The sequence below is a fragment of the Uloborus diversus genome, chromosome 5 (assembly GCF_026930045.1).
Source record: "Uloborus diversus isolate 005 chromosome 5, Udiv.v.3.1, whole genome shotgun sequence".
NCBI classification, from domain to species: Eukaryota; Metazoa; Arthropoda; class Arachnida; order Araneae; family Uloboridae; genus Uloborus; species Uloborus diversus.
Window position 1 is genome coordinate 144383416 of NC_072735.1, and position 72089 is coordinate 144455504.

Genomic DNA, 72089 nt, shown 5'->3' on the forward strand with positions numbered 1-72089 from the left:
GAGCTTGTTAAATTGATTTCACTTTCAAAGAAATATTTGAACAGTTTCGATGTTTCGCTTCTGTGCGTTTCCCTTTAGCTGTTATATTTTACAATAAACAAGCAGCGCAGGTTAAAGGATTGCTTCAAAACTATGTCCATTTCAAAAGGATAATAGATCGTATTGAATTCAGGTGCTTTGAAAGCACAAGGCAGGTGTGTTCTATATTTTCTATTTTCTTCTCGGTCTCCCGTCACAGAAATTGAAATAAATATTGCGAATAATTTCCAACCCTCTTTGTTCCTTCCTCACCACATCTTCGGATTTTAAGTAAATAAATGAATTTTCGCAATTCAATAAATAAATAAAACTATTTTATATATTTTTAAAGCTTTTAATAATTTGATTATGAAAATTTCATTCTCCAACAACAACCGACGAGATAAAACAATATTCACCTTCCATCAAAATATTTCAACTGTGCTTTAAACAAAAAAGCGCTACAAAGCTTCGCTCTTAGAGTCGAAATACAAAAATTTGTCTCGGTTAATTGGTAACATTTAAAAAAAATAGACCTTTGTAATTTATTTCAAATGCTGTCCGAAAATGAGTTTTCAAAATTTATCTTCTTTAATTAACAGTCGGTTTTCACGGATAATTCCTCAGTTTGTCAAAAATTTTAAAGAACTGCATCTATATTCGGGTTATCGTCAAAATTAATAAAATGCGAATTAGCACAAGGAGACGAAATGTCTCCCCCCCCCCCTGCAAAGAATTCTTCCAGCAATAACATATCCTAACATCTAATTTTGAGCAATGGTTAATTCTTGAAAACAACAATTTAACCATTCCGCATTATAGTGAAACCAGCTGATGTGTGCATCACATGACTTCCTTTTACGGCTAATAAAATGATAATAGTGCCTTCTACTTGAAGTAAGCAAATAAACTTTTTAAATGTTTTCACCCCAAGTTTGTTGCGAACCGAAGCAAAAAAAAAAAACTTTTTTACAGATAAATTTTTCCAGTATTGGCAATTTTAATGTGATTCAATGATTAACTCTCCAAATATCACCTATAGTGGAAAAATGGAAACCAGATTTAAAAAAAAAGAAAACCGCCAAATTTGTCTCCAAGTTGGCGACAGAACATGGCGACCAAAAGTTTGCCGATATATCTGCCATGTATTGGCCAAATTATAACAGCACTTGAGATTGCATTTAAATTAAGAATGATTTGCCCCCCAAAAAGGTGTAAAAGACCCTCTTTGGAACATTGGAATGTAACCAAAACAAGAGGTGCAGAACAAAACCTCACTAGGAGTCTACGTACCAAATTTTAACTTTCTAGGACATGCCGTTCTTGAGTTATGCAAGATATACACGCACATACCTACATACATACGTACATACTGACGTCACGAGAAAACTCGTAACTCACGCGGAGATGATCAAAATGGATATTTCGGGTGTCTGTACGTTCTTAGGCATATATCCACGTGTGGTCGGGTTGAAAAAGAAACCCAGTCTTCATTCGAAGGCAAGAAAAATGGAAATTAAGACCGATTTTTGAGAGAAAAAAAATGCGAATACAATACTTCCTTTACTATGCAAAAGGAAGTAAAAAGAATTGGAACCCAAAACAGCAATGTACGTACTCATGGTTTAAATGCAATCTAAATCCTTTAAATCCAGAAATTCAGATAGTAAATGAGCAATTCATGTATTTAAAACATCTGTATTAACTTTGATGATGCGATTGCTACAAAACTTTAACCCAATAACAGGCGTTACGGAGCCTCGAGTTTGCCCTGCTGGCATACCAGCGATCCCAGTCAGAGAAATACTATCATTTTATTTTCTTAAAGCAAAAACATACATTAAATTCTCACTGACGAATGAGCATTGAGAGTAAAAATCCAGCATTGCTCAAAAAGTGCGAAAAATTCCAGAAATGTCATGAATTGCATCTTGAGCAGTAGGAAGAAAAGAAGCACTTCCAGTATTATTTACAGAAGCGCTAGAAGTGAAGCCCCTATTTATTGTTGCTGAGTCAAGTTCACAAACAGAGGAACTGGCGCGTTAACATTTTTTTTCCCACTACAAAATAGTATTGTTATAATAGTTGGTATCAAAAACACTAGCCGAATTTTAATTAATATTTTCATGCCATAATTTATTGTGTTTTGCTTGACGCAGTATTTATGTTAAATGTGAATTCGAACAGTTTTGAACCTTGTGTAAATTTAAACACAAGTTATGTAATTGGTTTTGTTTTGATTGGAAAGAAGGTAATTATGTACTAGCACTTTGGTAGGCCAAAGCCATCTACTCTCTGGGTCAAGATTTTGAAGCATTAAATAGATTAACCAGAGATCCCTACTTGATGCTTCCTAATAAAAAGCTTTCAATCCTCTGATAATTTCATCACTGTACCTATAAAATCTCTAAACTAGTATTATTTACCTATGAGATACCGTTCTGTTCAAGAAATGTTCTTAAGAAAACATGTACAATATACTTCTTTTTGTCATATCTAAATAATAGTTTTCCCGTTCTTCAAAATATGTAGCATTGGGCAATAGAATATGTTTAAGTAAAGATACAGGATAATCAGTGAACAAATCTATGAAATATTAATACTTTTGTACATTTGATAACTTTTTATTATGCATTGCAACAAGAAAAATATCTCCAAAATTGATGCAATCATTAAAATTTGAAGGAAAAATGTATTATTTAGGAAAATCATATTTTAGTAAGAGGAATTTACTTAGATTTGTGTCAGCATTTTGCATTACAGTTTACAGTAGATAAAGCTTGAATATTGTTTGGAATTCAGCTATTTTATTTTGATACAGAGCATTCAACTTAATTTTTTTTTTCAAATTATTTACCATCTAATAATACATCGAGGTTTTCAAAGTGCTCAATCTTTGAATGCGTATTAAAATTTCAGTTTTTGTATTTGTATTTGTAACCTTAAATGTACTTCAAACATTGCTAAGGAAGCTTTAAGAACTACCCTAGACGCAATTTTTATAAATTCTATGAGCATGTTCCTAAAAAATAAATCAATACTAACCGAATTGAACAATAAAATCTTAATTAGAATATAATGATAGATAGCGAATAAATCAATATCAAAATCGCAGCAAATCCATTAAAAAACTGAAATTTAGTCCCCAGTTAATATTCCTCAAAACAGTATCAGTTAAAATTCCTATAATGCAATTTAAATGCTTTAAATAATAATATTTTAATGACATTTCAGAAAATGTTCTTATACAGGAAAATAAACAATTTATAAGTTTTTAAATTGTCTCATAACGTACAATTTTCAAAAAAATCTTATGATATAATAGAACAAAGCAATTGTTTTTCCTTGGTGCCACCGACCTTTCGTCTAATTTTGGGTATTTTCGAACAAAGTAGTCGGTTAATTGAGCTACGGGTTAATAAAAAATCATGAAAACATCCTAGGACACTCACCGTAATGTCATCAAATCAAACAACCGTTGCAACCGCTTACTATTTTTTTTAAACTCTTGCTATTACTAAATTATTACCACGAACTATTTTTTCTCAAACCCTTCGTCATATTTATGAAAGATAATACTGTTGTATACAATACAGCTAGCGAGCTACCCAAAAAACGATTTTGTTACAATGTCATAACATACATGTTTATTCTGAAAAATTAGAAATCAATTTTACTTCAGTTTGAAAATTACAAAGTAAATATCATTTATGAAACTACTTTGTGGCAGAGACGTTTTTATTTACAAAAGTTAAATGGTGTTAATGAGGAATGTAATATTACTTGAAAACGTACACATTTGTTTGAGGACATAAGCAAATCCTGCAACCCTAAAATATATAAAATAGCTTCAGAGTTGCACAATTATCCACGCTGAGTTGTGGGCTTGTAAATTAAATTCACCCAAAATGTTGCAAAACCCAAGCTTTAAACTGCCATTTTAAATCTACTGCCACGGACCTTATCAAACTATTTGGAAGTCATTGTAATTCTTTTGTCCAGATTCTCACTCTAAACGTTCTTATTGGAGAACAAGTTCGAAATGCCTTTCAATATCTGGAAAGGAATTCTTCCTAGCTCATTATATGCATTCTTCACATTCACAACGAATTTCAAAAGAAGTTTAGAAAATAATTATTCAGAAAATAGGTTTCGAAACGCTTACAATAGAACGAATAGGTGACAGGTAAGCACTAATTTTTATTAGTTGTTATTTGAAATCTATTAAAATGTGCCTTGTATACATATTCACCCTGTTAGATAGGATTATTTTGATTGAAGTTTATACATTTACTACACATATTTAATTTTCGCACCTCCGGAATACAATATTTTTCTAAGAAGTTTCTATAATAGAGACTTAAAATTTATTCCTAAAGCTTATTTCTCGCTCTAAGCGTTAAGATATACATTAAAATGATAGCGAAAACAATATATAAAATAGATATTATTTGAACTTTATTAAAAAGCTTTATTAAAGGCCATGTGACAAAGCGGACATTTGGAGTATTTTTGTCAGATTGTGTTTAATATATATAATAAATAAAAATGAAGCTATCTAGAAATTTTATTTTTGATGGCAGCAGTATGCAATGGTCATAAGAGTTACGTAAAACATTAACATTTATTGCTTTCAAATAAAAAAAATTGAAGAATATGCAATAAAGTGCCTGTGATGGAACAAGACACATAATAGTCCCGTTCTGTCACAGCCATTTCAAACCATGTTGTTCAATTATTTTCTTCAAACTGACCGACTTTGCTACATAGTACTTACGACAAATATTTACTCTTTATATCAAAAATAAAATTTCTAGCCTGCAGTACTTGCATTTATGAAACAAAATATAGTAAAAAAAACTTGCCTAAATGTCTTGTTTTGTCGAATGGAACGGCCCTAAAATATTAACCATTGACATTCACCTTATATGACTTCATATGAAAACAATTTTATCAGAATATTTACTATTACACACTAGACGTTTTTAATAGTTTTAAAACAAGTTTATGTAAAGATTCACAATGTATTTTAACAGAAAATAAAGATTCTTCAAAAAGCTCTTTATAGCGTTTGGAAACGAAACACGGATGTAAAAGACAAGCAATAATCCTCTAGTTTATATTACTTAATGATTAATTGATTACAGTTTCTATAAGCTATTTTACTATAGCATTTGGTACAAAAATATTTTTTTCAACATTTGTCATTACTCTTTAAACGTAAGAGTAATTTACTTTGCATCTAACTTTTCAATCATAACAAACTCAAAAAAGAGAAAAGAAAACATACTGATGCTCAAACTTTCTTCAACATTAGATCATCTTATATTTTTCCAGAAATACTGCTAGCAGAAAAATATTAGCTTGATAAACTTAAAATTGAAATCGGAAGTTTTCTATTTGTTAAAATCAATTTCCTTTTCTGTATTTTATGTGGTGTACTAATGTTTGAAAGATATACTCCAGTTAATTTTTGAAATTATTTCTAAGATATATTTTATAAATTTACTTCTAGATTAGGATTTAAGATTTTAAAGTCTTAAAAGCATACAATTTGTATTTTTAATGTTTTTTTTTTCTTTTGAAAACTACTTTACATCTTCTCAAATGTACGAGTATTCGTAGCTACTCGAGATGCATATTTTACATGGTAATGTGGAAAAAGCCTTCCATATGTAGAAATATATCTTTTCTCAAAGGTAAATCTTATAGGTTTTATCATTTGCAGATATGCGCGTAGTTTCTTAGTATGACAATTAACTCTAACGTCTACCGCTAGTCATGTTTCTCCAACAAACATAAAACTAAAAAGAAAATCAATTACAATTGAACAAAAGAAGGAAATAATATTTTTACCGAGCTATTATTATAAAACTATTGTTTTGTGCATCATTATAGGTTTCAAGTAACGCAAAAACATGTTATTACGTGAAATTAATTCTTTGAAAAAATCTTAAAATTTAGCGTCTTTAAGTTTTATAGAACAAACATGCAAAAAAAGCATACCCAAATGAAAGGACTAAGCAAAAATGAAAAAAAATTCTACTAACTACCTCAATGCAATTTTCAAATCTTATTTGTACCGTGAAAAACAAAAATATTATTTTTAATATTTTAAGAAAATTCAAAATATTCTATCCCTCTGATCATTAAAAACCTTTTTGAAATATTGTAGACTGAAAATTTTACTGCTTCTCTCTCAAGATGCATAAATAAATTAGCTACAGTTTAGAAAACTTTCGAAGATCTTTCAAAACACTTAATCCTTCTCAGCATTTACCAAGTCTCCTACTTCATTATTTTAAAAGGTTACTAATATACAGTGCTTATTTTCATTATTTTTTTACACGCTTGTGAAATTAGTAAAAAAAGTCTAGTTTCAGGAAATGGAAAACACAAAGAACTTTACATATCGTTATGTTTAAGTATGCATTTCTAATCAAGAGTCTTTAAAAATACTCATCTCAAGAAACTCGGCCAATTTTTGTTTTGAATTTTGTTAACAGCTCCGTAATTCACAGCATTTTCAACCATCAAAAAAACTAATAGTTTTATTGAGTAAAATGTGTATCAAGGCATTTATTTTAAATTTAAGAGTAACGCAAATAAGTTTAATACATTTAAAATGTTTAGGTATCTTAGTAACTCTTAGCATTTAGGAATTTCGCAAAAAAAAAAGTATTTAACATGTCTAGTAAAAGCAAGTCTGAACATGTTTACTTTTTTTACATTTTTATTTACCACTTGGTTTTGTTTCAAAGTTTTTCATTGTGATACAATCAGCTTTACCTGCAAACATTCTCTAATCAACCATTATTACGTTATTAACAATTAATGGGCTGCAACTGAGTTATGGTACAAAAACAGTCGTTTTAGAAACCTCTTAAAATGAAAAGTAGTCTGCAAACAAAGAAAAAAGTACATAAACTAGTCCATTATCATTTGTTAAATAGTATCAAAATTAAAGTAACTTAAATAATTTAATAATTAAAAAATAAAATACGTTGCTAGAAACATCATTCTTTTCTGTTTTGTAAAGTAAAATAAAAGATACTGCAAAATATTTAAAAAATAAATGTAAGTAAAAGTACTAACAAGAAATTTAAAAATCCATATCCAGATAATTTAAACTTAACAAATGCCTGAGGATACATACATACAAGGTTATGTCTCCAGCAACTTTAATTTACATTTCAAAAGCGAACGTTGAAAGAAACTTGAGATATTGAAATCATCAACATCATACAATATTTAGTTTCCGTTTAAAGCATCTTTCCCGAAAGCGCATTTATACCTGCTAGGTTGCTCTCTTGTTTACATATTTTCGATTATCCTTCGCTCTCCCTGAAGACAATTACAAATATTTTGGAATCTCCCCGATCTAGCAACTGTAGCACATCTGGAGTGATTTTCGTGATGCCAATTAGTAACAAATATTTGTCATTAAAATGCCTGACCTTTGGGATTGCAAAATAAATACAATTATAGGAAGCAGCTCAGCATTTTAGTTCTAAGGTTAACTAACGAAAGCGTGATTCAGCAACATTACGGTTTTATCTTTTATATGCATAAAGTAGTGTGTTTTGGGACCAAAAGGTTGAAAAGTACAAAAATCCATCCTTTTTTTTACGATAAGAACATAAATATATATTTTAAAAATACATGAAATATTAATACACAGAGCAAATGTCTTACAGTGTTTTTCTTTTTTTTGAAGAAAATTATTGCCATCAATATAATTAAATTGTTGTACATTAACCATCCGTTACACTACCGTACCAGGTAACGGGCAGTAACTGCATTTTTTTCTTTTTTTTGCATTTTTGTCATCTACTGTACGTTAACCTTATTGTAGATGCTTGCTTATTTGATTTCCTCTAAAAGAGCACGACAAAAACCGTCTAATTCTAACATTTTCTTTTTAAGGCTAAGCATTTCAGTATTGTTAATATCAAATCCAAAATGCTTTTCTTCAATTACCTCGAACTCATTTCTGCAGGTATTGCTGTTTACCTGATCACGGCAGTACACATTTTTCTACAAAAATATATTTATTTATAAAGGAACTGAAGAAAATAGTGGTTATCGTTCAACGTTTTAAAATGATTGTCACAACGTTGGTGAAAATTTCACCACGAGAAGGAATTTGTTTGGAACTTCCAAGTCATAAAGAACAGTAGCTTAAGTCTTGGTTTCCTAAGAGCGAACTGGCTGATCGTCGGCGTCGCTCTTCGCCGAAGGGAAATCTTGATTCTTCTGCGCATGCGCGCTCGAGCTAAATCGACGTCATGAATGACCACGCCGGAATCCACTTGAATTTGATTTCAGCGTCACGGCGAGGAGCGACGTCAAAGAACGGCGATTCGCTCCAAGGAAAGCAGGGCTTTAGTGGTAGCGAACAGTCTAAGCAGCCTTTCAACCCTTCAGTGTGTCGATAAAACGGGGTGAGTCAAAATGTATATAGCGATTACAAACGGCTATAACTATTTAATGAAAAAAATGCATCGATAAGGTTTACACAGAATGTAGACGAAACTTTAAATTTTTTTTACGTAAAGCGCAGGTGCGGCGAAGTGGAAGTCTGCACATGTGCAAATTCAAACTTCGAAACGACAAGAAACCTGTTCAGTGCGGCGTCTCATTCGTGGAAATGGCTAGTACTGTGCAGAAAGCATTCTGCGCGTTGGAATTTAACAGTTGCCATTCTGTTATCACAGTACAGATATAATTTCGTCAGCGGTACAATCAAGAACCTCCAAATGCGAAAAACATACGCAGATGGCATCGGATGTTTGAGGAGACAGGTTGTTTGTGCAAAAGAAAAAGTAGCGGAAAGCCACGTGTTTCAGTGGAAAACGTTGAAAGAATTCGCCAAACTTATGAGCGAACTTAGAACTTAATGTGAATAATGTGTGTGAATCTTATCGATATTTCTTTAATTAAATAGTTATAGCCGTTTATAATCGCTATATTCATTTTGACTCACCCTGTATAAGGCACTGTAGTATAAGTATGATGCGTGATTGAGAACTAGGCATTGAGAATTCCGCGTTCGTCTGAATACCTAAACGGAACTTCTGCCCTTGAACCCTTAGAGTAAGAATTAATAAATAAAGAGAGCAAGTCCAATCATTCGCTTAACAAAAGTTGACGCCCAAGACCCCAAGTCACGTGATTCACCAACGACGAATGGTGGACACGTTTTGCATGAGACTAGCGAAATACATCTGATTTCTTTCAATGCTTTGCATTAAAATTTAATACGTGACTTTCTTTTCTTCATAAATGAAAGTTTTCACTCCCTCAAGTCAAAAGCAGTCACCGGTGATTTACCAGACATATTTGGCCTCTCGTCGATGACTTTGCAAAGCGAACGTTGATATTCACCGGTAAATATCGACATGCACCACGTTTTGGACGTTTACGGTAACATATAACAACGTATCACCGTTTTGTCTGAAAGACAACTATTTTCGTCATCGTAAGTCCTAAATACTTCCAACTGTAAAAAATTTCAAAATAAGGTACAGAGTTAAGAAATGTAAAGTTTGAAGCAAAAATGAAACCTAGTGAAAGAGTATGAAGTCTAACACAGGGCCGCGCCGTCCCTATGTGCAAGATCGTGCGGTACACGACGGCACCAGAGTAAAAAAGGCGCCGAGCTCTAGCGGTCAAAAATGCTCTACATGAAAGAAAAGTTTCCAACCAAAAATTAAAATTGAACTTTTCATTATGTCTAATTGTGGTGGTGAAATTATGCTGCTCATTGAAACAAGATTTTAGTCTCGCTGCCAATCTATAAGGAAAAATTATTGCCTTGTATGTAGTGTCTGAACATGCTATTCAAAAGAGTAATCTTTTGCACTGAAAACGTCTGAAGCTATTTAATACATGCTTTAGCATTTTTCTTCCTAATGTGGAGCCGTGAATGCTATTTTGGTATGTCTCTAAGTTGAGCATACGAGGCGCAATACATTTCCTATTCCCCATTTTGGTTCTTATGGTGAATATGTTGCACTAATGAGTGCAATATGTCTTTTCAATTCAATTCAATTCATTTTTTTTCAATCAGGGTAATATTTTTTACGAAAAATTCATTTCACGGATAAAATAACAGAAAAATTACAAACAGAAGTATAATTTATCCTGTCTACTTGAAAATCACTGATTGAGTAGGTGGGAGTAAAGACTATAACATTAGCCTTACTAGCTCCCACCACTATATGGTATTTTGTTATTTTTAGCTGATGTTCGTAGTAATTCGAATGCTTCATTGACAATTTTTTAGGTTTGACTTTTTAGGTCCGAAAAGTAATGACTTGAAAATGATTATTCCATACCCCTCCCCCCACACACACTTTTTTTTCCTTTAACTATTTGTGTATTAAATTTAAAAGTACCAAAACTTTTAATGTTTATCAGGTTGCTGGATGTTTAATTTTCAAAGACTACAAGACTGAAAAAAAGGTTTCAATGAAATGCTCACAGATAGTAAAGAACTATAGTATCTTCTTCAGATGTTGACACAAGTTGTCAAAAACATCAAGACCTTTAAAAATATATATAAATCCTTACGAAAGTGGCGATGAGCCTCTTCAAAACAAAGAAACAAACTTTAAAGTAAATTGCTTCTTTGGAATCTGAGACGTTGCAACACCGTTATTAAGTAATAGATTTTATCTTCTACCTTCTCATTCAGAAGTTTTTAAACTTTAATGGAATATTTTTAACCATAATAAATACTCAGAATAAAAACAACTCACTTTGTCAAAAACTGGAACAAACATTGACTAATAAAAATATAAGCGACATAAATAATTTGAAACTCATGCATAAGTGACAGTTTTTGCAAAGTTTTGGAGAAAATGTTGTACCGCCAGCTTAGGTGAAAATCCTGAGCTGTGTCATCGTCAACAATTTAACTCATTCTTTTCCAAACATTTATATTGCTTTACTTTACGCTACAGCAGAGAGATCATTCTCAAAACTAAAAATTATTAAAAATTACCTAAGATCCAGTATGGGTCAAAAGAGATAGTCAAATCGTGCAATTTTTTTTTTAACGAAAGTGATATTTTGCAAACATTAGACATATATTTTCTTACAAATTAATTTGTGAAAAACAAAGTTTCAAAACCCGAAAAGTTCAATTCCTGTAATTAACTTCTAATCGATGTTGAGTTTATTTTGATTAAAATTTTTTATTTATTTATTCATTTTGTATGGTTTGTGATTGATCGAATGCGATTGTGTGGAAAGACAATGTGTTAAATTCAATTTAATTTATTTTGAATGATAAATTTAAAAAAAAAATTATTTGTTCATTAATATTTATAAATGCTGTAAGATTTATATTTTTCCAATTGGTTTATTTAGTATAAGATGTGTTGAGTATGCAGTATGAATTTATATAAATTGGCTTTGAATGCTCTTTTTTTTTTCTTTTGCTCTATTTTTTAAAAAAAAATACGAGTAAAAAAATTTTATTTCAATAAATTTATTTAAAAAAACATTTTAACACAGCAAAAGTGATTTTTAATAAATTAAATCCCAAACGTATTTTTTTAAATATTATATTTCTCTACAAAATAACACTTCAGAACTATGTTCTCTTTGAACGCCACTGAAGAAAGGCGCTGAAAAAGACATTTGCACGACGGCGTAAATCAGGCTTGGCGCGGGCTTAGTCTAACATTTTGTTACAGACCCTAGGTCCCTTAATGTTTTTTTTGGGGGGGGGAGGAATTAAATCGATTGATACTAATTCCAACAAAAAGAAATTTATCGAGAAAAAAAGTAACCAAAACTCAAGGAGATAAAGTTCAAAGTTTTAAGGTTACACACAAAAAAAAAGTTACGGCTATTGAAAATCACGGCAATTTACAAATATGCTCTTTTTGAATTATTATTCATAATAAATCACTATAATTAATTTTAAACTTGCAATTTTTCATCACATTCTATAAAAGATGTTTTGATTAGCATCGTGGTTAACAATATTTAATCTAAGCTTACTGATCAAACAATACAGTGCTCAGATACAAAAACAAATAATATGAGCAAAAATAAAGATTTTGGATATTTACTTCGCCACAATATTTAACTTTTTGAAACAATCGCAAAATATTCCATTTGTGGATCACTGTTATTTAAAAGTCTACAATATACAAGAATATCTTTCAGAAATCACATAATTTATGATATACGGTAACAATGAAAGATTTGAGGAACGCATCCACAAAACGAATCACAAAAGCTGGCGAAAAGATTATCTACAGCAGCGACTTAACGGAAATGCAAAATTTTCCCAATACTTGCTAAATTTTAAAAGACCTCGTATATAGAACTACTATGGAATTAAAAATAGAACATTAGTGTAAAACTTCAATAAAACTTTTAGAAACTAAGCTAGTAATGCAAAGGATTACTTAAAATTTGAAGCAGATTTAAAAGCCTTAGGTTAGACTAATAACCTAGAAGATGAAACCTTTAATTTAAGTATCGCGAGACATTTCTTAAATCTTTTAATCTTTGCGAACAGTTCCCCCTAGAAGTGTGAGTGCTATTTTGATATGTTTTTAGAGAAAACAGATTTAATGTCTTTGCGTTAATCTAAACTGCAACATCGTTACCTCTGATAAGACTTAAAAATTTAAGTCTATAGAGCAAAGTTCATATTATTCACTCACTTATTTATGTTCAAATAAAGCTTTAGTTGGTGTGTACTGGTTAGAGTAAATAAAAGTAGATGCCATTTAAAATATCAGGACACACAAATATCGTATGTCAACACGTTAAACAAGATATTTATTTTAGGAAAAATTTAAAATCTTTATCTTTAATAATAATAAAGCTGAAAGTCTATGTCCGGAGGATGTCTGGATCTCTGACGCGCATAGCGCCTAAACCGTTTGACCGATTTTCATGAAAGTTGGCACAAAGTAAATTTGTAGCATGGGGGTGTGCACATCGAAGCGATTTTTTCGAAAATTCGATGTGGTTATTATTCTATTCCAACTTTAAGAACAAAATATCATAAGATGGACGAGTAAATTACGAAATTATCATACGTGGAACCGTAACATGGGCACAAGCCAATTGGCGAGATACGAAATCGTCATAACGTGGAACCGTAACATGGGTACAAGCCAATTGGCGAGAAAATTCACCATACATTATTTGTAAATATACAGGCGAACCAAAAGACCTTTTAATTTTTCTATTACGGGCAAAGCCGTGCGGGTACCACTAGTATGAAAATGTAGAAAAAATGGTATAATTAATCATATGTAATGTTTAAACTATCAAGCCCAAAAGTTTACAAAATTGCATCACATACTTCAGTTACCCAAGACAAAATAAGTATGAGATAGTTAGCCCTCATAGCTCGTTTAAAGGCAAAAAAAAAAAAAAAAAAAAAGAGTATGTTTGAAAGAAGTGGACAGAAATGTCTGTTTTACCAAGCAGTGTAAGATAGAGTAAAAAACTTTCCATGACTTCAATTTAGACCCTTGTCTCTAATTAAACGATTTGGGAAACAAAATTTTACCTCGTGTTAAGAAATACATTCCCTAGAGTAAGTGTATGAAAAAGTTGACTTCCGATTTGTTAATAAGTTAATTTATGTTTCATTCACTTTAGCCAGCTTCTTTTTACGCTCTAGACATAAGTGAGAACTGTTTTCCTTCCCATGAGAATATTGTACGTAGATACAGGGGAAAATTGCAATAAATTAATCGCTGAAACAAATTGATCCTTAAAAAGGCCACAGTTTTGGTGATTTAACCCTTTTGTTCACGGTATTGCAAATATTTCCTGCTGTAAATGCATAGCAGAAATCACAATAAGAAAATGTTTAGTAAATATAAGAAGAAAAAAAAAGTAAATGTCATTGTTTCATTGAGAGAAACCTATCGCCTTTATTAGACAGGGAAGTTTCTATGAATGGACTGGTAGACATTTTTATTTGTTTATTTATTTATTATTTATTTATTTATTTTTTGAATCAGTATCACCTTAACACAAGTCAGTAAAATGTTTAAAAGCTTGAAAGTACCGTAAACGCGGTCTACTTTGTCCCAAGAATTCTTCTTTGGCCCAAATGGAGAAACCGATACAACGTTTTCTGTCAACCTTCAAGATGCAATTTTTAAACATATTTTGACAGAAATTGCTAGAGAGCATCCCCAAGCAATCCGTAATGTGTACTAAACAGTTTCATTGCTTTGTTCAAGAAGTGACACTAGTGGTTCTGCGTAAATTGTGCTAGCATGTGCCTTGATAACCTCTCAAACTTCATCATGTAGAAACAGTTCTAGATCAGCTAAGAGTTTTTTAAATACCGAGTTATAAACACTATTTAATGCTCTACACCGTTGTATAGTTTCACTTCTCATTTATGTTTAGGGTTTTGTTTTGTTTTTTTTTTTTAAATGACAACGTATCTCTTAACCAAAATATTACGACCTGCTTTGGCCCAGCATAAAACCGTCAGAGACATTTGGAAAAGTAAAGAATAGCTAAAATTAAAACTGTAAACAGGAAAAACACATTAAAAAATCTGTAATACTTGGCAACGGATAACGAGGGAAATTGTTGACTCAATTCATCAGGACTCAGTTACATGGCTTTCATTATGGAAGTTGCAAGAGTTTTAGAAAAAGGTTTACCCAGTTCCATCTACTTCTTACAAATTTTGTTAAATTTGTTGAATAGTTTACGGAATTGTATTATTGAAGAATGGAATAAGCTCATATTTACAAATATAGCTGTTCATGCTAAAGAAGAAGGAACTAATGTTGAGAGCAATGAAACACACCAAAAGGTTTTGAAAGTGACCGAAAATTTAGGATCCTTTGTTTTACAAATAGTGTTATTTTTGAAAGATTATTCAAAGATGACTGTTCTCCTTCTGCAATTTCTGAGACAATAACTAGTTATGTCCAAACGATTTTGTAAAAAAATAACTTTCCTTAAAACACATATATGTGACTCAAACTTCTTGGAGAATGCATTTTTTCTTTCAAATAAATATTTTCCCATATGAACACACGACTTTCTTTGGCTCTAGTTAGTTCTACAATGATTTTAAATGGGGAAAATCACTGTGGGCCTAAGTAACCCAAACGCAAAAGTAACATTGGTCCAAATAAAAAAAACAATAATAAAGGGTAAAAAATGCTTGGAAATAAAGTGATCACTATTCAAAAATTACATTAAGATATCTTCAGATGTGTAAAACAAGTTTCCACAGCTTGGAAATATAAATAGTTACTAAATTGTTGAGAAAAGAATGACGAAAGTTCCAAAATCTGGGCCAAAGTATCCCGCGTTTACGGTACATTCTTTCGTAAGAAGGTGAAACGCAGTAACTGCACTTTTTTTAGGGGAGGGGGGCATTTTTGTCATCTATTGTACTTTACTTTATTGCACAAGTTTACTCATTTTGCTGAAAATCAAGCACGAAAGAAAACATCAAATTTCAATATTTCCCTATTGTTAGTATGAAATCTCTCTCCTCCCCCCGTTTCATCAAATATCTCAAAACCTCATTTCTGTTTTACTGAACTTGACATTACCACCGCAGCATTAAGCATAATTTGTAAATGTAAAATGGTGAGTAAAAACAAAAACGGACTATAGAGAATATACTAAACGTAATTATGAAAGCTTTGCGTTAGCCGAATCGGTACTAATCATGAAATGATATTTTAAAATAAGGAATAAGATTTTTTTCACATTTGTAAGCATAAAATAATATGAGGATGTAAAAACTAACCACGATTTGAAAAGTTCTAAATCGTTAGAACAATCATTACAAAAAACAACTCCAATGCAAAATTTATATTGGATATAATTATGTTGAATACATCCTCTTTTTAACTAAAATCTCATCTAAATTGAAAATTCAAAAAAAGTAATGAGTTTAAAAAATATGCAGTTTTGAAATTACTACACGAGTATCTGCATTACTTTCAACTCGAGTAATAAAGTGTTATTTCTGCATCCACGGTGGCTTTAACAAATTTCGAAACCGTCCCCTATCTCTGTTTCCATAACAGAGTGGTTTATTTGTAAAGCAAAAACACAATTTTTCTCTTAGTCTAATGTGAAAATCTTCATGAAAATTTTAAGTTTTCTTGAGTTTCTCAGAGTTTATCATTTCATAATGAAGACAGCTATATATACGCCCCATTTTTCATTAGTTACATTTTGCAATTCTTAGTGCCTATAATATTTTTAAACCCCGTTAAAATGCTGTTTCATAACTATGTTTTTTTTTTTCGGAAGAAATGGTATCAAATATTTTATGCAATTTAAACTTACTCCCTTACTGCGACCATAAACACTTTTATTTGAAGGAGTTTTTTTTTCTCTAATTAGGAAGCAACTAAGTAAAATCCACGAGCATCCAAAAAAGAAAAAAATATATTCGTGAAAAGCAAATATTTGTTTTATATACGCAAAATTCACTAGGTTAAGGAATATCGATCGAATAAATTAAATTAGCTTAACAAACACATTCTATAACAATGAACTATGCTCAAACAGTATATTTTATTTGCCACTGATAACGGGATCAATCAAAATTGATCCCCACTTTAAATCATCAATAAAATGCCAAAAGAATCACATTTTGAATTAATAAAATCCTTTTGCCCAATTCTAATAGTTTTATAGTAAATTTAAATAGTTAAGACGGGGTAATCAAGTTTATTGCACCCTTCCAGCCTATGTTAAATGTAATAAACGCTGCTCTTGGAAAACTGGTAATAAATATAGTATATATATATATATATATATATATATATATATATATATATATATATATATATACAGTGGCTCCCAAAAGTGTTCGTACACCTGCGACTTTCAATGAAATAGGCCATTATCCATTGGTTAGAATTAATATTTCGGAATAGGTATTTTATTATAAGATCCGTGATCTATTTTTAACAAAACTACATGAAAATTTATAATAAAACATTAAAACATAATTTTAAAAAAATCGAAAACCAAAAATTGCCGGAAATTTTATCTCACAAAAGTCTTCGTACACTTTGAAAAAATGTCAAAAAAATAGTAAATAATCTAACTTTTTACAAAGTTAGTATTTAGTAGAATATCATGCAGCATCAACAACAGTTTTTTAAAGTCCGGGAATAGATTTCATTCTTTTTTCTTTCTTTTTTTGTGCAATTTCTGAGTAAGTGTTCAGCCACACTTCGAGTCTTACTGTTTCTAGTTCGCTTTTCGTTTCAATGGTGTATTTTCATAATCTAGCTACCAGATATCTTCAATTATGTTCCATTAAGTTTAAATCTGGCGATTGAGGAGATATTTCTAAGCTTAAGGACACTTTTTGAGGAGCCAAACGCAAACGCGTGCTTCTTATCGTTATCTTGATAAAAAAACAAAGTTGTTTCCGATTACCAAATTTCGGGCTAATAGTTTAAAATTGTTTTTTAAAATATTTAAATTAACAGCATGATTCAATATTTCATCAGAAAATTTCAAATTTCCAAGTCCCGATGCAGTAATGCACCCTCACACTACAGCAACTTCACCGTCTTGATTAACTGATCCAACAAAGTTCTTAAGATTAAATTCCTCATTTTATTTTTCTATTTACAATTATACAACAATTGAACCCAAAATGTTGAACTTATTTTCATCCATAAGTAAGAAGTTGTTACGAAACGTTTTGAGCTTATTTATCATTGATATTACGACGGTAAGCGTAAGCTTACTGTTTTTCGCACGGACAAGAAAATTTCTGCGGGAAGAGGTCCCATTTAATCCAGCTAATCAGAGAACTTGGCGAACAATTTTAGGTGAAAATTAAACGTAAAATGTTTTATTCAATTCGGCAGAAACTTTTTCAGCACTCAAATGTGTATTTTTCATAATTTTTTCAACTGTAAACCTCCGATCACGCATTGTTAACTTTGCCAGTTGACCTTTTCTTACTTTGTTTTCGATCCGATTCTTGTCTTTAAAGCATTTTATCCAGCACTTCACTATAGAATGGTATAAATAACCTAATTTAGAGACATTTCAAACCAATTATTCACTTCTATGAGGGAAAAAAATCAAATTTTGAATCATGTTTGTTGTTTTCTACGCATACCTGCCATTTTAAAATAAGCAGAATATTAGGGAATAAATAGTCAAAAAATTAACGGCAAATGACTTTACAGTGTCATTACAATGCAAAAATAATAAAAAAACCACACATGATAATTTTAATCATGAATTTATTCGAAAATATTTCAGTATACGATGACTTTTGTGGCGCATTTTTTCTCTTTCTCTTAGTTTTTTGACAAATTTCAAAAATAAAATCTGGCAATATTTTGAAAAAACTACTGAGTTTTTTTCAAAATGGTATTGGAATGGTGTGAAAAAAAATGGACTTCATACTCGAATTCAGGTTTGCGTTATTTTTGGTTTTACTACAAAATTTCAAGGTGCACGAACACTTTTGGGAGCCACTGTATATAGACTGAACTAACGTTATTGATTACTGATCGGTAAAAGAGAATACAAATTATCAAAAGGCACGAAAATATACTTTATGCCACTCTATTTGAAAATGTACATGCAAAAATTCCTACTGAAAACTGCAGTGCTTTAAAATATTATTTCTTTAATTAAAATAAAAGTAACATCTGTTGAATGCATTTTTAGTTCAACTTAAGCAAATTTAAAAAGTGTCTTACACTAAATTTGCTACTACAATATTATTTGAAATGTATTATTAATTCGATATACATAAATCCTAATAGCGTAGCTAAAAAAAACATGCATATGACTGAATTATTTACTTTTAGGCAATTTTTAACTTTCAAAGAAAGAACTTACGGTTAAAAAAAGCATTTCTAAACAGTGTTTTTCTACATTATAATAATTTCAAATTATATACATCTTGACTCAGGTAGTTCTAAAACGGAAAGATACACTACATGAAGAGAAAAATAGCTGTTACATTGGCATGTATTTGTATCGGATTTACAAAGACTCTTTCTTGATGCCATTAAAAATTGTCATTTAGCTTGATTTTCTACATACGGAAGAAATGGCAAACCAAAACACGTGTATTAGCTTTTTTCCTTTTTTTTAAATGTGTACCTCAATACGTACACAATTTCTAACACTAATAATTTAAATGTGTATTACGAAAAAAGTTGGTTTCTGGTTCTCAGGAAAACTCTTAAGTTGTACAAGTCAGACATGAAAACCTGTCGAAGTTTTAAGGGGACCGGTGTCGGACTACAAGACCTGGTTGTAAAGAAATCGTCTTTCTGAGAAAAACACTTTGCTAAGAAGGAAATCATCGTAAAATACTCGTGCCTGTAAAATATTCACTAGTTAAGAAAATGTAAGAGCACATACATTGCCAAACGCATAAAATACATTCGTTAAATATAATAAATGAAGTTTAAAAAAAAACTGATAAATAGTTTTATTCCGTCCTCATTTAACAGTATCTAGGTGTGGACTGTTGAAAGGTTGTGTAAAGCAGAGATTCAGACAGCTGAACATAAACAAATACGTTTAATACGAAACATGGGGACACACATACAGCAAGACAGAGAAAAGTAGTGAAGACTTGATAAACAAGACTGTGGCTCTTAAAATAGAATAGAGGGCAGATTTTCAGCATCCAATGATGTTTCACAAAGAGCAATAAGCTTTCTCCTAAGTCCGATGGTGGATTAAAGAAGAGATTTTGCGAACTCCGTGGAAAGCTGCAAATGTCTCTTCCAATAAGGAATAAGCACAGTTCTTTCTTTTAAACCAATAGAGAAAGCGATTACATGCAATAGGACATTGACATTGATGATAAATTAATGAAATAATACTATCTAATATTACAATAAACCGGTAGGTTCCCCCCCCCCCAAGCAACATAGCACACTGGTATCTTCTGGAAAAAAACTAATAGTTTTCTAATAAATTCTTGTTTTTGAAGTGAATAAAAGTAAATAAAATGTAACTATGCAAAAACCATTCGTTCGGTTGCAAAGAAAAGTGAAATAAGATTACTCTCGTTAAAATTGTTTGTGAAAATATCTTTATGTTTATATGGAGAGCTCGAATGAGTATAGTATATAATACAGGATGGTTGTGATTGAAACAGGGTAAGATATCACAACAAACTTTTAAATTGTTGAAAATTTTGTAAAAAATCTCAAGACTGCGTCAGTTTTAACTTTCAGAGTAGTATTTAAAGCAAATCACCCGTAATTATATATCCCAATCACATTGGCTTCAAAAAGTCAACTTCCGTTAGCGCCAGCTTTGACTTTCTGTACAGAGGAGAGCGATTCCTATCTAAATTCCAAAGAAAGCGTTGCTATAAGGATGGATCCAAACAATGGAAATCAAATTGTTAATAGGTTAATTTTGAAGTTTAAATTTAGAAAAAAAAACAATTGTTTTCTTCGCTATCGATTTCTAATACCTTCGACAGATGGCAGTGGCCTCCGTACCAAAACTGTTTGATTCTCGTTCCCTCGTTTTGAGTTCATTTTTGTCATGTTTAAAGCAAGAATGCGATATGCATTTACTATTACGAAGGCGTTAATTTAAAGATAGTTACTATTTTTAAGGGTCTAAGTTCATTTTTATCAAATGGAACTTGTACTTTGGTTCTTTTTAAGTAAATTTAGTAAGTACTGTTCATCACACTCATTCTATTTTTATGAAGAAATTACTACGAAAATCTACACCTCGAACATTTTTTTTCTATTTTTAAAATAAAACTCCGGTCAGAAATGTTTAAACCAATTTTATCTCTTAAAAAGACAGCACTTAATTTTCAAACATCACAAATATTGCTGTGTATGAGCTTTATTGCTCCCTCTAAAATAATTAACAATGTGAATAACCACTGCTAATTCTATCCTAAATAAACAAGGAAAATAGATGCCGCTTATATTAATCAAAACAAAAAAAAACTTTTGATTCCTCTTTAGTATGTGGTAAATAAAACATGATGTTTCTTCATGGAATTACTTCGTAATGGAGATTGATGAAGACATTGCAGTCGAGTCGCTAAGGTGATGCATGTTAATAATTTAACTTTTCTCCTGAGAGATCAACATGCTTTTTAATAGGAAGATAAGTGTTTTTTCTCTTATACATACTTTTATAGCTGCAAAACATGAGAAATAAAACTGCAAAAGAGTTGCACACCTGATGCAGGGTTTTTTCCCCCCTCTCAAACAAACAGCCCTCCTGCATTTTCAAGATCGTTTTTTTTCTCATATCAAAAAGCATAAGCTAAATGACCATGATAATAATTTCTCTTTTACAGTAAAACGTATGTTTTACTTAAAATAATCGTTTGATCAGTGTGTCTTTAAGCTGATTCTGTGTTGCACTGAAGCTGTTTCTGCGTTAAGCTTTGGTTTCCTAGGAGCAAACACGCCGATCGTCGGCGTTGCGCTTCGCCGAGGGGAAAAAGATTCTTCTGTGCATGCGCGCTCGAGCTAAATCGATGTCATGAATGGCCACGCCGGAATTCACTTGACTTTGATTTCAGCGTCACGGCGAGGAGCGACGTCGAAAATCGGCGACTTCGCTCCTAAGAAACCGGGGCTTTACATTCAGGACGTAGGGTGACGGCACCAGTTAGACACAATCATAAGTTTGGATTAAAATAATAAGCCTTTTAGGCGGGTAAAACTGATGTTGCTGTGGCACATGAATACGGTGAAGACATCTAGTGTTATCAGAGTGAATATTATGATCAAATTGGTATTTACAAGGAAATGGTGGAAGGTTATGAACAGCTATCATGAGATCAGCTGATGTCTGATATTCATATGCTTTTTTGATGTCTGTGACTGGGAACCGGACCTTTTTTTTTTTTTAGAACATGAGCACTTAAAAATAGAATTAACTAATTCAGGGGATTCAGAAAGAGCCAAACGTTAGATAAGATGTAGTTGCACGAAAGAAAAATAATTTAAAGTCTAAATACATTAAACGAGTCAGAAAATTGAGTTAACCTAAAAGCGATGTCTTAAGCCTGTCTGTGTCTGGTACCGTTACCCTACTATCTGTAACAATAAAATTCCAAAGAAAAAAAAGTTATTTATCTAGCTATGAAGAGCTAATCTGCTATTAATTATCATGCATAACTTTAAGAATCTGATAAAATTACTCTACAAATTTAATAAAACCATGTTTAAATTAAAAGGCATTCTAAGGTAAATGTTCTATTAGTAGTTAGAAAGTTTTTTATTTGCGATTTCGTAAGACAAACTGCTTTAAAATCTGAAAAAACTTTTCTGAAACCAAATTACCCAACTTCGCCATTGGGATAGTGTGGAGAAGTTTGGTGTTCACTTCTGTGCGACAATACCGTCTTGTTTAGAGGTTTAGATCAACTCTTATCACATTTATGGTATTGAAGGAAAAGTTCAACGCTAATTGCTATAAACACAATGCATATAAATGCCCGTGTAACCAGAGCCGAATTTGGACTTAACGGGGCCCTAAACTATTTTAGGTGTGGGATGGTTGTGCAACAGTTCACATAACTTTTTGTCGGTTTCAAATTTCCCCCCACTCCCTCCGCACTATATAGTATTTTACTTTATTTGTCAAGAAGTAATGGAAAAAAAATGTAAAAAAGCAGTCAAAAACTTTGTACTATGGAATGAGTAAAACGACACAACGCATATGAAGTACAAATAAAGTATTAAAATAGAGTTAAAAACTCAGCAAACAGTTGTTTCGGGGCTGTCAAATGCAAGCCTCTTCATCAGTAAAAAACGAAAAGCACACCAGTGCAGACCAAACGTCCAAACGACAAATGAACGAAAAATTGGAGGAAGCAAAGTAAATGGACATGAAAACCAGACACTTTGCGTCACAGAACAGAAACGACACCTATAGTGCGGAAAAACGTCACAAACAGAAAAGTTTTTAAAGTTAAGATTTCCAAACACCAGGGAACGAGTGTGTACTCGACAAATCTTTAACTCCTGAAGCAAAACTTTTCCAGATGTAAAAGGATTCCCAAAAATCTGAATCATAAATCGAAGAACACCCATGAATAAGCATGGCAGAAGAAAAATCGAAAATATATGATTGAAAGACCAACAGTTGTGCAGTAGAGGAACGTTTTAAATCTTGTTTCTTGACATTTTCATGTTCTTTAATACGGAATTTAAGAGAACGTCGGATCTGTCCTATGTATGTCATTTGACACTGACAAGAAATACTATAAATGCCCCATCTGTCAAGTTCCTGAACCGGGTGTTTTAGTTGCGAAATTTAAAGTTTGTTGACAGGGAAAAATGCAACCAAAAAATTTTGTAAACTAACTTCGTAATTTTCAGTTAAAAGATCATGACATGGCCTCTTTCGACGTTAAATCTCTTTTTCCGGTTGAAGGGACGGTAGATTGTCTTAAAGTTAAATTGGTTGAATATAATTATTCTTGTTTTGAGATCGATGAACGGTGTAAGTTAACTAGGTCTTGCTTAAAACAAAATAATTTTATTTTTGACAACAATTTTTTCCGGATGATCGAGGGTCTCGCGATGGGCAACCCGTTGAGTCCAATCTTAAGCGACCTTAATATGCACTATTTCGAAGCTAAATTATTTAAAATTTCACAGTTTCAATTTTACGTCTGGTACGTTGATGATATTTTTATTCCTTTGTACTCGTCTTTCAGTAACCATGATCGTCTTTTGTTAGGTTTTAAACTGTATTGATCCACGCATTCAGTTCACCGTTGAAATCGAATCTGACAATCGTGTCTGTTTCTCGGATGTTTCTATCACTCGTTCAGACAATAGTTTTATCACTACTGGTTTCTGTAAACCCTTTGCGATCACTCTCCCCCCCCCCCACATAAATTATCTGTTCATTCCCCTCAACAAAAATTAGCGGCATTCAGAACTTTTGTTTTCCGGCCTTTAACGACTTGTTCTAATTCCAATTTACGTGCTTCAGAATTGAATTATTTAAAAGTGTTGCATTGGATCGGGGGGGGGGGGGGTTACAATTGATATCATTGACACCATACACAGGAAACCTATCGATTCAACTAATGAAAATCAAGCACTGGCTAAGATGAATTATTCTAATTTGGTTGTTTTTTTTCCCTTTTTTCAACTCCAAGAATCAGTTTTCAAATCGCAAATTTTTTTTAAAAATTTAACTTTTGGTTCCATTTTTCCCTATCAACAAACTTAAAATTTCGCAACTAAAACACCCGGTTCAGAAACTTGACAGAAGGGGTATTTACAGTATTTCTTGTCAGTGTCAAATGACATACATATGACAGATCCAACGTTCTCTTAAATTTCGTATTAAAAAACATGAAAATGTCAAGAAACAAGATTTAAAGCGTTCCTCTACTGCACAACTGTTGGTCTTTCAATCATATATTTTCGATTTTTCTTCTGCCATGGTTATTCATGGGTGTTCTTCGATTTATGATTTAGATTTTTGGGAATTCTATTGCATCTGGTAAAAATTTGCTTCAGTAAGTGATTTGTCGAGTACGCCCCCCTTATCCTGGTGTTTGGATCTTAGTTTTAAAAACTTTTTTTTCTTTTTGTGAAGTTTTTCCACACTGTAGGTGTCTTTGCTGTTCTGTGACGCAATGCTTCCTGTTTCCATGTCCTTTTACTTTGCTTCCTTCCACTTTTCGCTCATTTATCGTTTGGTCTACATTGGCGGGTTTTCCGTTCTTCACTGATGAAGGGGCCTTGCATTTGACAGCTCCGGAACAACTGTTTGCTGAGTTTTTAACTCAATACTTTATTTGTATTTTATACACGTTGTGTCGTTTTACACAATTGATGGAACAGTTAATACATGAATTATAAATGCATCAATTAGAGATAGTTCTGCTTGAGAATACGATTTTTTTAAATAAAGCGAAAAAACACTTTCAGTGCAATTTTGCTATTTTTATTGTTTATCATAATCTAAGCAAGAGAAAGCCTGTAATATGCTAAATAAAATATGTCATGTTACATATGCAAAAATATTCGATGGTATCTCATGTTTTAAAAAATATGTAAGTAATTTCCCATCTCTTCCACAGCGAGCACTGCAATTATCATAAACAGAATTCAGATCCTCTAAAAGAAATCAATGGAATGCATAAAGCATTTATCGCGTGTCTCCAAACGATTAGGGAGATGAAAGGTGTCTTCATTTCGTTCTATTAATTTCACGAAAAATAAACTTCATATAAACAAAACAATTAGCTAGCCCGCACGTTACTTATGTGAATGAAAGCTTGGAGTTAAGTCTTTTGCGTCTCTTGCGTTAATGTAGAATTTCATTTTCATTAAAAATTGTGTTTTTACAAAAATATTGAAAGGAATGCATATCCATGAAGAAACTCTTGTCTTTATGTACGTGAAATTTCCCTGATTGGACTTGCTTCTGAGTTGGTTTTGTCATTGAAACGAAAATCGATCGAAGAAAAATGCAACGTTGCTTTGTCTGCATCTGAATTTACTCTACTAGAATTCATGTTCTTCACGTATGGAATTGGAGTGTTTTTTTTTTTTTTCATCGTTAAGAGCAAACAGTCAGGATCTCCCTTTTTAAGCTTCAATACATGTTCAATAAACAAAATATTTTTTCTATAGAACAATGGGGAGCAAATTCAAAAACAGCTGCTAATTTGTTAGTTTATTCATGATAAATTTATGTCTTACTACTGCTTAAAATGTTGGTGTTAACGAGTCAGCATCAAATCTTGCATTGTGCATTTTTTTTTCTTTTCTTTCAAACTCATCTTTATTTTCTTCTCTTGATGATTCTATGATAATTTCTCAGAACTACAGTCAATTTTCCTCAAACATAGCCTGGTCTAATATCTCTTCATTCTCTTTCAAGGTATTGACTTAACGCTAGCGTTCTTATGTAACTTAAGCTGTATTATAAAACAATTTTTTTTTCTCAATGGAGTATGTTTTCTTGCAGAGAATTGTGTCTTTACCTTTCTGTTTCCTTCGAAAAAACAACGTAACAAAACAGCATCAATGCTGAATCTAAATGTGCATTTACACACTGGTGGAATTCATATTCTTTACGTATTTACCATTTAGTATTATGTACTTCGTATTAAAAACAACTAGTATTACGATTCACTTTGTGTATAAGTATCTTTAATAGCAAAGATGCTTTTTTCATAGGACAATAGGGAGTTAATCAAAAATAGATGCAAATTCGTTAATATATTCCTAAAGATAATTTATTTTCACGCTATTCTTCCTTCACAATTTGATGGTAATTCCTTAGAAAATGAAAGACTGATGCCTTGTCGGGGAGCGCACTAGGTCTGGTAAAGGGCAAATGAGGAAGTGCGAGGCAAAGGGATGCAAGTGGACTATTTTAAGTTTCGAGTAAAACGCGTTTAAAGATTAGATACAAGGTAGGTTTTCATTGAATTTTTTTTCTAAATCATGCTATACAGCAGCTCCTACCGAGGCTACCAGTACAATATCTTGCCACAAGACAGAGGAGAGGTTCAACTAGCTTTATACAGGTTATCTCCAAATTTTTAATTATGTCACTTGCAATTCCTTTGCTTCTCACTACCTCAAATGGCCTTTTACACAGCCCCACTGGTGAAAAAAATCTCAGAAGTGAGATGTTGCGATTCTCCCATTTTTTTTGTAAAGACATTTACCATTTCTATTTTCTGCAGCTTTTATTTTACATTTTCTTTCACTTTATTAGTGATTAGACTTATTAAACTGTAAATCTTAGTTTTTAAGGACACTTAAAATATTCAACATTTGTAATTTGTTTCTGTATTAACTGTTAGAGGAAAATTCATTTTATTTGAAAGCATTTAACCCAATTAATTACTTCATGTCCTGTTTAATTACGCCTTTCCTTTACATTCCTACTGTATAGTTTTAAGGTTGGAGAATTCTTTAACAATAAGAAGCACATTAAGCTAGCGTCACATTTACTGCACACGCAAAAAAAAGATTTTTGCCCATATTACGTATTAACACATTAAGTTTGAATTTTCTTCCTCAACTTACTGTTTAAACGATAATAAAAGCTTATAGCTTGCATTTTATGAGCTATAATATTTTCTTTATTTTCCCCTTAGCTAGAAAAAGCGTTCGCCAGTTTAAATTTTTTATGTATTACAACACCTTGCATTTAGAAATAATTTTAAAAAATCAGTTCTGATCTGTGTAACAAAGTTCAGTATTATTAAAATTCCTTCGTTTTCTTAAATTTTTACTCCCAGTTGATTATTAAATTAAATTGTTTTTACTACATCTGCTTAGAGACTAAAATACATAAAAGACATTTTGCACTCACTGCTCACTAGTACAATTTAACTTTATTGGAAAACACCTTCGTATATACAGGGAGTTCCGTTTTAACCTGCAAGACCTTTATTTTCGCAACCCTTAATCCTAGATGTATACTTCTAACTGCAAAAATGTTCAAAATCAGGTGCAGAGTTAAGATATTGAAAGTTTGAAGTAAAAATTAAAATAAGTAAAAAAAAAGAAATTAAAATTAATTTGAATTCTGAAATTTTGAATTCAAATTATGTTTTTCGCAATCACGAACTGAGACAGGACCCTACTCGTTGGAGTTATTGTTTCTAGAAACAGCTCCTGTCCTCCTCCCCCCAAGCCTGCCTCTCCTCCTGGGCGGTTACGTGTGCATAGTTGTGTAGGCTTGTGTGTGTGCGTAGACCTGTGTGTATGCACGTAGGCATGTTTGTGTGTGTGTGTGTGTGAGTGTGTTAGCGTGCGTGTGTGTAGGACATGGATGCCACCGACCAGGAGAAGCGGATAGCTCAGGACCGGAGCAGCCGCGCCGCGTCGCCTGCAGAGGACGGTGGGCGGTGGTGCTGCACAGGCTTCTGGTCCAAGCTGAAAAAGGCACGGAACATCAAAAACAGTCAAATGAGAACAATAAGCAATCGTGATTGCTCAAAAATACAAAATTTAACATTTTATACGTGCCCCATGTCTTTTAACTTATATTTAGGGAAATAATTTCCATTGAAAAACAATTCCAACACAAAAAGTTCGAAATTAGTACGACTAATATTCACCGAGACATGAAACGCACTGTTTTGTGACTTACACCACTTTTCACTTGCTGTCAGTAACGCCTTTTGGGGGAAATTATAGCAGTTAACATGTGTTTAAAATTATACGTGTAAATAGAGTGTGGTTTTTGAAATTGCTCGAGGTTTTGTAGTGTGTTTTTGCGTATCACGGCATAACATTTGCATTTATTTTTGAATAGCAATGAAAAATATAAATACCTTGTTTTTCTTACTTTGACGATCTGTCATTCTTCTGAAAGGGCGGTAAGTTCCAATCTCATCTTTTGTATGGTCCCTTAAAACTTTAAATTGGAATATCTTCCTAAGTTTAGTCGCACAACTGTCAAGTTTTTTTGTGTTAGTAATATCCTTCAGTGGAGACTATTTCCCTAAACATAAGTTAGAGGACCTGGGGCCTGTACAAAAAATTAAATTCTGTATTTTTTGACTCATTTTTATTTTTGCTTCAAACTCTCAATATCTTAACTCTCCATCTGATTTTGAAAATTTTTGCAGTTTGAAGTATGCATCTGGGACTAAAGGTTGCGAAAATAAAGGTCTTCCAGGTTGAAACGGAACATCCCCTGTATATTTTTAATGCATGTATCATTTGCTGAAATATGCGCAGTAGCTTGGAAGCTATAATTGTTTAAATTCGACTACATCATTATGCTTACTCAGTGCTTGCCGTATTTGTATGTGTCGAAAAATATGTAAAAGTTAATTTAGAAAACTATAAAAAAAAATCTTTAACATATAATTTGCATTCAAGAAGCACAGTGTGTTTATAAAGTTTGTACTGATTTAGGAAATTCATTAAAAAAAACTATAGTAGAATTACGATTTTAAACAAATATATATCCTTATATTATAAAGTTTTTTTCCAAATTTTTATAATATTCGCAGAAAGCAAGTAGGTGGTAACAACATCGCAAACTCAAAATGGTGTCTATGATATAAAAAAACTCACATGGGAGGATTGAGAGTACGTCTGCTGAATCTTCGGTTTAAACGCATACTGCCAATCCTAATATGAACTTATGTGTATATAAGGACTTATGACCGAACCCTCCCTCCCTAGACGTTAAACTCTGGTCACGCATGGCGCGAAGTTGAATTTCATCTAAATCTTCTCCGAACTACGAAAGCTGGCCACGTAGAATCATATCAACGTTGTGTAAGGGAAAAAAAAACTTTTTGAAATAAGGATCAAAATTAAAAAAAGAATTGAGTTTATATCTGAAATATAAGTGAATTTTTTTGTTTATATGGGTGTTCTTTATAGATGCAAGGCTTTATAAACACACTGTACAACTTTTGATGTGCGTACGCGAGTGGACGCATCCATTTCTTTTCACATACTAACCAGTAAACCACAAGAGCGAAAGAGCAACGTAAAGCATGTTTCTGGACGCATAAATTAGTTGCCCTCGTGACCCTGTAATCGAAATATGAGGCATTAAAGCCTGCCGAAAAACTGACATTTTAAGAAAAGTCGCAGATTTTTGCAAGTTTCAGTTAAAAATGAAAGACGTGACCTTTTTTTTTTTTTCACACGATGAAATCGAATGATCGATTTCTCGTCAAATTTTTACTGCTTTTCTCAAAATTTTAGGGGATTCTCCGCACTTATAATTCGATAACGGACTTGCAATGGCAAGTAATTTTTGCGTCAAAAATATATCTCAAGATGCTGTAACAATGGGGCATGTTTCTTAAGTCAAAAGAACTACTTTTAGTCGTCGAAACTGATAGAGTAAGCAAAAAAAAAATAACATGGAGCGTGGAAAAACTTTCCTTTTCCCAACGCTTATTTTTTAATTATTTTTTGAAAAAAAAATTACGATTTGGAAAATGAGGCGTGGTCTTTATGACGCAACAAATGTTGTACTTTGGCACATCTGTCTACCGCGTTTCCACGTTAAGGGGACACTGGACGTTCAAAAAGAAGAAATCTTTGTCAAATTTTTGAAATTTGTATTTTTTGAATTAATTTGAATATGAGGACAATTTTGTGAGTTTGGTTTTATTTATTATAGTATAGAGAATGACTTAAAATAAGTTTCAGTGTTGTGAAATCAAATTAATTACGCAAGGGACTTTTCAAAGTTTTGTTAATTATCGTTAATTTTTTTAAATAATTGGTCTTCTAATTGAAATTTTTTAATGAAATTTTATAATTAAGCTTGTATTAGTGTTTAAAGTATATGGTTAAAATTTCATGCAAATCCATCAATAATTAAAAAGGTTTGCTTTCAAGGTCCAGTGTCCCCTTAATCAAGAAACGAATTAAGTAATTGCGCTCTACGCTTGCTATCAACCATATCGTTGCCAGGACACGTGAATAAAGATGCGAATTAAATAATTCACTCTGCTAATGGCAACAGTGAAAGGCATCATTTGTGGATGTCATCGGCAGAAGCGTAAATTTTTAAATCGCACCAATAAAAGCATTTTTTTTTTGAGATATTACGTTTGGTCAAATTATTTTAAAAAGAAACGGTTAAAACCTATGTTTTAAGTATGCTCTATGCCCTTACAGAAAAAAACACTTTTAAAATTTTGGAAACTATATCACTGCTACCTGTTTGAACTTTCTTCATTTGCACTATTCTTGCGGTTCCCTGGTAAGAAGGGCCGTTCTTAAAAAAAACGGAGTTTTTAAGGGGTTGTATTTGAACTAATTGCTTATTAGCTTAAATGGCAGGAGAAAAACAGACAGTGAAGGATTAGCTACACAAAGCGCCCACATTATCCCTCCCTAGCTCGGTTTCCTTCTCCTAGTCGAAAAAGTCATGCAACTACATGTCTGCTTTACCCTGGAAAAAAGTTTGTGTACAAGGAAATCGTGTGGCGTCCACACCATTTTTTTTTCTTTTTTTGAATAGGAGCTTTTAACGTCATAATAGTGCTCCGGAACGCAATTCATTAACTTCTTTGAAGACAAATGCGTATAATGGGGTTGTTTCCTTTAGTCAAAAGTAGTCCTTTTAGTCACTAAAATTAATAGAATAAGCAAAAAAAAGAAAAGAAAAACATGGATCCAGAAAATTCTTTCATTTTTTCAACAGTTATTTTTTATTTAATTTTTTTTAACTTGTTATGATAATCAAGAAGCGAATTAAATATTGCGTTCTTCGCTTGCTGTCAAGCCAATACACGTGAGTAAAGACGCGAATTAAATATTTTGCACTGTGAATGGCCACACAGAATGGCACTTCAATATTTGTGATATCATTGGCAGAAATATAACCAATGAAAGCGCACCGATTTAAAAAAATTTTTTTAAATATTAAACTTAAGCAAATTATTTAAAAAATGGTCAGATCCTAAGTATTTAAACATGCTCGTTCAGAAAAAATACTTTTAAATTTTTGGAAACCTTTCCTATTAGAGCAATAGATAATATGCTTTAGGAAGCTTTATATAAACTACTTCTTTACCATTTGGGATTAATTAAATAGTTATGATTTTAATTTAAGCAAATTTTATTACAGTGACCTCTCAAAACAAAGTCTTAAATTCAAGAATAGTGATTTTCTTTAAAAGAATAAAGATTTTCATTCAAAAGGAAAAATCTCACTCAAATACATGTTTTCATAGGAAAAATCATATTTTTGGGAAACAGTAATATATCCTAGACAGTAAAAACTATGATACAAAAAGAATTTAAAGTAGTTCTTGCCTTCGTTCTATGTAAGAATAATGATTCGCAGACCTGAATATTACATCTTCTAATTAATATGTGTATATTTTTATAATCTTTCCCGGGATATTCTCACTCATGAATAGTGTGATAAGGAAACAAGTTAAAATAGTTTGAAATCGGAAGGTCATATTGAGACTTATTTAGATGCAAAAAGTGTGTGTCCTTGCGCCTCCGTTATGGAGATAAAAGGCCTTAAAAGTTGACAAAATTAGGAAAAAGGGCCAATTCTTCACCTATGATTTCACCGTCTACATATGACAGGACATCCATCTGCAAAGTGTAAAAGATGTTTTAATTTATACACCGAAACTCGCTAAATTTGGCAACTTTTCTTGAAATGTTGGCAAATTTTAAAGTCTCATATTTTGATACCGTATATGCAAGCGCGAATAATTGTTTTCTCTAAAAATTTTTTTTAGTATGCTCTTTTGGTTCTTGATCACTTATTTTGATTTTTTTTCATTATTACACTATTGTATGGTTTCCTGGTCAGAATAGTTGTAATATAAACCTCAATATGATAGCAAAATATATCAGTTACTTAAAGTTAGTTTTTATTTTCTTTTAACTTCAAATGTTTTAAAATTAAAACTAGTTCATACTCATTTACGATAACATTTTATACTATCTTCTTTACAAATAAATGAAAATATCAGTTAATTTTTTATTGAAATTGCTTGAAAACTGAAGCGCATTATTTTAAAAGGAATGTCATGCATAAATATGCTCTAAGAAGAAGAAAATTGTTATACAGTATTTAAAACTAATTTTTTTTTGTCTGTGAGTAAATCACTTAAGATCAATAATTAATTGTTTGTACAGATAAGTTTGTTTAAAGACAACAATCATATTTTCATTTTCAAAATTTCCTATAGAGACAAGCAAAAATATTTTATGGTTTAATATTTTTGTGTAAAACGTTAAAACATGGAGTTTCGTGCAAATTTGATTTGCGTACTGTTGAAGTATTTTCATTGCTTCAAAATTTTTGAGCATAGACCCTTAAATTGCGTTTTTTTTTTTTTAAACTGATATTTAGTCAAACATAATTTCCTTAGCATTAAACATAGTTACTAGGGTGGGTCGAAAAACACTTTTTTTTTAATTGACATTCTTCGACAATTAGGCTACAGGAGAATACTAAAAGTCTGAAATGAGCCGCCAGGATTCTTCAAGCTGTCATTAATTTTCTAGCCGCAGATTATCCTGAACTTACTGATCGGCTCAAGTGTAAGCTGACACCACTACCTATTGTTGTCAAATATGCCAACAGAAGATTTTGAATTTCATTGAAAGTCAAAACCCTGCCCATAACATGAATATTTGGTACCACTCTCAATCGGGAGAGAATCGTCCAAAACTTGTGACAGAGGCTGAGAGAAACTGTTGCAAGCATGAAAAATCAGAAGGTTTTCATAGTAAATAACAATTAGATAAAGTGTAAAAATACAAAAACTCGATGATATTAACTCGAATCATATTTTTACTTTTTTTATGAAACTGATGAGAAAAATTTTGTCTCTCACCAGCTCGAAAGTTTGGTTTTTCCGTAGAACTTTTAACTTTCAAGCACTTCATTATTTCTCATAATAATAAAACATAAGCTAAATTTGCCAAACAATAAATTTAAAAAATGTAGCCGAAACAAAATATGAAATAAAATAAATAGAATTATTTTATTTATTTTACATTTTGTTTCGCTGATAATACGCGTTTCGTTCTTAGGAAAGAAAGTTTTCTTGTTATGCATAATGGTTTTAACCTGTAGTATGTAAAATAATTAAGTTGTATCGTTTAAATCAAATCTAAGTTTGAATCGATGGGATCGTGGTATGTTTTGGCACCCAGTTTCTTTCGCATGCTTTATTGAATTAAAATTTCAGTGATTATAAAATTTGTACCTTAAGACTTGATTTCAATACAACATGGTACACATTGTTTGATCTGCATTAAAGTCTCGTATAGCACGATTTCGATACAACATGAAACGAATTTTGATACAACACGATAAATGTTGACCTGATTTTTGTTGCGTACATAATTAGTTATTTCAAAAATGAAAAAAAAAATTAAAAAAAAACGAAACATTATTTCAGTTTTGTCATCCTTAATTCAAATTATGTTCTTCGCAACCACGTGTGTGCGTGTATGTAGGCGTGTGCTTGTGTGTGGGGGGGAGGGCGGGGGTATGTGCATGTGTGTTTGTGTGTGGGGGGGGGGTATGTGCATGTGTGTGTAGGCATGTGTGTTTGTGTCTGTGTGCAGGCATGAGTGTGTGGGTAGTTGTGTGTATGAGTGTTTGTGTGCAGGGGGCGGGGTATGTGTATGTGCGTTTAGGCATATGTGTTTCTGTGCAGGCATGAATGTGTGGGTACTTGTGTGTATGTGTGTGTATGTGCTTCTGTATGTGTGTAGGTGTATGTGTGTGTATGTGTTTGTGTGTGTAGTTGTGTATGTATGTGCGTGTGTGTAGGATATGGACGCAACCTGGAGACGGTTTTCACTATAGGAGCAGAATCGTGAGGAGCCGGTCGATGGTGATGCTGCAGAGGTGGCGGGGGGGGGGGGGGAATAAAATCATAGGAACGCTGAAAACAGTCAAATGAAAGCAATAAGCAATCGTGATTGCTCAAAAAAATATTTATAAAAAAAGTTTCGTATAACACGGTTTTGATACTGCACAGAACGAATTGGCCGTGTTATACGACGGACACCTGTACATTAAAAAATTAAACTACAATTTTTTTAATCTTTTCTATGTTGTCAATATCACATCTAGTTTTATGCAGATAAACTGCCCTGGGCAGGTAAACGGCAGTATCTGCAGAAATGAGCCCTCAAGATGTTTGAAGAAATATTTGTTGAATTCAGTACTAACAACTGGGAAATGTCGGAATTAGGGGTTTTTTTTTTTTTTTTTTTCAGAAATCAAATAAGCAATCTTGCATAATAAAGCTAACGTAGCACATATGACAAAAACGTAAATAAATAAATAAATAAATAAAATAAAAAGATTTGCAGTTACTGCGCTTTACCTGCCCACTGCGGTATATCACTTAAGTCCTTGAAATGCTTTTAGAGGTTTCTAAATGGCGGTAGGAGGTTTATGAGCTCATACTAAGTATGATTTCCTTGGCGGCAAAATGTATTCATCCTCAGCCTTTTAATCTATCAAGGATGATAATAGAACATGTAGGAAAACACTTAAGTAGAAGGGAAAGTCGATATTAATTTGCTTCTGTCTATCATTTCAAGATTACTAGACATTCAAAAAATCTAATATTAAGCTATATATTCTGAGCAGTAATAGTTATAAAATATCTTCATGCAAGAGAATACGCTGTGCAGAATTTTGTTCGGACTTATTTTGCATTTATGTGCGCTAGTTTAAGGAAACTATTCAGCGACTTGTTTTGCTTATCGTGTTGATTTTTTTTTCTCGTAAGTATTATATGGCTTCATGTTATTTTTTAATTGATAATGAAAAAATTAGGAATTACTGTGTTTTATATAATTTTTTTAAAGCAAGGGGTCAAGTCTTGGAAAAAGTAACTGTTTTTGCGTGATAATTTTAAAAAAGGTTCATCATTAAATGACATGCTACCTATATTTTTCAATAATGATAAAATCAATTTTTTTTTTAATGTGGCCTTGTTAAAACTATAATTAAATGCATTTTTAAAACTTAAATTTCAAAAATTTCTGCTTGTATATAAAAGAAAACTTGCGTTATTTATTTAAAATTATACATGCATACAATCTCTCACAGACTGCTTACTAAATATGCTGTAATATGCAGTCAATAAAAAAAATTTAAATTTTTTTTTTGCTTAAATATACCGTTGTTTAGAATCAATCGCAAAATAGCAGTAATAGTTTTATTACGTCTTGCTCTAACAGGCAAATTTTAAACTTAGGATTCAGAAATAGTCTAGAAGAGAAACTAGATATCATTTATATTAAAATATTTTTATTTCTGCATGATTAAAACTGTAGATAAAAAAAAATTTAAACAGCAAAAGCATTTTCAATATCTTTACGCCAGCTCTGCATTGATACCACCTCAAAGTGACATGTTACATATATATTGAAAAACTGCCGCCTGTTGGTTGCTATTTAATTGGATTTCGTAATAGCCGGAGTCATTCACTGCCATCAGTCTCATACATATTTAATTTTACTTCATGCAATAATCCCGGTGCGATACATTTTAATAGAAAATATTGAAGCACTGTACGATAGGCAGGTGAAACAAGCAAGTAGTATCGTTCGCTTCGGTTAACGTAGGGATTCAGCAACTCATGGGGGCAAGGCTTACAGAGCCCATTTCAGTTTTTCCGTCCATGGTCCCTGGAGGGAAAGGTAGATGTTCTGGTTCAATGGTCAACCGAATGCGAAATCCTCAAGGTTTAGTTACCAAGCACATTCGTTACTCATTTTATCAACCCACTGAACAGTTGAATGGATCAGTCGACCGGGTACGACATAGGAACTGAACCCGCGTCAGCGGCATGTAAATGCGAAGCTCTACCACAGAGCCACTGAGTTTCACAATATCATTGCAGAGTACCAAAAAAAAAAAAAACATATAGGAGCGAGAACAGCATAGATTCAGAAACTCGGCTATCAATTTGAAACTCCCAGGATTTAGAAAAAAAATACCCAAAGAGTTAGTTTATGAAGAATACATGCAACATAGAAGTCTAGAGAGTGAGAAGGTTTAATCAGAGAAACATATTGGAGCCTGATATGATGATTGAACAATCTTAGGTTCAATTCTGCGGTTAAATAAGAATAAAGTCTCATTGATTTGATTAAGGCTATAATAGCGCACTGTATTGCTAAACGCTGAAAGTATTAACATAGGTATAAGGACTACATTAGCTTTTATGAAAAATATGGTTAGATATGCGTCTGAAACAACATTGATCAGGCAGGGATCTACGTATCCGCATGACCCGCAGTGCAGGAGGTGGAGGGCACGTCTTTATGGGGCCCAACGGCCCATGAAATTGGAAAAAAAGAATCGAAAAAAATCGAGTGCACTAAGACTTATTGACGTTGCAAATACACTGCTCGCTTCTGGGGAGGTGTCCTATAGATTTTGTTGCAGGGGGGGGGGTCGAAAATAGAAGATCCGAGAATGACTTTGATGCTTCTGAGCTGAGCTTAAAAGTTGTTCTGCTTGATATGTAAAAAAATATGACTTCATTCAAGTAGGCTTATGAGATTCCTTGTGTCTTTTTACTCCAAAGAACGGTAATACACTATACTAATCGACCCGTGCGGAACTCCGCACTGTGCTTTGAATCGTTTCATAAAGCGTTTCGTTCGTTACAAATTTTAAAGAAAGAACATTATGAAGAAGAACCGAAAAAAGTAAACGGAAAAACGTAAACACACAAGAGAAGGCATGTAATTTGAAGACATCAGTAACAAAACCTCGTTAAATACAACGTTGTGAAAATTTGATCATCGCTTACCTTTTGGTTGTACGTATATTCAATGAAAACATAAAGATTATTAAAAATGTGGCTGAGTGACTCGTGAAAAAGCAGTAATTTTGCATGTGAAAACATAGGTTGTGGCAAATAGCCTATGTGAGCATCTGACGGAAAAAAAAGAAACATTAAAGAGAACTGGCACCATTCTGATTAACAACACGACACTCCAACAAACCTAGGAATTGCGCCTTCCTTTTCGAATGCTATTCATTGAAGGAATGCGTAATAAAAAAACAGCAAAATAGCTTTTTTCAGAAAAAAATCATGCGTCTATGTTTTTTCATTGCCATCATGATACGATTTAAAATTATTCGTAAAACATGGAATTTGGTTAAAGAAAGCGATTAAAACAAACGTAGCGATTGAAACAAACATTCTAGAGAAGAATAAATTAGATTGCAAATAAGTATTTTTATTTTTGAATAATGAACAATTTCCCATAGCAGGCTGCTTTAACCGTTCCAGCTTAAATGCCCGCACATGTTTCGCTTTTAATCGAACACTTAAAATTCAAAACCAAAACCAGTTGAACTGAGTCCGTTTTTTAAGTGTAATTTTTCGAACGTAGACAAAATGTTTTTTTTTTTTTTTTCAGCCGAAAGCAGAGGAGTAGAAAATGATTTCTTGCTAATGAAGTTGATAATAATTTTAATATTTTATATCATATTCGAATAAATAATTAAAGGTTTACTGGGTGAAACTCGTAGTTTCAATTTGGCGTAGTATTTTTTCATTTGTATAAAAAGTCGAACACTGCTATTAGAAAAATCTACATTTCAGCATACAATTAAAATGTTTGGCTCTCCTCTGATATGCCCCCCTCTTGGCGAGATTTTAATTTTTCGCTCGATACGAAAATCGCCAATAAGGCGATAACTTGGCAACCCTGGTTTTGCAACTTGAACGCTGGAAAGTAGTTTCTCGAAGTTTGTCTTTTTGCACGTGTATGTGTGGTAGGAGGTAGGTGCTCATATGTTTCGCTAGGGAGATTTTAAGTTGAATACTCTAAAATAAAGTTTCAATTCAAACTTTATTTTAGAGTATTCTTTTTCTTGTTGTTTTTTAATGTTAATTTAGTTGAATTTTCTATTTTAATTATGAGTTCGGTTTGTGATGTTGTCCAAATGTATCAATTGAAATTTTTGAATGAATCTTCTTTTTCTTTTTCGTCAGGTCGTCCAACGTTTGGACGTACCGGAGTCCTAAATAGATTTTTTATATTTAAACTAATTGAAAATAAAGAGGTTTTTTTAGAATTTTTAAGGGAAATTGGTTTACTTAAGAATGAAATGTTATGTTCTAGATGTAATTCTGTTATGAAAATTAAAAAAACTAAAAAATGTTCAGATGGGTTATTTTTTTTTTGTAGAAAGGTTATTGGGGGTGTTGTTTGTGGAAAAGAAGCAACGATCAGGAGTGGGTCATGGTTTAGTTCTAGCAAGTTGAAAATAGAGGAGATTTTTTTTGATAACATATGAGATTTTAATTGGGACCAAAACTGCTGATATTGAAAGTCAATATTTTTTTTCATCACAAACTTTAGCCGATTGGCGAAATTATATTAATGAAGAAATATTAAATTACATTGAATTAAAATCCGAACAAATATTCCTAAGAGCGGAACATATGTGCACTGCCTCACGTGAGGAAGTAAAAGAAAAGTAAAAAAGGTAAGTGAACATATTTTGAATTATTGTGTTTTTAGTGTGTTTCTGGTAGTTTGTATTTTGGTCTGGTTGGCATTTTTGTAGCACAAAAATGGTGTTAATTTCACATAAAATCTGTGACTTTATTGTATACTGAACGGAGGAGATCTGTGACTTATATCCGACTGTGATGTATATTAAAAGTCGGAGGGATAACGGACCGAGCGGCAGCGAGGTCCTGGCGAGCCCGAGGTCTCATAGTACTTTCGTAATGAGACCGAGGCAGGGCCGGCGAGCTGAGGTCTCATTACGAAAGTACTATGAGACCGAGGGCTCGTATCCCGGAGAAACAACGGAAAAAAATTAATGCATTAATTTCATTAAATAATTAATGACATAATTTGAATTTTTCCTGTTGGCGCTAAAAAAGCATCGCTAAGAACGATGTATAACATATGACGTCATACATGGTTTTCTTGGCGACGCTTTTTTGGCGCCAACAGGAAAAAGTCGCCAAGAGGGGGGTATATCAGATTTGTTCCAAATGTTTTTCTGCACAAAAAGGATTCCCTTGAGGTAAATCTAATACTTTTTTTATGCTTACATTATGCTTAGTGGTCTGGACGGAGTCAAAGCTTTTAAAAAAAAGGAAGAACACCCTTCGATTAGCAGTCAACCTATCCTAATGATAACTGTAGCCGGCATAAAGGAGTCTAAACACCAAATAGCATTCCCATTGCATTTATTTTATTACGTGTGTCATCTGTTGTATGTTATGAGTACATGTAATGCGTAATATTAATCTAAATTTGCTATTCTGTCGGACAGACCCGAGCTTGCCCGAAGTTCAGTTAGTTTATAGCCGAACGATCTACCGAAAAAAACTTATCAATTTAACCGAACAACTAAATCCAGTCCTTTTAAGCTTTATTTAAATAAAAAAAACACACACACAGGTAAATTTTATTTTTTTTATTGGCGAAAGCGACGCACAAAATTGCAAAATTGTATTAGAACTTTGCTTTAAAAAAAATCTGCATAAGAACTTCGGACTGCATCAAGGTTTTACAACAGCAAGGGGCGTTTTTGAAAACTTGATTTTTCGACCTAAGTCTACTTTTCGTCATTAGCTGGTAGGACTCGACCGATGCATCGGCATGGCCGATGCATCGGCGCCGATGGTTCAACAATTTAGCCATCGGCATCGGCATCGGCGGCCGATGCTAACTTGCTGGAAACATCGGCCCATCGGCCTTAAAAAACATCGAAAAGCCGATGGAATTGGCCGATGTTTTTGAAAAAAAAAAGGATCTTTGCTGTTTTACTTTTTAATACAAAGTAAAGGAAGTTATAGTTTTCATACAAAATTGTTTACTTAAATTTCTGTATGACACCCCTATCAGTCACCCCTGAAAAAGTTTTTAATACTGCATTCTTAGGTACCAAACAAGTTAATTATTGTTTTGTTTCTTGCAGCTGGATGTACGTATGTATCTCTCATAAGTTATAACTCAAAAATGGTAAGCTGTAGAAGGATAAATTTTCGCATGTGGGGTGTGCGTACGTTCCAGTTGTGCACTTCCCTTTTTGTTTTCGATCGCGTGTTCTGAAATGCCTGTTTACTCATTTTTTGTGGCTATTAATTACTTATTTCAATGCAAAACTAATATAGCGTCTCAGACTGACGATCATTTGGTGATATATTACCGATTTAGAGACCATGGAAACAAATATGAGATGGCGAAACCGCTTTTTGTGTCATTTTATTAGATTTCCGTTGAACCGACGGTAATTTTTAATTTTTCGATATTTGTAATATGAATCACAGTAATGCAGTCTTTTCTGTATCGCTTCGGCGGAGTTACAAGTTTGAGACCCGTCGAAATACATTTTGAGGCCCTATTTCTCTATCATAGAAGTTGTAAAACATTTATCAGAAGCATTTTTGTAACTCCTACGGTGTCCCTGCGGTTATGAGGCCTTTCGCGTAATTGCAACATTTGCTATATTTTATATCCGCCACTGCACGTCAAAACAAACTCGGATGCAAGTTTTGAAAGGGTTTTTTTGCTCAATGTTTATGATTATTTTGAACTCTATTTTTTATGACTATTTTTTTAATTTCCGAGAACACTTGCGTGCCCCTCCTCCCACTCCCTCAATTTCTGAAATTAAACTCTAGTTGTATTTCTGAGTTGTTTAAAACTAATACCATTCATAAAATTAGAGATTTTTTTTTCCAAACTTTATCTATTGTTTAGACATTAGAGCATTAATGTAAGAAATTGATTACCCTAGTAAAAATGACCGGCTTCTGCCACCTTAGAAAAAAGCCGATACCGCCTTCAGCCGTCTTGCTGCAAGCCGGTACCGCCTTCAGTCGTCTTGCTGCAAGCCGGTACCGCCTTCAGCCGTCTTGCTGCAAGCCGGTACCGCCTTCAGCCGTCTTGGTGCTAGCCGGTACCGCCTTCAGCCGTCTTGCTGCTAGCCGGTACCGCCTTCAGCCGTCTTGCTGCTAGCCGGTACCGCCTTCAGCCGTCTTGCTGCTAGCCGGTACTGCCTTCAGCTTGAAGCTGGTACCGTCTTTGACCACCTAACTTGAAGACTGTCAAAGGCAGTACTAGCTTCAGGCAAGATGGTTCTATCACCTTTACAGCCTTTGACTGTCTTGATCAAAGCCGGTATCAACTTTCACCCCAATTGGTGAAGGCTGTCATTGCTCAGTGCCACATTGTACCAAAGAGGAAAATCTACAGTTAAGTACCGATGACAATTTGAAAGATCAAGCAAGCAATACTAGTTTGGTTAATGATACAAAAAAAAAAAAAAAAAAATTCCATTCGGTACCATCAAATCAGACAAAATATTGAAATTCTTGTCAAAAGGCACACGGCAACTAAACTTTGATTGCATACTTGCATACTTTTTATGATATTATACGTGCAGAATATTGACAGCGATAAGATTAAAATTTTTGTTCGTATAACTTCTTTGTTTTTTCACTATTCTGCAAACATAATAACAAAACATTATTTAAACTAATAAGATGCCAATTATAAGTAATGGATAAAAAATAAAATTACTTTTTTTCCCCAAAATAAACAAAAAAGTGTCAGATTGTGATTGTCTAGTTTCTTTTGGGTAGGATTTTTTTTTTAAAGCATTTTCTAAAGAAGGGATGTTATCACATTTTCGATACCTGAAATTGAAATCACTCACTGCATTTATAAAGTAAGTAATATATTTCATCGAAGAGGTTTATGATATGTAATCATATAAGCAGTTTATGAAACCATTAAAGAGGTAAGACTCTAAATGCTAAAAAATTTGTAAATGTGTCAACATGTGCAACAGGAAGAATTAACTGACTATCGATGTCAACTACACTTAATGTGGTTCAAATAATGATTTTTAGGCATGCATTCATGTTCCTAATTTAACACAGCATTTAGAAAAAGACAAAATACTGAGAAAACAAATTATGCATCAAATATGATAGTGCAGTGAAGGGCTACAAGACCAAACGGAGGCTTGTTAGCATTTGAACACTTTTATTTATATTTTAAAACAATGTAAATTATTGTAGGACAAAGGTAAATCAAAAAAACATTTAGTTTTAATTTTTAAATGTTATTAGTGCAGTATGATTTTCACAGCTCTCTTTACAGGGCTGCTTGTTGTCTACAAACGAGCCGAGCAACCATGAAGAGCAAACGTAAACAAACAAATTCGTTAATAAATAAACTGATGCCATTTAAGTTTTTCTTGAGTTAAAAGATGGCGAAAGAAATAAAAACTTTTGCAACATTTTATTTTATGTTCAAACTTAAACCTATTCTTACTTAAATTTTAATTATTTTCCATGAAAATCATTAGCATTTCTTTGAAACAATTTTGTTGAAGAGCCTTACAAATTTAAAATTTATAGATTTGCGGTGATGTATCCACACTCTCCCGAGTATTCGTACTCCTTCAGGTAATTACCTACTCCTACTTCTTCCGCAAAAATAGAATGTTGTGTCTACGGCATGCCGGCATGGAGATTTGACTTTCCAACTTGTGTGAGTCACAGAACGGCTTGTTTTCACTGTATCGTTATCGAACATTGTAAAGTTATTTTTTTATTGTTTATTCAATCTCTACACACCCATATCTCTACAATGGGGAACAGGCATGATAGCTAAATAATATAGACGCACGCCGTTCGCAGATACATTTGATGCTGTGCAGTTACGTTTGCGGTCTATAAATATATATCCTCACAAGCACACAGATACAAGCAATATGACAACACTCATTGAAATGGATTCGGTCAAAATATATGTTTGGTTGCCTACCAATATGCTCGGGTAAATACATACATACAGACTTTGTGGAAAAAAACCCAAATTCAATTAGAGCAGCGGTTCCCAACCTTTTTCTCTTTGCGAACCCCTTGGAACAGGCAAAAAAGTTCGCGAACCCCCTGATGTTGAAATTAGTAACATGTAAGAAACAATAAAAAAAACAGCATGTTTGCTTTCCATTTTTTGCAGCATTTGATTGCAATAAACAAAAATATAATTGTAAAATATCATTAAGTGCAAACATTAATAAAAAGTTAAAACTACATCTACAAGAAAAATTATAAACAAGAAGTTTTATAAACCAACTATTTTTTTTAAACATACTTTAAATTGGGGAAAAAAATCCTTAATGCGATATTTGTGGCTGTTTGACGGAACAAAGAAACTGAAAGTTTGGTTCAGTGTCTGACAGTTTGAGTCTTAAATCAGGCTCTGCATTCAATCTGCTTCGGTATTTATCTTTGAGATAAGTATAGGAGGAAAATCCTTTCTCGCACAGATATGTTGTACAAAATGGTAATAAAATTCGAATTGCTTTTTTGGACAAAACGGTATAGTCATTTCTTACACTGAGCCAGAAGTCAATTAACGAGAGCTCTTTAAAGGTAGTTTTCAATGAATTATCACAGGATAACTCGATGAGCATTTCCTTTTCAGGTAATGTCAGGGTGTTCTCTAAGCATGGATTTCCTTCAAAAGGATTGCGTATCCAGTTGTTTGAGAGAGGGACGTTACGCCTATTAGGAAAATACTCGTCAAAAGTTAGTTCAAGATGTTGCAGATGTTCACATACATTTCTTTTAACGCTTTCATCAAGTTTCATTGAGTTTTCTGATAAAAAACTACTAAGAGAAGTGAAACAAGAAAACTCACCCATTTCCAGGCATTGGATCCAGAAATTCAATTTTATTACCATAGCTTCAATTTTATCATATACAACGAAAATATTAACAACTGCACCTTGCAAGGATAGATTTAATTCATTTAATTTTGAAAAGATGTCAGCTAAATATGCAAGCCTTTGCATCCAAAGAGGATCGAATATGCAAGTGGACAAGTGAAATGGATGATCAACAAAAAATGCTTGGACTTCTGACTTCAATTCAAATAAGCGTGTCAAATCTTTGCCACGGGAAAGCCATCTAACTTCTGTGTGAAGAAGTAAAGTAACATGAAGGCTTCTCAATTCCCCACAAAGCGCGTGAAATAGACGGCAGTTAGTGGCACGTGATTTTATGAAATTTACAATTTTTACCGCATCATTCAAAGTAGCGGATAATTCTGCGGGAATACGCTTACATGCTAATGCTTGTCGATGAATGCAACAATGAGTCCATTCAATTTTCTCGTTGATCTTCTTTACTCGCACCACAAAGCCAACAAATTTTCCTGTCATTGATTTTGCACCATCCGTGCACACACCCATACACAAAGACCAATATATTCCATTTTCTTCAAAGTAACTGTTGACCAGTTCGAAAATTGCTTTTCCAGTTGTGTTGGTTTTCAAAGGTTTTGCAAATAGTACATCTTCTTTAATTGTATCGTTAAAAATATACCTAACATAGACAAGTAATATTGCAGCGTTTGCTACATCAGTCGACTCATCAAGCTGGATCGCAAAATTATTCTCTTTTATTCTATTCACAAGTTCTTTCTCCACATTACTTGCCGAATCAGTAATTCTGCGTGATACTGTGTTGTTTGATAGCGGAACCAGGTCAATTTTTTTTTGCTGACTTTTCTCCCAGCATACACTTAGCAATATCTTTAGCACACGGTCCAATTAAATTATCTGCAATTGTATGTGGCTGTCCAGATCTTGCAATTCTATAACTGACTCGATATGAAGCTTCAAGGGCCATTTTAATATCTTCGTTGGATTCTAACAGGAACGTAGAGACGCTACACTTTTTATTATATTCCAATTTTCTTTTAAAATATTCGATAGGTTTGTCCTTGTGTGTCGGATGCTTTGTTTCGAGGTGTCTTCTCAGAAGTGACGGTTTCAAACTGCTGTTCGCTAGAACTTCTTTGCAGAGAAGACAAAGCGGTCTAGGCTCAGACTCTTCTCCAGTAAAATAAAAGCCCATTTGTAAATAGTCACTGTCATATTTTCACTTTTCTGTTTAGTCGGGGGAGGCGGCAGTTCATTACAGCTATCTATTTCAATATCCTGTGTTGATTCGAAAGTTACTGCTGATGTTGAGGGTTGATCGATTGACTGCTTGTCCATTTGTCGCTCAACCAAACTACCAGTTTTCAACCATCGATCCATAACAGCAGAAAGTTATTAAATCATAAAAATTACCAACACGATTATAACTTCACAAACAGAGTAGCAAGTTCACGTAGCAAAACCAATTGCAAACAAAATCACTTGTTTTCAAGCATCTCTAAAGTATCTCTAAATACGTCTGTTAACAACTATTTCCCCAGAACTATGAGCATGCTGATGTTCGTGAAATACACCGCCAGCTCAGTCATTTTCAGCCGAGGGCTGCAGTTTCGTGCTTATTAGCACTCATCAGCCCGGCATAGGAAAGTGACTGAGCTGGAGATGGAAAACCTCTTAAGGAAGCCATTTGCGCTAATTCTATATTAGCTACCAGTTTGTTTGGCACTCTTGGCTTCCTTAAGAGGTTTTCCATCTCCAGCTCAGTCACTTTCCTATGCCGGGCTGATGAGTGCTAATAAGCACGAAACTGCAGTCCTCGGCTGGAAATGACTGAGCTGGCGGTGTATTTCACGTATTTCTGCCTTAGCCCTGGCTATAGGGCGGTAACTTACTGAATATGCTGTTGTTATATATTTTTGAAAACGAACAGATGGGTAAAATCCAGTAATAAATTTTAAGTTTGGAGCCTTTTGCTGTCATGTCTGCTATTCCATGACTGAATTCGACGGAAATTCCCGAGTTATATTTCAACCAGATTAGAAATAATACCCCTATGATGCATTGTTTGAGAATTCTTTATTTTTTTCGACATATGTATATTATGTATATTGTTTGATTGACTCCACGCGATGGCGCCTTTTTAAGGTCATCGTGATCCCCGCCACAGCTTAATACAACGTTTCTGCATGGCGCCTCGCAATAAAGAAGGAAGGATATCTCTTTTTGTTCTCTATCGAAAAAAAAAATGAGAAAATTTCTTTTTAACCAAGATTATAAAACCGCTGAAAGATTTTTTTTTTTTTTTGAGCTTAATACAAGAGTCTGGCGCGTTTTCAAATTAAAAAAAAAATTTAGTGACTATGTGTGCAAATTGAATATTTTATAATTTTTTACCAAACTAGGAAAAATCCGCCATTGCACCGAAATTTTCGCGAACCCCCTTCCTGCACCTCGCGAACCCCTGGGGGTTCGCGAACCACCGGTTGGGAACCTCTGAATTAGAGGTAATTAAAAACAAAATTTATGTTGAAATTTCAGTGATAATTTTTCACAACAAAAATACTGCTTTTCTTTCTATAAGGAAGTAAAAGTGGCTACTCCTTATGTTATCAGAAAAGGGTAAAAAATTAATTTGAAGGAATTTTCCGGGTAACCCGAGGTGGAATGAGCCCCAATTACCTTGGATTTTCAAGCTCTATTGTACATAAAGAAGGTCTGTGCTCAGCAGTGTCTACTCACCATTCATTTGAAGTCGACACACACACTCAGGACAGGATTGATCTGAGGAAGACATGCTCTACTGAGATGGCGAAACGAAAAATCTCGAAGGGGCAGAACAACCAAAAGGCCCTGCTTGGGGCCAACGGGAGTTCCCCCGTGACCGCGGCGTCCCTTCCCCTTCACGCCGGCAGTAATTCCAGCCAAGACATGACGAAGAATGATGACTCGCAAAGCCATTGCTCGTTTACATCAGCATACTCCGACGATGAGATGGAAGACTACCCAACACTCGAAGCCACATACAAGGATTTAGGCATCGCATGGTCAGGAATAGGTGAGACTATTAACAAGTCATGATATGCAATTTTTGAAGGACTTAAAACAAAAACTCGTAACCGCAGGAAATAGGATAAAAAGTTTCTTACGACGAAATCGCCAAAGGAGATGCGGTACTACTGAAGAGAGTCATGTTCAGACACATGCATAACCCAGAAAATATTACTACAGAAGTACCAGGAGGCAGAGATCCTGCTCAAGAAGGTCGCCCATTTGGAAGAGGAAAACAAGATCCTTCACCAAAAGCTGAGCGGCGCCTCTAGCCAAAAGAAAAGAAAACCGGTCGTGCTTATCAACGCTGCCAATCCTAAGACCGTTATCGAGGAAATCAAGAAAAAGAACCCTGAAGAGGATTTTCATCAGGGAGGAGGATCATTACCCCCTCTTCCGAAAATGGCCAAGTTGAAGTGGAGAACTACGCTAAAGATCATGCTATCGACTTCCACACCCCAACCATCACCTATATCCCTCCAACCCGTGTCGTAGTTAAAGGACTCCCATCTGACATTGGCCAGGAGGATATCAAATCTGCATTCTGGCAACTTCAGCAAGACGTGATTCACGTACTCCAATTCATCAACCGGAAAGGCCCTCTCCCCATCTTCTGCGTACATCTCAGGAAACTCGAAAGCAGAGAAGAGGACATTTTTTTACGAAAAGAATGAAAGTCGGGGATTTCATCGCCCATCTGGAGAAGCTGCATACCCGTCGTGGCCCACTCCAATGTTTCCGTTGCCAAAGGTAGGGGCACTGCTCCTACACCTACATCACGGAAAGGTGCGTCTTCTGCGCCGGCCCTCACCGACTGCAAGACTGCCCCAATAAAGAAAAAGGTCCCTTCTACACCAACTGCGGATTGGCTCATCCCGCCAGAACTCTCGACTGCCCTTGGTGCCCCCAGATAAAGATGCGCTCCTGCCTGACTTCCGTACGCAACCCTGGGGAGAAAAGCTCCCCTATCCCTAAGAATGACTTGGTACTGATGCAGCTTGGCTGCTCCCTTCGGGCGCTTGACTCCCTCCTCCGGTGAGAAATGCTCACTAACTTACTGCCCCGTTCGCGGGGACGCAATGTAGCTTCGGCGTTTTGCGTTATACAAAGATTTACTTCCTTCAGTTTTGGGGTAAAAGAGCTCGGCTCTGTAGGCAAATTCAAAGACCGACCTACCGACCAGCAGTGTCTAAATCTGTCTTGTTAATATTTTTCCGACCGTTGTTAGAAGGTCCTGAAATAACTGTTGCACATTCCTGTTGGCTTACAACAGCAAGCTAAACTCTTTAGTGTTTTCATTATTGGTATAAAAGTAATATTAATCTGATTGCTTTGAAATTGTATTTATTGTATTCTTTAAACTTAATATAATTTTTTTTTTACATTCTTTTTAAAATTAAAGTATATTTCCCCCCAATTGGGGGAACTAAGTGTCCTCTTTGCATTTAGTTGTTGCTTTTTAATCTATTGTTGCTAAATGTCACAATGTTGTATGTAATCTCAGTATTGTATGAGATTACCCTAAGCACCACCTTGTTTTTTATTATATTTGGGATTATATAACTGCTTTGCATTTGAATCCATCTTCTTCAAATCTTAAAATACAATAGTAAAAATCATATACTTAGGCAGGGTAAAATAGGAATTGTTTTGTGAGATGCATTAAAACTGTAACCTTTTGTGTTATTTGCATAAGCTTTATCCTTGTCATTAGTATAGTAAGCTGGCGGTTTTTGGGCAGGCGGTAACAGTTGGTCAATGCCGGCTTTCATTGCCCTAGCCGGCTGAAGCCGGTCTCTACCGTCTTGGTCTTAAGACGGTTAAAGCCGGTCGTTACCATCTGAGATAAAGACGGTCAAAGCCGGCATTGACCGTCTTTTGCCACCTGTCCAAAAACCGCCTTTAAGGCGGTAAAAGCTGGTCATTTTCACTAGGGTAAAGACGTTTTGAATAGTGACATAATTCGGAAATCAAAGGGACTTGAATTTTTTCTTCGGAAGTGCTGAAGTAGATTCAGAAACTCTTCCGAGGCGTTGGTGGTAGCGGTTCTGTACTAAAACGAGCTAAAGTGTGCATCACATGACTTCTTTTTACGCCAACTTAATGTTATTTCCCCATTATTGGCAATTTTAATGTGATTCAATAGTTAACTCTCTAAATATCACTAACAGTGGCAAAATTGAAACCAGATTAAAAAAAAAAAAAGTATATTTTTTAAATCGCCAAATTTGTCGTCAAGTTGGTAACAAAATTTGGCGACCAAAAGACTGGCAAATTATCGTCAAGTGTCCGCCAAATTATAACACCACTTGAGTTTGCATCGAAATTAACAATGATTCCCCCCCCAAAAAAGGGGCAAAAGCCCCTTCTAAAAACACCCGATTGCAACCAAAAGGGGAGGTGCACAACTAGACCCCACCAGGAGTCTACGTACCACATTTCAACTTTCTAGGACATACCGTTCTTGAGTTATGCGACATACATACGGACGTCACGAGAAAATTCGTGGTAATTAACTCGGGGATTGTCAAAATGGATGTTTCGGGTTCTATAAGTTCTTAGGCACTTATCCGCGTGTTGTCGGGTTCAAAAAAAAAAAAAAAAACTCAACATTCATTTAGGGGTGAGCAAAATGGAAATTAAGGCTGATTTTTTAGTGAAATTTTTTTCGCGAATACAATACTTCCTTTTTTTTGTAAAAGGAAGTAAAAATGAGGCCGAAGTAGGAGTTACTCCAAAATCAGTGGGTGACAGCCCCCCCCCCCTAACCCTCCCTCGTCGTTTCAAGCATTTCTTAAATATTTAGCGATTATTTATTTTAGTCAAGAAATGTCATTTTGCGTATTTCTCATACTTGTTTCACCTATATTTCGTAATGCGCCATCTTTTTTGCATCATTAAAATAGCGATCGATTTTTTTTCTGTTGTAAGTAGCTATTTTTATGTATTTATATAAAATCAATGAATAAGATATTTTCGTTTTTTATAGAAAAGTTTCAAGGATTTTCTATTATGCAATTTTTTAAATTTCAGAAAATTGTTAAATTGAAAAATTTAATTTGAACTTGTTTGAAAAGCTCCATAAAAGATTAAACAATCAAATTGTTCAATATTACGTGTGCGAACATCAGATCAAGTAGTATATGTATTCAGTTATTAACTTGGTGTAATTATTGAGTTTGTTTGTTGTAGCGGCGTTTAAAGTACCTCGCTCTTTTCACGGCTATTTCTTTTTTCAGCAAAATTTATGTCACTGTTATAGCTTTCATGAAAAATGCAAACTTTTCTATTCATAAATTTTAAATAAGTATAAAAATATTCCTATTTTGATTTAATATTCTAATTTATCTGTAACATTTTTTTTTTTTTTTTTTTTGGTTAATTTGATGACTAAAAAATGTCTACGTGCAATTTTTCCACTTTAACTGCGTAATTTGTTGACGGTTTCATAGTTTTATTCTTATTTTTTTTAATGATTAAACAACATAATTTAACGTTTTTTAACTATGTTTAATGTACCTAAATCCATACATTATTACAATATTACTGAAATCTTAGTTGAATGTTCAATTAAAAAAAGAAAAAAAAACCAAATCAATTGGTTATTAAACAGTCTCTTTGTTTTTCTTCCTTTTTTTCTTTCTTTCTTTTTTTTTCTTTTTTGGCTGTTGTTCTTTCTCTTTCATCATACAGCAGTCAAAAAAAGGAGAAGCATAACTACACTCTATGCAGATTGTACGTAGTACGATCCAAAAGTTCGGGGACAAGCTGTATAAAACCTTACCCAGAATAGTTTACATTACTGAAGCACATCCACCTTCAAAAGGTCACCTTGAAAGACTATGTACTTCTGCCAGTGATCATATAACTTTTGGGAACACGCCTAGAAGCCTTTTTTTGCTAGCTTCTATGATGCAGCTTTATCTTCTCCTGGCGGGTGAAAGCGGCGTCCATGCAAATGTTTTTTGCTGGGAACAGGTAAAAGTCACATGGAGCTAACTCCGATGAAACGTTATTTTATTGGTTTGTCATATCAGAGTATTGATCAATCAAACCGTGCATCCTCAACATGAAAATCGTCTTCTTTCCCACGATGAAGTTAAAGCAACAGCGCAAGAGGCCTTACAGGAGGTTGCGAAAAATGTCTTCCAGAAGTACTTAAAAAAGCTACATGAACGTTGGCAGAAGTGCATAGTCGTTCAAGCTGACTATTTTGTAGATAGATGTGCTTCGGTAATGTGAACTATTCAGGGTAAGGATTTATAAAACTTGTCCTAGAACTTTTAGAACATACTACTTACGTATGAGTTTTCAATTTACTATTTCATAACGTTTTTGAGCGACGCAATTTTACGCGCTTGACGACATCACAAGAGAATTTGCGATAATTAGCTGAGGAAGCTTTCAAAATGGATATTTCAGTCATCTATATGTTCTTAGGTACATATGCATGTACAGATGTGGCGAAAAAACTTGTGAAGTATACATTGGGTAATCGTAAAATATAAATTTAGGTCGAAATCTGATTTTTTTTTTGTGATTACAATTCTTTATTTGTAGAAAGGAAGTAAAGTGAAATGAATCAATGATCCTTTAAATCCCTGACACTCTTATCAATTTATTTCTGTTTGATTTTTTTTTTTTTTTTTTTTTTTTTTTTTTTTTTTTTGCCATCGGCCAACGGCATCGGCCATCGGCCATCGGCAATCGGCCATTTGGAGGAAAACAATCGGCCATCGGCCATCGGCCATCCTAGAACAATCGGCCAACAATCGGCATCGGCCCATCGGCCAAAAAATGCCATCGGTCGAGCCCTATTAGCTGGCCTGATAAATTTTAAAATGAGAGGCGAATAATATATAAGATAAGATATTGAAGAGAAGTGTTTTTATTTTTGAAAATTTTTACAATTTGTTATCGCAGGCTGCTTGAATCGTTATGACTTAGATGGTAGCACGTGTTCATCATTTAACAGCACAGTTAAAATACAAAATGATTTGAACTAAGCTTTTTTTTTTAAGCATAGCTTTTCGAATGTAGTAAAAATGTGATAGGCTATTTGTTTTTTACAAAAAGAAGGAAAAAAAAGTAGTTCACCCATCAAATTGAGGTGGTAATTTTTTTACTTGTACAAAGAGTTAAAAATTCATTAGAAGAATTTATACTTCAATATACGATTTATTATTTTTTTCTGAACAAAAAACAATTCCATTGTAGTTTGAAATCTTAAACCTGATACTAATATATTCGCTTACATTATGCTTTTAATTTTCTTCCCGGACCCAAAGCTTTAAAAAAAAAGCCTTACAATTAAGAATCAATTTAGCTCCACGTTGCACCAAGTTTTCATAACAGCAAGGATCGTTTCCAGCATTTACTCTACTCCCTCATATTTGTTATTCATTGATATTAAGTGTTAGTGTAATGCGCGATATTTATCTAATTTTTCATGCAGATCGTCTATACGTGGGCCCGAACACGCATTCTCCTAGTTACCAGTCGAACGCTCTGCCAATCAAACGCTATTCAGCTCTGTCAGTCTCACTGCAAGTTAAAGTTATAAATTTAACCGAAAACCTCATTCTGGTTCTTTAAAACTGGTTTTTTGACCGAAAAAACAATTTTTAGACCGTGGATCTATTTTTCGTCAGTAGCCTGCACGATTAGCTTTAAAATAAGGTGTAAATCAAAGAAATCGATCAAGAGTTGAGAAAGATCTCGCGTATAAACCAAAAACAGGCTACAGAAATAATATATAAGGATTCAAATGTACTGCTGGTAAATTAAAGTTTTACTGTACAATTTCTAGAATTGATGTTGTACTAATTCATAACAGTGCATTCCACATTTGAAAGAAAGGAGAACCAAGTTTTTTTTATCGCTTTTAAATATCCGTAAGTGTATCTAATCACAATAGGGCCTTTATATTTAGGAAAAATTAAAAAATCAACTTTTGTTTAACTGTGCAATAATAACAATTAAAAATAATAATAAATCAAAATGCCAAATACGAAAAAGAAATGCAAATGAAGAAAGGAATGCAAAATATGAGCCCAAGAATTGTGCAGCTAAATCTGCGGAAAAAAGCTTCTATTACGGAATTTCAAAACTTTACCAGAACTATCTAGAATTGAATTATTGCTTTTAAAGTTTTGTTAAAAAACAATCTTGGGAATAATAATAAAAAACTAAAAAAAGAACATTTTTACTTCCCCTCCCGCTTCCTATTTTTCCCAAACCTTTATTATACTGCTTCAAAAACTCTCAAACATTTTAATTTTTTACTACTTCTTTAGTTTATCATTATACTACAAAACATATTTAAGTTGGACAACAATTTATGAAAAAGATACAAAATTTTGCTTATTCTTTCACCCATCTTTTGAAAATGCCCTGCTACATAAACCTATAGTTTATTATTTATGAAATAAATCAAGTGAATGCAACTTGGATTTATCATAACATTTGTTAATTGTTATAAAGAGGCCAAGTTTAGGTTTATATTTTTAACGATCTGAACGTTAAATTCAGCTTTCTAGCAGAAATGCGTATCTGAAAGATACAACAGAGCAAAACTCGGTTTGATAACTTCAGTCTTAAAGTTGCTTTAAAAAGTGTACGAAATTTTGACCATTTATATGGTAATTCTACTTAAGCTGTAACATTCATATTTTACTACGGCATGTCTGAAAAATACACACAACAAATCAGTTTGATACAAAGAAAGGAATAAAAATGTTCTAAAAATCCAGAAACAATATATTTCATCCAAAAAACAAAATAAATTTGAAGTCTTAAAATAATCCGTTTAACAAGTAAACAAGAATTAAACAGAAGCGATGAGGAAACATGTGTGCCAAAAAAAATTCATAGCTAAATTCACGAATTTTTGCTGGAACTCAGTTATTTATATACCACTTCCGTTATTGCTATGGTGAATATTACTCTCTAGAGTAACAACTAACAAAATAAGAAAATGACATTCCTTCTGAGAGATTGCTAATTGAAGAGTTTTTTAAGTTAAAACAAAGGAAGGTCCTTACTCATTAGGAACAAATAGACGAAATGTTTAGATTCGCTTAACGGAATTGTTCAGCTCTGATTCAACGAATTACTCATTAAATGCTCATGGGAACTAATTACTGCTTTACGTTTCAGTACCCAAATAATAAATCTCAATATTAAATTGTGTTATAAATTCAACAACACAACTTTAAGTCAGTCAATTTCTGTCTTTAAATACGATACATAATCTTTAGTTTTCGTTGATCACAGTATGAAAGGGACGTAATGTAATTTAGGCTACATTGAAATGCTGATGCGCGTAATCTCTTATTTTTATTGTTTATCCATAAAATTACACTTTTACGTATGTTGTTCAATTATCGGTATTGATGCAACTGTTAAACCCTACGTGACTGACGAAATTTTCAATCGGTTTTGTTTATCAACTCGCCATTTCCTCCATTTTCTATTGACTACGATTGAACTTAATTCTCAATTTTTTGGTCACAATTTATAAACTTTTCAGTTAGTTCGCATTAACCGAAAACATTTCAAACTTCGGAAACAGATAAGATTTGGACATAACTTTAATATTCGTATATAAAATTAACCCATTGTTAACGTTATCTCTTGCAATCATTCAAATTTATGCAACTTTGCACTTTAAATTTGCCCTTGCACACACCTATGAACAATTTATGAATTAAACTATAAATATGAATGAAAGTCCTTGTCTTAAGTATTTGAATAAAACTTACTTCGAGAATGCAAAGAGACTTCACGCAGCAACTTAGGATAGTCTGTGACCGGACTTGTTTCGTCGAACCCTCTATGAAAAGACTTCTTTCCCAGAGCAGTAAACACGGCACCCAAAGTAAAATAACAATTCGAATTGCCTTTAGTCCTGTCTTCGTAGTTGTGAAAAAGCAAACCAACTATTTTCCAATTGAATTTCTTCAGGACCTGAAGCACTATGGTCCCTATCTGGGAATATGAACCATTCATACGCGTCAGAAGCCGATAATGCGGATCTTTGTGGTCAAAGTTGTCATTCTGACCTCCAGCAGTCAATATTGGCAAACCCCACACAGAGGAATATCGAGCCACAGGAGCTAACACGTAAGGGCACAAGGGTCCCAAGAAGATATCAGCCAATCCTGCGTTATACAAAGAAAAGGTTGCCAATGGTCCATACGTTGATGAACATTGAGTGTCGCGATATAACACTTCCATTGGCCTTCCACCTTGTCTAAGTAATGTCCGCACTGCATATATCACTGCTGGCAAAACTCGATGTAGTGAATAGGGAAATGTGTCATCATCGGGGGCAAGCACTGCAAGTCGTATTGGTTTGACATGTTTAAAACTTGAATCACATAGAATAAAATTAAAGACCACTATAAAAAGTATCGTTTGATTCCAAGTCATACTTTAAAATTTGTAACTGACTTCAGGAAAATTTGTAAATATTTTTGTAAAAATCATGTTTTATTATTCGTCAAAAGCATTAGTTTAAATCAATGTAGCACTGAACTTAAAAATCCCATGTGCACTTGAAGTAGAAATCAGTTGTTTAACTATTGTTCACTATCTCAACGTTTTGCCTTCTAATATCATCAAATAACATATTTTTTTTAATATAAACTCAAAACTCTTCCAAACTTGGAATGTAGCAAACAAATTATTATTATGCTAAAATGTGTGCAACTGCTCATAAGAATTATTTGTGTATGCACTCTTAATCGATTCGTTTTCAGTTTATGTTTTGGTAGATTGGAAAGTAAAAAATAGGATCATGAACGATTTTTTTGATACATCAATGAAGAAGTTTTTTGAATTTTCCATAGTCATACCTTTATACATTTCGTAAGAAAGCACTTTTTTAAACCATCAAAAATAAGTCATTTAGATTAGATGCGTATTATAATGTGCAACAACCGAAAAACTCGTAAAAGATGTATGCTCTAAGAATCACATTTTTTCAGTTTTATAACTACTATTTACAATGATGAAACTAAAATGACACAGCCACCGAATCAAAACAGTGATTTGTTTCAGAACACAACGCTTAGAAACTTGTTCTAAACTTTTTCAAACTTTTCGAAAACACTTTCAACTGCCATTGAAGTAAATTTCATATTTTCGGAAATTTTGCATTCACTTTTTAATTTCTTTTCAAATCTTTTAACAGGATACAGATTACAAAGCAAACTCCTCATTATTTCACGTTTGCACAAAAGCGCGTTATTTTAACCAACGTATTGGAAATCAATCCAATCGCTTACCTCCTCCAGAGGCCTCATAGAACGGAATAATTTCTCTGCTCTTCGACGGAACTCACGTGAAGCTTGGCGGGTATTTTGGGGCTTTAGTCGCCAAGAAAGTTTCCGATGAAGATATTTTTATCAGCAGATGACAATGACCTAGGGAGGCAATTCTAAACTGTGTTTCAATGTAAAAGCAACGGGTTTGTCAGTGGGTCTGAATAATTAGTTTACGCACATGCATTTAAGTTTGTAAAATGAAATAATTCAAAAAGTGAGGGTTTTTTCTAATTTCAAGTCAACCACATTCAACCCAACCACGATTTTAATAATAACGATAAAATTAAAAATTTTAAAAACCCCGACTCAGTCGCAACTGAGAACATCAAGAGGAAAAGTTGAAAATTCTTTTAAAAGCCTTATAATATTGAAAACCAATGTCAAGTATTTTATTTGCTATTAAATACAAACTGGCAACATATAAAAATTTTGAATCATTGCTTTTAATTTCCTTGTCGGTCAACAACGAATTCAATTATCAATCGCGTGAATAAAGGCTTAGCCGTTATTAAAATCTGCTTAAAAAACGTTATAATTCGAATTCAATGAAACATGGAAGTTTCAAACCACATTCTATCAGGCGTGGAAAAAAATTCTTTTTATTTTGGTATTATTATTATTTTTTTTAATTTTCAACTATGTTTTCACTGAAAAAATCTCGGAAAACCTTTTAGAGGTTTTTAGTTAATATCTTCGTTAATTAATGTTGTCCAAAGATCATTGTAAAAAATCTCGGAAAACTCTCTGAATATACAAAAAAGTTTTCCGTAATACACAGATTCGTACGCCCTCCGCAGCTTTCTGCTATAATCAGAAACGTTTCCCGTTTAGCAAGAAAGTAAGAGTCGACGCATGCGCAGATTACACGGCAATTTTATAGTCCAGCAGCAAATCTAAACTGAAACTTTCGAAAGCACGCAATGAAAACAAGTGCTGACTCATGTATGCGAAGTAACACTCATCAAGGGGATTAGTAGAAGTTTTGTTCCTCGCATGAATTCACTGAAGATAATTCTAAAGTCTTATATTTTCTTGAATATGTATCGTCATGAGATTGAATTTGAAGCTATGTCACTTATTTTTAAGTACGAAGTGCAAATTCTCGACGCATGCTCGCGGAAGGAATACAAACTGAAATTAAAAACCAAAAAACTGCCGAGAGGACGCCATGTAAATTCATTGCGTCGCATAACTTGTGTAGGGAATTTACTTTTTTCTTGGATACTTTTCTTCTTTCTACCAAATGGGTAATTTTTGTTGGCAGAATTTTATTCTGTCATAAAAATCACCTTTTTGGTGACCAAAGCCTGCAAAAGACCACCACCGACGAATAGGTAAGTCGCTTTGCAACTCTATTACTTTAAAGAGATTTAGTTCATATAAAAAAATTTAAATAAGTGTTATTGTGTACTTTGTTTTTATGTGTCAATCTCAGTTAATATTTGGCTGAACATTTATGTATCAAGCATTATGAATTAAATGTTATAATATGCAAATTGTCAGGTTTGATAGTTCGTCTTTAAGGTTGCATGTTTTCATTCTCTTGTAAACAGTGTAGCTAGATTGTATGAAGTAAAAAAAAAACTATCTCTTGTAATTAGGAACATAGTGCTTCAGTATCATCTAAATGACGATATCTCTTTAAATATTTGCATTAGCGAAACGCTTTAAATTAGTTAAATGTGTATTAATTTATTTAACAAATAAATACATGTATGTATTTAAAAGTGTCTTCATTTTTTTCGTTTTACGAGCCCCAATTTTACCAAAAGCAAAAAAAAAAAAAAAAAAGACTTAATAAAATAATTTTGTATTTTTACACCATATTAAAGTATTTGACTTATAATTCATATGATACTTTGATTTATAATGTATATGATACTTTGATTTATAATGTATATGATGTTGCTTTTTCGAGGGGGGGGGGTGCTTCATAGCATTTTATGGGTGCACCATCACTCTTATGGTGGGGGGGGGGGGGGTGTATATTCTCGTATATATGAAATGGAATAATCATGTAATAGAGTTCAATGTTTTAATAAATAAAATATATAATGCATTTTGCGCACACTGTAAAAAGAAAATCAGTAACCTATTTTGAATAAGTATTTATATTTGTGATGAGCTGGAAAGGGCAAGAACAGAAGAATCAACCCGAATGGTTCCAGCAGGGGGACTTGGTGTCATATTTAAATTCATCAATTTTTCTGTTGGTACTTTTCGGTACACTTTGTTCGTCAGAGAAATTGATTTGAGGTGAACGAATTCCGGAACGCGAAGGGTAGGTAAGTCCTGTCAAATTTTATCCGAAGATAAAAGCTATCAAGTTTGATACAAGATATGTTTTTAAGTTTTGCATTAAAAATACAATATGTTGATAGTTTTGTCTTGAAAATATTGAGAGAAAAACTGAAGTTTAAGATTGTTTAACAAACAATCCCCACTTTTCAGAAGGTAACCCCACTCCAATTCCCCGACGATTTTGTGATTAGGAGTGAAACTAGTAGATTATTTCATAATTTTTCAAAAATTTATAACTGTGCATATGTTATGCTGTTAACCATGCTATTTGTCATTAGAAATTCCAAAAAAAAAAAAAAAAAATCCACGAATGATTCTAAAATTGCTTGTATTATTGCTCTTAGATATGAAAGAATTGAAACTGATATGGTATGCAATACTATAATAAAGAATTATATTTTAGAAAAAATCACGGAAAAAGGATTCCGAAATTCTCGGAAACGTTTTTGAAAATTGTTTGAAGAATTCCGAAATACTCGGAAACGTTTTCGAAACTTTTATGAACCACAGCTGCACAGAATACTCAGAAACATTTCTGGAAATTACGGAAAGAGGATTCCGAAATACTCAGAAACGTTTCTGGACATTACAGAAAGAGGATTCCGAAATACTCAGACACGTTTCCGGACATTACAGAAAGAGAATTCCGAAATACTCAGAAACGTTTTCGAAAATTTCATGAACCGCAGCTGCACGATATACTCAGAAACGTTTCCGAATTTTTTTTACAGTGTAGCTAAGAACACTCTCGATCAAGTCTCATTTCGAACAATGTTTTTTTTTTTTTCCTCAAAAACCAGTCCATCCGTTTAGGCGCTAGAGTGCCACAGACGGACAAACCGATACACAAATACAGACACGTCAAACTTACAAAACCTTTCCATTGTTTGTCGGGGTTAAAAACTGTTTCATGATCGATTTCTTTTTTTGCTCAAGTCGTTACAAAAACTTGTATTCATTTTAAGATAAGAATGAAAGTATCGAAATGAGAAAGCGAGATAAAATGTTTTAGCCTCTGGGCTTTTCTTAGTTGAGAAAGCTTCTGAATTTGCGAAGGAACTACTGTCTTACCATGATTACGATCAATTTTGAGGGGAAAGTGAATGACTTGAAAAATCTAAAATAAAAGGCATGGGGTTAAATGAAAAGTAATGTCTGATAAATCATATTGGACGACAATGTCAGGTATTAAGTAAAAGTAGGCACATAGAAAATAAATTTTAAAGAATACATAAAAGCCACTCAATATTGAAATTTCTGACTTGAATGCATTACCTTTGCAATCCTTACCACAATGAACATTTTTTTTAAAAATGAAAATGGCTTTCGCGGAAATTAAATCAAAGAAAAAGTCCTGTTTATGGCAATAAAAGATAATCTTAGATTGAAATTTTATTGCGAATGATTGTAAATTTTGATTTTACAAAGTAATTTTAACAATGTTAAAAAATTAGTAAAGATTAGAACGTTTGAATGTGGTTTTATATTGCATACATTATTATTCTAATATTTGATCTCCACTTAAAGAACGTATCAACAAAATGAGCAATTTTTGCTTTATTTTGAGACTTCATCAAACAGATTTACGATTGTACATTATACAGGGTCCGTCATATCAATATTCTGTATTTGGAAAGAGAAATGTGTGAGTTGTGATTTGGATACGGTGGTCGAAGTGCCATCGATAAATAGTAGTATACGTGCCATTTGTAGTAGTTGCAGTAGCTTTGTGGGGTGAGCACCTTCATGTTGCACCCCGGAAAAAAAGTGACACAACTAAAGCTTGGGGGGGGGGGCGGACGTCTTAAATGAGGTGCAAGTGAGCGGGCCCGTTATTTGGCGAGCAGCCCCCCCCCCAAATATTTTAGAAAGATATTAAAATTAGGCATTTTTGTAAGTATTTCGTATTTTCCTCTATAAAATGTATTGAATACGAATCCTTTTACAAACTCCCACAGAAAAGCTCGAAAAGACGTAACTGCACACACACAATGTGATAGAATTCATCCATAAATCTCCAAAATGTTTAGGACTTAAGCCTGCAGCTGCCCAACCATTTTCTGATAGAAATGTCAGAAAAATAATGCCTAGTGATCTTTCTAGCGGAACAGGATCATGTCAGTAAGTTGGAACCGAAAATGAAATTCTTGCTCTTTGTAAGAGAAAAAAAATCATTGCGAATATCCTTCTGCACAGCAAATACAATGCTTACCGCGCCATGCCATTGAGGCTACCACAAAAATGTGGCACTTTTATACTACTATTTATCGCTACCATTCCCTCCACCGTATCACCACAGCTTACACAGCGTTTTCAAAATGCATGAGGTTAATATGCTAGACCAGCGTTTCACAATCTGTTTTGACCTACGGATCGGCCGCAACAGGTTAAAAAAACGAAAAAGAAATCTTGCAGACCGGTGATATTTTCACTCTACTTCTTTTTTTTTTTCAGTTAAAAAAAAAAAGAAAGAAAGAAAAACTTGCATTGCGATAAATTTTTTTTGTTTTTTAACCGGGGTGAGGTTACTCTTTCTTCTTCTTCCTTTTTTTTTTTCTTTGAAAAAAAAAAAAAAACAACTTATCGTAGAAACGACGGAATTTTTTCCCCCATTTCAAACTATAATAATACTAAAAAAGGAATTCAGAAATTATACTTTACTCAGTGTTTCAGAACTATTACCAAAATATTGTTAAGAGTTCGTGATAAAATTTCAAACTTTCTTTAAATGACGACACAGTTCTTGAGAAAACACAGGAGATTTATTTAGAGCTATGAACAGGAAGCGTAGTTACAACTAATAAATCAATCATCAGCAATTAAGCAAATATCAATTAACACCATAAACTCAACGGTTACAAACGTATTTACATCCAAATACGCAAAAATACAGCTCAAAGGCTTCACAAAACAGAGCTAATACATGCTCTCCAGCGCACCGCTGACACGATTCACAAGCAAAAACAAACTCGAGACTGACTCCCCCGTCGGCCGTGGCTATTTATAAATCTCGAAAAAAGTTTCCACAAAATTTGAAATGCTTCTCTTATTTTCATTTTATTCATTCATGAATCTTATCAATGAAAAATAGGGGGATCGTATACTTTAGACGAATGTCAGGAGGTTGTATGTACATTACAAGAAATTATTTACAGGTTACGTTACTAAGATAATTTTAGATGAAAAATAACGGAATAAACGCCAAATTTATCTAGATTACAACAAATTAATCACAAAAATAATTACTATTTACAGAATTTGTAACAATATTTTTAAACGATAAGAATAAGGTAAGTATTGCAATAGTTATACAGAATTAATAGAAATCGCTGAAAAATCACCGAAAAGTACGAAAATTAATCACAATTTTCGTGTAAAAGACGTCGTATAATGTATTATTTTTGTTATTATTGTGTTTTCGTTTTTTCAGTAAGGAACATTTTTTAACTTGAACGAGCAAAAAATCTCAAGGGCCCGGCAAAATTTTTCTGCGAACCGATGCCGGTACGCCGCGTCGGACCCCTGATTGATTGAGAATCGCTGTGCTAGACCCTGTATAAGTACCTGACGTTTTTAAACAAATAACCTATTTTAACCCCTATTCAAGAAGACCATGACTCAAAAGGAATGAAACTTTCAATTCGTTCAGAATATCGTACGTTTTACTGAGTTTTGCGTGCACTAGTGATTGCAATACCGGTATACCGAATTCCTGTATTTCCAGCAATTTTGTAATTTCGTAATACCAGTATTAGCTGAGGTAAAATGCCGATATTTTCGTATTAGCTGAAGATAATAAATAGTTTCAGTTAAAGAATTTTCAATTTAACTTCTTGAATATCTCTTTACATTTTAAATGTACATTTTTTTTCCATGATGCAGAACAAAAGTCAATATATTGATGCTAAAATTTGGCTTCAAAAGCACTGACAAATAAAAAAATCATTTAACAAAAGCAGCGAAAAGATTGTAAAAGGATATTGTCAAAACTAGATGGTGAGATAAATCGCTTTTGTGCACATTTTTTTTATTTTTTCCTTTTCTCTGATCACTCACTTTCAATTTTGTGACAGTTAATTTCGAATTTAATTTTGAATGCATTTGTCCTATGAACAATTTATTCCAACCATCAATTGCAGTAACACTTTATGATTTCTTTTTTAATTATTTGTCTCAACTGTACTAAATTTTGACAAAAAAAATTTCTTGTTAGCATAACAAATGGTAATTTGTTGTCACCAATATTGGTTTGTTGTCCTGTCTATTTGGCATTGTACTTAGGGGAGTGCACTGAAATTTTCGGGCCCGTCACAAATGACTTTTTCGGGCCCCCCACCATATTGTTTGCCCCTATATTTTACGCACAGTTTTAAAAGAATTGGGCTCCCTTCCGGCTCGGACCCGGATGAACAGATGTCCCTCCCCCCCCCCTTTACACGTCCGGATTATACTTGGCAAGATGATATTTAGAAATTATATAGTGCCTTGAAAGTTTGCATAGAGGTGAGGCATAATCAATTATAACATATTTTCAGATATTTACATAATTATAATTGAAGAATTTTGAAAGGAAGGCGAAGACGAATAAGAAAAACTAACAAAATCAAATCTAGTCAAGTTTATCTCAAATTTTAAACCATAGGACATAAGAGTAATAAAAAGCAAACATAAACCTCTCCTGTACAAGAGAAAATGATGTTAATGTTGGAAAAGTATCGTCTCTTGGAAAGAAATTACAACTAGCCATGAATTTAAAAAAAATAACAATAATAACACAATCAATACAAACACATACACACAAAGGCATTATCCAAAAGTTACACGCAGGAGACCGAATTATTTGAAGTTAATTGACTTCTAAACAACAAGAAGAGATGTACCGCGTTTAATGTTAACAGTACCACCGACCTGCGTGAATTCAGAAAGAATACTTTTAACTGCAGGAAAGTTGAGCACTAAAATGAGTTCCAGGCTTAAGAGACAAATCAATAGATGCATTATGTTTTTCTAACCTTATTTATTTTTTTTTATAACATTTGTTCCTTCATTTTATATTTGTTCACATTTTTTTTTTATAAGTCATACAATTTTTATATGAAATTATGAAATGTGGCAACGAAACAATATAATTTCAAGCATTTTCTGAGAAACTTCAAACAGCGGTATTAGTACCGGTATTCTGGTATCACGTTTCAAAATACCGAATACGGGTATTGAAGTTTTGGTCCGGTACTCCATTCCCTAGCGGGCACAAATATCTTAGCTTGCATCACTTTTTATATTATTTGATAGTCACAGTGATTACTGTAACTAAGATACCACATATAGTGGGCGAGTCTAAACTCTACAGCAAAACTATAAAGAAGAAAAAATCATATAAGAACACATAATCGCAAACGCAATGCTGACGCGCTACATGCGCGCAATTTGCCGTCTGCAGCTGTAATACATGCGTCTCAATTACAAAATGGTCACGGTCGCAATAACGGGCCATTATGACAAACTTTCATCGAACGTTTCGGTTTACTTGCGACATTATTTGGAGTTACTAAGTGCCGTAACTTTTAACAACTACTCTAATCCGTTCTTAAAAAATAAAATGTTGTGTAAAATTGGCTATGTGTTATGAATTTGTGACCTGTGTTTCATCCATCTGTGCGTCAACATTGCGTTGGCGACCATGCGTTCCATTCCTGTTCTTATGGTTCCCTCTAACACCTCTTAAAATGTTGCCCAAAAGTTTAGACTCACCCTGTATTCGCAACTCCAATGAACTATAGGAGGCGCTGAAAACAATGTTTAATGGCTGCGAAAAAGGTGAAACAAGCAAATGCCGTAACTTATAACTTACTTTGAAGCTTAGTGACTGACAGTAATTTTTCGCCGTGTTTTTGGGAAGCTTTCTTTTCTATTCCTTTGAAATTACATCATATCACAAAGTGTCTGAAGCCTGTAATTTACCCCAAAGAAAACACGTGGAACGGAATGTTTTACCTTTTTTAGTTGTATGATTAATCACTGCAAGGTAGCGTATTCGAGCTCTGGAGTTGTGAATAGACATAGCAGTTATAAATCTTTTTAAAAATAATTCCCAGGTAAGATGACTGTTTTTTTTTTTTTTTTTTTGTACTAACACAGATAGCTCTACTAGTTCCTCCAGTTTAAAACTGAGCAAAACATACTAAAATAAACGGATTACTGGGAGCTTGCAAATCAACTAACCTGAACTGCTCTTGTGGTAAGAGTGATAGTAGTGTCAGAATCCATGCCGCCGAAAATAACAGCAAATTAAAAAATTTTGTTACTTTTAATTTACAAGTTCTTACAAGCATTAAACTTTCTTTCAGTAAACCCATCGTGAATGCAGAATGACACTGGTGATATTTAAAGTTACTTTAATGCAGCAGGTATTTTTGATACAATTTTGTTTATTAAATAAAACAATGAATATCTCTACAAATCTTGCTTCTAAAATTCAAATTAAAAACATTCTTGACTTTTATAGAGGTTTTTAAAAAACCTTCGTTTACTGGAAGTTATCTTAGAATGAGTTACATCACTCTCATTCTAACCACACTATATATGGGGTAACGTACAGTAAGATGATAATTTAGGTCAGATGGCAAAATTTAGCATTTCTGTAATTTAATCGTTGATTTAATCATTCTATTGTCTAAACACTTTTTGAGACTTAGTTGATGTGTAACAAGTTCAGTCCAATGGATGTCGAGATGATTTGCTTTGCGAGCCGTAACCATCAAGATGGACCTTTTTTGCTTGTGTTTAGTTTTTTTTTTTTTTTTTTTACTTTACAACGTAAGGAACTATTCGACAACTGTAGGATTTATTTTTCATCCATTTATTGTTTGAAAAATACAAGTTAGGGGTTATTCATTAGGGTCCCAAGGGAGAGGTGGGTTGGAGAAATCTCTACATACCCTTACTTTAGGGGAGGGAGTGTCAAATCCATTTTTACGTAAGATTTTTCTAGTCGCGGTGTCAAGTGGTTTGGCAGGGATCATATTTCATTTCGTCTGGAAGGTAAAAAACGTATTAGGCTGAGCTGTTATTAATTTGTTTAACAAATAATGAATGGTGTAAAATATAATAAAGGAATTGCACTATGTATTGGATATTTTATTTTTAACTAGTATCGCATCATATACAAAAAAAAAGAAAAAAAAATATATCGAAAAAACATTTAGTGTAGATTCCAATTTTTAGTAACTATTTGTTTAAACAAAAAGCATTTTAACACCATTTTAACAACGATACCAATGATTTATGATACGTTATTTTATTATTTTGAAAACTATAATGGAATCTTACGTAAGAATAGCAGGGGGGGATTTTACGTACCATCACATAGGAGGAGGGGAAGGGGAAAAATTACCAAAATCATCCTTACGTAATTAATAAATGGCACCTGCCCCTTATAATGTGCGGACTATCCTCTTTCCCAGAGCTTCTCAAATTAGATGCCGCGGCACCGTGGGATGCCGTAGGATGAGACGAGGGTGCTGCGAAGTGTCCATGGTATCAATATATATTTAGGTGGTTGTGAAAAATAAGGTCATTTTCACCAGTAAGGTATCTCCTCATTGATGTAGCATAGTAAAAATTTGCTAGATTGTGACTTCATAGTCATAATAAACATTGATTGATGATAAAGTGCTATCAACAAGGAGTTTCTAATTACTAGGCAACAGAAACAAACAGGAAACAGGTAACAAAAGTTTTTTAGAAGAGTGATGTCAAAACTACTTGACCTTAATTTACAATAAGTTTCGTTTCGACATGGATCACTGTAGGTTACTAGTATGAAAAAATTTATTTATTGTTCTTGAAGCCTAATTTATGTTCATAACAAGGCTAAACCGTCTTTTTTTTTTAAAAAAAAAAAAAGCTGCTGAAAAACATAATTAAAACTTTAATTTTCACTTGTTGAGCATTCACGATTGCTAATTGTTTTCATTTGACCACCCTTGAGGTCCGGTTCCTTTTTCAACCTCACCGTCCTCTGCAGGCGGCACCTCCGACCCTGAGACTGTCCCCCAGTAGCCGCTTCTCCTGGTCGGTGACTCCATGTTCTACACATACGCACGCTCATACATATACACATACGCGCCTTTACACACATGCACACCAACGGACATTCACACAGGTCTACGCACACACACAAGCATACACATACACAACTAAACACATGTAACCGCCCAAGAGGAGGGACAGGCTTTTTTGGACAGGAGCAGCCCTTTCTAGACACAATAACTCCAATCAATAAGGTTCTGTCACAGCTCGGGATTGCGAAAAACATAATTTGAATTTAAAATTTTAGAATTCAAATTAATTTTTTTTCTTAGTTTTTATGAGTCATCTAGTGACCATGTAAAAACTGGAGACAATTAAATCATAAATGAGCGAGATACTAGGTATATAAACTTCAAGGTGGCCTTATTTGGTGCACTTACCTTCCTTATATTATAGCGATGGATGGGGCGCCGTGAGAAAGTTCTAATTCTACAAAGGGTGCCGTGAGTCAAAAAAGTTTGAGAACCCCTGCTCTTACCTGATGAGGAGACGGGGGGGGGGGGGAGAGGACGAAAAGCGCTTTTTTAAATGACATATTGTTTATATTCCAATAAGAGAAAACCAGTTTCAATGTTTTTATTAGACTAAATTACTTAATGAAGTCGCCGTTTTAGCATTTCAAAATTTTAAGTTATATCCTAAAGCGAGATAAATATTTTGGAACTCAAATTTGTCATCTTACCCTACCTTCCCAAATCCCAGCAGGCATACGGTGAAAGCGTATATGGAAAACGAATATTTATTCATTGACTGCGCTTATAATACATAATAAGCGTAATAAACGCTTATTTTCCTTTTATCTCTTGTTACAAAGAATAAAACGAAAATCATATCAGTAGCTTTATTTTGCATTTATGATTGAAAAAAAGGCATTACTGCGAGGCTTACGATGCAAAAATTTATTCAGCACATCTGGATGTTTGCTTCAGGCTTTAAAATGGAACTTTGAATTTCAAGTAATACTCGATATGACCGCATCGGTTGGTTTGCACTATTGCGCTTAGAACCAATGTTTAACATAAATACAATTGATAGGTACCTAGAGAAAACATATTTCTGTTGCCCTGAAAGATTGAATTTTTCGATTCCTTTTAAATAAGAGATGCTTTTTCTGCATTGAATAAGGGAGGGTTTTTTCCCTCGAGGCGAAATACTAGTGTAGACTTTAAAAAAGAGATCATAAATCGAAGAATGTATGCCCGCACATTTGTCAGGGAAAATATTTTCAACAGAAGATATATCTCCATTTTTGCTTACATTTTTTTTATAAGTATATGCGGAAACAGTTTTCCCTTTTTAAATATTGGAAATCTACATTAGATGTGTTTTGCTGATACACTATAAATGGTTTATTTCAAATAATGATTGAAACTGCAAAGAGAATATAGTAGATTTGTGTGAAATGTTGTAATAAGAAAAGCACTAGAAAACTATTTGGTAATGAAATGTGTATATTATTACAAGAGTTTAAGTGAACATTGTAAAATAATAAAGTTCAATCAGTATTGCTCATTGCTGGAAGTAAGGTTAGTTCAAGTAAGTACGCATCCTAATTTTCAAAGATCAGTTTCTGAACGGTGGCGCTCTGTTGAAAACCAAATTTTTTATGGTTCAGTTTCAGATCCTTTCATAAGGTTTTTATACTCTGTATTGGGCCATTCCATGTTATGGAACGGGACATTTGGAGTACTTTTGACTTTAGATTTTGTTTCATAATGACAAAAAATGCAAGCTAGAAATGTAATTTTTGAGTCAGTTTAAACAAAATGATTGAATGAAATGCAATAAAATGCCTGTGACGGAACGGGACGCGTATGAGTCCCGTTTCGTCACAGGTATTTTATTGCGTATTCTACAATTATTTTATTTAAAAACGATAACTTTTATTGTTCTACGTAATTCTTATGACAAATCCTTACTGTGCTATTCAAAATATACATGCAATCGATTGGATTTGTTACAGCAAGGGGTGAGTGCTGCTTGATTTCGTCAAGTCGCAGTCTCGGTTCAAGTATTTCGACAACACCGCTAATTTTACCCCGTACTTAAAAGAGGTGTTCAATAACTTGAGCAGCTTAACTTACTGCTCTGCCATACGAGTCATCCTGTGTTTCAGCATCATCATCCCCCCCCCCCTATATCCTCCTGCGCAATGCTCCGTGTAGTCAGGGGACTACGGGGGAAGAAACTGCATTTTGTGATAAAATTTTGAAACTTGGTATGTTTGTAGACATTGTATATACAAATATTTTAGGAAGGGGAGGCATTCCAAAATCCCCCCCCCACAAAGCCCCCCTGGCGGCCATTTTTGGTTCAAAACCAAAAATGGTGATTTTTTTTTCTTTTTAAATTGCTATAATTTTTTTAATTATTGCTTGTATCACTCTATAGATGTTGATTATATTTTTTACCGTTTAAAACTCCATTAATTTCTAATTTCCGAAATAACTTCACAAAAAGTGGCTAGTTAAAAAAAATCGATATTTTTAATTTGTAAATTCTCTGACGTGAATTTTCCCCCTTCATTACATAATTACTGGTTTCTAAATTTAATGAGGGTTATATCAAAGTAGGGTTCCAGTTATCCGAACTCAAATTGCTCCAACTGTCCAATTATCTGGCCATGATGCACCTCGTTTTTTATGACTGAGCAGGCATAATCGAAACTATTTCCAAAGGGTATAAGAGAATAAGGATTCGAAGGACAATGGGTGAAATTAATGTCAAGACAACATAATTTTAATAGATAGAAATTTAAAGTTTGAATTAAAAATGTCTTCTTATTTCTATCATTACTATTGCTGCTGTTGTTAATTCTCCATTACCCGATTGATCACTAGTAAGCTTTTACTCATTTTATGGGGGAAAAAAACTTATCTAAAGTGTATTATAAAATGTCTCTAACTACTTCATACAAAAAGATTCACATCGATGCAATGAAGACACTTCTGACAGAGAAGTTTTTAAAACTTAAAAATCCGAGAAAGAAAGCACGATCCCAATGTTCAAATTTTGAAGCACCGTATTAAATCTGGGGCTTCTAATGTTAATGTTTATTAGATCACAGCTTTCAACCTTAATATCTTTTCTAAACCTTCGAAGCAGTTGATTCTGTGTTTTTTTTCCCCATTCTATTGCTATACTAAACGATGTACATATGTTTTTTAGTAAGTATGCTCGATGGTTACCACTTTTCATGCAACTTCTTCTTCTTTAACCCACAAACCTTCCAGACCTACACAAAGCCTTCGAAGAAGGAATGTTGTTGTAAAAAAGACAATAAACGTGTTTTCTGTAATTGGATTGGATCATGCTTACATGGAAAAGCAAAACAAAGCGGTGGTGAAAGGAGAGGGGGGTATAATTGGTCTATCACAGATCCAACTGCGTTAAGAAGATTGTTCTTGGTTGGTCTTGAAGTTATCGATTTTTTACACAATTTGAAAAAGTTACCTCGGCTCATTTAAAGAAACGCTGTATATACGCAATGAAGAAATGTTAAGTTTTCAAAGCTTGTTTTCAAGAAAGGTCTTAAAGAGTCAAGCCTTGAAGAGCAATAGCTGAACATGGAAATCCATTTTTTGACACATCGAAAGAATTGTTCTCATTAGAGAGGAAAATAGCAGTAGATGAAGAATATGTGGAGCAACTCATGAAGATTGGGCAAGTTGGGAAAAAAAGTTACATTAAATTCATAGAGAAAGGAATGGTGACTCAAAAGTCACTTCATATTTACGGGTAGAAAAAAAAACTTTTTAGTCTTTCATTTTTACAGAAAAACCAGTAAGTCTGTTTAATGAAAAGATTAAAATTCGATGGAGATTCATTTTCAAAGCTTTTCATTGTTTGCGATATCGTACATCTACACCTGGGTGAATTTCTCCTCTATGAAAATCAACCTCACCGTCCATCGATTTCATTAAATGGAGCTCTTCGAACGAAAAATAAGTCTAGTTATTAACAATCCTGCTCAATGAATTAAGTAATATTATTCCTACTGATGAAGAGTACTCGAGAGAAGACGAAAACGTTTTTAGTAAGGATGCCGAAGATGAAAATTATGAATGCTAATTTTAGAATAAGTGCAGAGATACATTGTGATGCTATTGTCTATGATGGTTCTTTCATCGTTCACATGAAACGACCTAGGACCGAAAATTTTTTGTTTTAGTATCTGAAGTCTATTCAGGATACAGATTCAAGACATATAAGAGGAATAGGAGAAAGATATAATTTTGGAGAAAATGGTTTGCTTCCAGAGAACTGACTGGATCAGTTTACTCCGAAATGCAGATAAGAAGACAGAAATGTTTTTCATGATTGCACTGCCTATACCATCTTGATTTGCTCTTAAAGATTCGACGGGGATTTTCAATGAATACGACACCTCTAGCTCTATCAAATCACGAGGAAACTGATTGTAGGATCATCGAACATGTTTTGGATGCTGAAGAAAGAGGATACAGAAGCATATGCGTAAGAACTGTTGGTGCCCGCTGTCATTTTATAGGCATATCATACTTCCATGAGTTGTACAAAAAGGGGAGAAAGAAGATGGGGCTTACATTTGTAGCTGGAAAACACTTTTGACTAATACTAGTCCAAGATTTTGCTCACAAATTCGGTCAGCAAAAAACAGTTGCTTAAAGAGGGTTCGACTCATTCTCAGGATGCGACACGATTTCTTTGTTGCAAGTCGGGGAAAATTGACAATGTGGAAAAGATGGAAAGACTATCCTGATTGGTGCATTTTTATACCTATCCTAACCTTAAAAAAAAAATTATACCTGATTAAAAAATTCAAATATCTTATCGAATGTTTGCTACTCGTCTTCTTGTAACTTACGTCTGTAAATGAAGCTAGAAAACGTTTTTCCACCAGCAAACAAAGATGAATGATTAACTTATCACCCACCGCTGAAGCCCTTTGGCAACTTATTTAATGCTTATCAAGGTAGATATCAATGGGACAGTATGTCTAAAAATTATGCCTGAACTTAAATTTATGATTTTGGGGTTTACAGTATTTAATGAGAAGCACATTTTTGTTTGTTTGAGTTTGCCCGCAATTTCAAGTGCTTAAAACGAATTTATGTCATGCAAGTGTAAAAAACA

The 72089-nt window shown here is 33.4% G+C and overlaps 1 protein-coding gene across 1 annotated transcript; it reads right to left on the reverse strand.

Annotated features, from left to right (window-relative positions):
* Positions 1 to 48774: 48774 nt before the first annotated feature.
* Positions 48775 to 55686, reverse strand: LOC129223176 (atrial natriuretic peptide receptor 3-like). Its single transcript, XM_054857743.1, has 2 exons — positions 55017 to 55686; positions 48775 to 48848 (listed from the first exon to the last, which is right to left on the reverse strand). The coding sequence occupies exons 1-2, from the start codon at positions 55684 to 55686 to the stop codon at positions 48775 to 48777; spliced, it is 744 nt and encodes a 247-aa protein (XP_054713718.1).
* Positions 55687 to 72089: the final 16403 nt, after the last annotated feature.

Bases quoted from the DNA above. Each gene is read 5' to 3' on its own strand.
- LOC129223176 (XM_054857743.1), bottom strand. From the start codon at position 55,686: ATGACTTGGAATCAAACGATACTTTTTATAGTGGTCTTTAATTTTATT. The intron at 48,849-55,016 runs GTAAGTTTTATT...TTGTATTTTAAG, and splicing joins AGTCTCTTTGCATTCTCGAA to ATTTGAAGAAGATGGATTCA.